The 60,948-nt window shown below is 46.4% G+C and overlaps 1 long non-coding RNA gene across 1 annotated transcript; it reads left to right on the forward strand.

The window, feature by feature from the left end:
- Positions 1–46,958: 46,958 nt before the first annotated feature.
- Positions 46,959–60,582, forward strand: LOC136624721 (uncharacterized). The gene is made up of 3 exons (XR_010792404.1): positions 46,959–47,036; positions 49,525–49,605; positions 60,389–60,582. It is a non-coding gene; the product is annotated as an uncharacterized lncRNA (long non-coding RNA).
- The last annotated feature ends 366 nt before the right edge of the window (positions 60,583–60,948 follow it).

The following is a 60,948-nucleotide window of genomic DNA, read 5'->3' on the forward strand; positions in this document are numbered from 1 at the left end:
TTTCATTGGCAGCAGTAAGACAGACCCCAGTATCATTTCATTTACAGCAGTATAGACAGAACCCAGTAACATTTCGGTACTAACAGTATAGTCAGACCCCAGTAACATTTCATTTGCAGCAGTATAGACAGACCACAGTAGCATTTCAGTAGTAACAGTATAGACAGACCCCTGTAACATTTCATTTACAGCAGTATAGACGGAACCCAGTAACATTTCGGTACTAACAGTATAGTCAGACCCAAGTAACATTTCATTTGCAGCAGTATAGACAGACCCCAGTAGCATTTCAGTAGTAACAGTATAGACCGACCCCTGTAACATTTCATTTGCAGCAGTATAGACAGAACCCAGTAACATTTCGGTACTAACAGCATAGTCAGACCCCAGTAACATTTCATTTGCAGTAGTATAGACAGACCCCAGTAGCATTTCAGTAGTAACAGTAGAGACCGACCCCAGTAACATTTCATTTACAGCAGTATAGACGGAACCCAGTAACATTTCGGTACTAACAGTATAGTCAGACCCCAGTAACATTTCATTTGCAGCAGTATAGACAGACCCCAGTAGCATTTCAGTAGTAACAGTATAGACCGACCCCTGTAACATTTCATTTGCAGCAGTATAGACAGAACCCAGTAACATTTCGGTACTAACAGCATAGTCAGACCCCAGTAACATTTCATTTGCAGCAGTATAGACAGACCCCAGTAGCATTTCAGTAGTAACAGTAGAGACCGACCCCAGTAACATTTCATTTGCAGCAGTATAGACAGACCTCAGCAACATTTCATTGGCAGCAGTATAGACAGACCCCAGTAATATTTCAGTAGTAACAGTATAGACAGACCCCAGTAACATTTCATTTACAGCAGTATAGACAGACCCCAGTAACATTTCATTGGCAGCAGTATAGACAGACCCCTGTAACATTTCATTGGCAGCAGTATAGACAGACCCCAGTAACATTTCAATGGCAGCAGTATAGACACACCCCAGTAAAATTTCAGTAATAACAGTATGGACAGACCCCTGTAACATTTCATTTAAAGCAGTATAGACAGAACCCAGTAACATTTCGGTACTAACAGTATAGTCAGATGCCAGTAACATTTCATTTGCAGCAGTATAGACAGACCCCAGTAATATTTCAGTAGTAACAGTATAGACAGACCCCTGTAACATTCCATTGGCAGCAGTATAAACAGACCCCAGTAACATTTCATTGGCAGCAGTATAGACACAACAAAGCAACATTTCAGTAGTAACAGTATAGACAGACCCCTGTAACATTTTAGTAGCAGCAGCGTAGGCAGAGCCCAGTAACATTTCGCTTGTAACAAAATAGACAGACCCCTGTAACATTTCATTTACAGCAGTATAGCCAGACCCCAGTAACATTTGAGTAGTAACAGCATAGGCAGACCCCAGTAACATTTCATTTGCAGCAGTATAGACAGACCCCAGTAGCATTTCAGTAGTAACAGTATAGACCGACCCCTGTAACATTTCATTTGCAGCAGTATAGACAGAACCCAGTAACATTTCGGTACTAACAGCATAGACAGACCCCAGTAACATTTCATTTGCAGCAGTATAGACAGACCCCAGTAGCATTTCAGTAGTAACAGTAGAGACCGACCCCAGTAACATTTCATTTGCAGCAGTATAGACAGACCTCAGCAACATTTCATTGGCAGCAGTATAGACAGACCCCAGTAATATTTCAGTAGTAACAGTATAGACAGACCCCTGTAACATTTCATTGGCAGCAGTATAAACAGACCCCAGTAACATTTCATTGGCAGCAGTATAGACACACCCCAGTAACATTTCATTGGCAGCAGTATAGACACAACAAAGCAACATTTCAGTAGTAACAGTATAGACAGACCCCTGTAACATTTTAGTAGCAGCAGCGTAGGCAGAGCCCAGTAACATTTCGGTTGTAACAAAATAGACAGACCCCTGTAACATTTCATTTACAGCAGTATAGCCAGACCCCAGTAACATTTGAGTAGTAACAGCATAGGTAGACCCCAGTAACATTTCATTTGCAGCAGTAAAAACAGACCCCAGTAACATTTCATTTGCAGCAGTATAGACAGACCCCAGTAGCATTTCAGTAGTAACAGTATAGACCGACCCCTGTAACATTTCATTTGCAGCAGTATAGACAGAACCCAGTAACATTTCGGTACTAAAAGCATAGACAGACCCCAGTAACATTTCATTTGCAGCAGTATAGACAGACCCCAGTAGCATTTCAGTAGTAACAGTAGAGACCGACCCCAGTAACATTTCATTTGCAGCAGTATAGACAGACCTCAGCAACATTTCATTGGCAGCAGTATAGACAGACCCCAGTAATATTTCAGTAGTAACAGTATAGACAGACCCCAGTAACATTTCATTTACAGCAGTATAGACAGACCCCAGTAACATTTCATTGGCAGCAGTATAGACAGACCCCTGTAACATTTCATTGGCAGCAGTATAGACAGACCCCAGTAACATTTCAATGGCAGCAGTATAGACACACCCCAGTAAAATTTCAGTAATAACAGTATGGACAGACCCCTGTAACATTTCATTTAAAGCAGTATAGACAGAACCCAGTATCATTTCATTTACAGCAGTATAGACAGAACCCAGTAACATTTCGGTACTAACAGTATAGTCAGACCCCAGTAACATTTCATTTGCAGCAGTATAGACAGACCACAGTAGCATTTCAGTAGTAACAGTATAGACAGACCCCTGTAACATTTCATTTACAGCAGTATAGACGGAACCCAGTAACATTTCGGTACTAACAGTATAGTCAGACCCCAGTAACATTTCATTTGCAGCAGTATAGACAGACCCCAGTAGCATTTCAGTAGTAACAGTATAGACCGACCCCTGTAACATTTCATTTGCAGCAGTATAGACAGAACCCAGTAACATTTCGGTACTAACAGCATAGTCAGACCCCAGTAACATTTCATTTGCAGCAGTATAGACAGACCCCAGTAGCATTTCAGTAGTAACAGTAGAGACCGACCCCAGTAACATTTCATTTGCAGCAGTATAGACAGACCTCAGCAACATTTCATTGGTAGCAGTATAGACAGACCCCAGTAATATTTCAGTAGTAACAGTATAGACAGACCCCAGTAACATTTCATTTACAGCAGTATAGACAGACCCCAGTAACATTTCATTGGCAGCAGTATAGACAGACCCCTGTAACATTTCATTGGCAGCAGTATAGACAGACCCCAGTAACATTTCAATGGCAGCAGTATAGACACACCCCAGTAAAATTTCAGTAATAACAGTATGGACAGACCCCTGTAACATTTCATTTAAAGCAGTATAGACAGAACCCAGTAACATTTCGGTACTAACAGTTTAGTCAGATGCCAGTAACATTTCATTTGCAGCAGTATAGACAGACCACAGTAATATTTCAGTAGTAACAGTATAGACAGACCCCTGTAACATTTCATTGGCAGCAGTATAAACAGACCCCAGTAACATTTCATTGGCAGCAGTATAGACACACCCCAGTAACATTTCATTGGCAGCAGTATAGACACAACAAAGCAACATTTCAGTAGTAACAGTATAGACAGACCCCTGTAACATTTTAGTAGCAGCAGCGTAGGCAGAGCCCAGTAACATTTCGGTTGTAACAAAATAGACAGACCCCTGTAACATTTCATTTACAGCAGTATAGCCAGACCCCAGTAACATTTGAGTAGTAACAGCATAGGCAGACCCCAGTAACATTTCATTTGCAGCAGTAAAAACAGACCCCTGTAACATTTCATTGGCAGCAGTATAGACAGACCCCAGTAGCATTTCAGTAGTAACAGTATAGACCGACCCCTGTAACATTTCATTTGCAGCAGTATAGACAGAACCCAGTAACATTTCGGTACTAACAGCATAGTCAGACCCCAGTAACATTTCATTTGCAGCAGTATAGACAGACCCCAGTAGCATTTCAGTAGTAACAGTAGAGACCGACCCCAGTAACATTTCATTTGCAGCAGTATAGACAGACCTCAGCAACATTTCATTGGCAGCAGTATAGACAGACCCCAGTAATATTTCAGTAGTAACAGTATAGACAGACCCCAGTAACATTTCATTTACAGCAGTATAGACAGACCCCAGTAACATTTCATTGGCAGCAGTATAGACAGACCCCTGTAACATTTCATTGGCAGCAGTATAGACAGACCCCAGTAACATTTCAATGGCAGCAGTATAGACACACCCCAGTAAAATTTCAGTAATAACAGTATGGACAGACCCCTGTAACATTTCATTTAAAGCAGTATAGCCAGACCCCAGTAACATTTGAGTAGTAACAGCATAGGCAGACCCCAGTAACATTTCATTTGCAGCAGTAAAAACAGACCCCAGTAACATTTCATTGGCAGCAGTATAGACAGACCCCAGTAACATTTCAGTAGTAACAGTATGGATAGACCCCTGTAACATTTCATTTAAAGCAGTATAGACAGAACCCAGTAACATTTCGGTACTAACAGTATAGTCAGACCCCAGTAACATTTCATTGGCAGCAGTATAGACAGACCCCAGTAATATTTCAGTAGTAACAGCATAGACAGACCCCTGTAACATTTCATTTGCAGCAGTATAAACAGACCCCAGTAACATTTCATTGGCAGCAGTATAGACAGACCCCAGTAACATTTCATTTACAGCAGTATAGTCAGACCCCAGTAACATTTCATTTGCAGCAGTATACACAGACCCCAGTAACATTTCATTGGCAGCCGTATAGACAGATCCCAGTAACATTTGAGTAGTATTAGTAAGAGTATAGACAGACGACTGTAACATTTCCGTAGCAGCAGTATTGGCATAGCCCAGCATTAGTAACATTTCATTTTGCAGCAGAATACACAGACTCCAGAAACATTTCAATAGCAGCAGTGTAGGCAGACCCATGTAACATTTCTGGAGCAGAAGTATAGGCAGACCGAAGTAACATTTCTGTCGCAGAAGTATAGGCAGACCCCTGTAGCATTACTGTGGCAAAAGTATAGGCAGGCAGACCCAGGTGACATTTCTGTAGCAAGAGTGTAGGCTAACCCCTGACACATTGGTGTACCATGAGTGTAGGCGAAGGCCAGAAAAATTACTTGGATTACAGTATAGACAAAGCCCCCAAAAATTGCTGTACCAACAGTACAAATGTACCCCTGAAAAATTGCTCAACCGAGAAGGCAGGTGAAGCCCATTAATATTTTAGCTTACTGTGTCTTAATTTGTAACAGAGCCTGGAGGCAGCCCTGTTTAAAAAAAATGGTTCATGTTGAAGTTTCAAAGCTTCAGTTAGAAAAGTCGAAATATTGTTAGACAAAAGTTATATGAGCCCTTTGGGCCGCAGAAAAATTGGCAGTTCAGCGTGCTGACAGGATGTTTCAGGAGGAGGAAGACTAATATCATAGCCAGATTGACAAAGGTAAATGTCCCTTTTTTTACGGTGATAGAGAAGAGTGCTTTTATCTGCAGTTGCAGCGAAAAGATTGTTTTGGTAACGCTGCTCTCCGCTGGTGGAGAAGAGAAGTCTGGGTAAATCCAGGCTTTGTTCATCTTTATGAGTGTAAGCATGTCAGCACTGTCAGTTGACAGGTGGGTACGCTTATCCGTGATGATTCCCCCAGCTGCACTAAACACCCTCTCTGACAAGACGCTAGCTGCGGGGGAAGCCAACACCTCCAGGGCATAGAGCGCGAGTTCAGGCCACGTGTCCAGCTTTGACACCCAGTCGTTGTACGGAGCAGAGGCGTCACGGAGGACGGTGGTACGATCGGCTACGTACTCCCTCACCATCTTTTTACAGTGCTCCCTCCGACTCAGCCTTGACTGGGGAGTGGTGACACAGTCTTGCTGAGGAGCCATAAAGAGCAGCTGAAACTACTTACCGAGGTCCGCCGCACTGCTCCCCGCTGTCCCGATGCTCCGGGCCCCGTAGCCGTCCTTCTGCACATGCGCGCCAGGCGGCATTACGTCAGCCGCATGCGCAGAAGGCCCGGCGGCGCGGGAAATTTAAAATCTCCTGGCTCACGGCTCCTGTAGGTAGCCGGGAGGCAGGAGATGTCAGCGGGGACCACGGTGAGCAGTCCCCGGTAACGCGATCGCCATTATCCAAAGGATAATGGCGATCGCGAAAAAGTTAAAAAAAAATAAATGTTTCAGCTGCCCTCATGGATCCGATCCATGAGGGCAGCTGAAAATACTCACCTCCATCCTCCACAATCTCTCCGGTGATCTGGAGCCGCCGCGGGCTTCTGCGCATGCGTGCCAAGGGGAAAATGGCAGCGCATGCGCAGAAGCGCCGAAGCGCCGCGAAATTTCAAAATCCCCTGTCTCCCGGCTACCTTCAGTAGCCGGGAGACAGGAGATGTCACCGGTTCCCGGGCACGTGATCGCCGATATCCAACTACCGGCGATCAAAAAAAAAAGTTTTAAAAAGTTGTAGTTTCATCTCCCCTCATGGATCCGATCCATGGGGGGAGATGAAAATGCTCCCCCAAGGTCCCCAAAAGCCCCCCCAAAACACAGGGCATTACCCTCTACTGTGCATGCACCGAACAAAATGGCGGCGCATGCGCAGTAGAGCCTAAGGCAAAAGTTGTCTTAGACATAGTAACTTGCAGGGACCAAAGTAATTGGTCCCTGCTGACATGGGTGGCTGTTATAAACCTATCACAGCCATCAATGTCATTTGTTTAATAAATATGGCACACAATGAGTCCTGGTATCTCTCCCCTGTCACTCAGAGCGATTTGTGACAGGAGAGAGATAGCTGAGAAAAATCGTGTGCCATATAGCGAGTTAAAAGAAGAAAAAAAAAACGTTATTACCCGCCTTCACCTTCCCTTATACCCCAATTACCCTATTTTATCCCTGTCCACTTTTTTGGGGGCTATTTTTTTTTTACCCCCATTAAAAAAATTTTTAATAAAATGGAGCGTAGGCGCTACACCGCCGAGCAAGCGTACGCGCTGCTCTTTGCGTCAAGCTCCGGTAGCGATGCTACCAGCGAGTCGGAGGAGGAAGAGGTTTTTTTTGAGAGTGACGACTCTGCCTCCAGCGCTATGGAGGTAGAGGAAGTCGTTGGGGCAGCGGGGCCAAGTTATGCGGCGCCGGCCACTGTGTGGATTGCCGCAAGTTTGTTTGCACCCCGCATCCCAGAATTTTTAGCGGCTCCAGGCGTTAATCTGGATGTCGCAAATTTCACCCCATTTAATTTTTTTCATTTATTCATTACCGACGATGTGCTGCAGTTAATTGTCCAGCAGACAAATATATACGCTGGACAATACGTGACCGCGCACCCCACGTCGGTTTATTCCGTGATGTGGACCGCCGTAGATGTCCCTGAGCTAAAAAAAATTTTGGGACTTATTTTTACTAATGGGACTCGTAAAAAAGTCATCAATACGGTCCTATTGATCCACGAGCGCCATTCACGCGACGCCCGTATTTGCGTCGATAATGCCCTGACGCAGATACGAAAACATTCTGCGTATTCTTCATTTTGCGAATAATACGCAAATCCCCGTGAGAAGTGACCCAGCGTACGATAGACTGGGCAAATTAAGGCCCCTTATATCGTTATTAAGGGACGCCTTTAAAAACATTTATACCCCCCAAAAAAATCTGGCGGTGGATGAATCGCTGATGAGTTTCAAAGGGCGTTTATCTTTCCGCCAGTTTATTCCCTCAAAGCGCGCAAGATACGGCATAAAGCTGTACAAAATCTGTGAGAGCGCCACAGGTTATACTTGCGACTTTTTTATTTATGAGGGCAGGGATCGCCAATTAACCACCCCCCCCCCCCCCCAACTGCCCTGAAGACATTGGCGTCAACGGGAAAATTGTGTGGGAGCTTGTGGGCCCTTTTTTAAATAAGGGGTACCACATATATTGACAACTATTATACGAGCGTCCCCCTTTTTAAAGCATTACACGCCGCAGGTACAGGGGCCTGCAAAACTATCCGTAAAAATAGGGTAGGATTCCCACAACCCCTTGTTTCCAGGTGTGTCGACAAAGGCGCGTCTTACGCACTGGCCTATGACCCCTTGCTGGCAGTTAAATGGCGTGACAGAAAGGACGTCTTTATGTTGTCCACTGTGCACGCAGACACCTCCGTTACAGTTAGTGAGGGGGGCTGCAGCGGAGAAAATTTAACCGGTCTGCGTCACAGAATATAATAAATTCATGGGGGGGCGTCAATCTGTCAGACCAGGCGCTACAGCCATATCTCGTAAAACGCAAAACGCGAGCTTGGTACAAGAAGGTAGCCATCTACCTTATACAGATGGCTACCCACAACGCTCACGTAATTTTTAAATCGTCTGGGGGCACACTGAGCTTCCTCCAGTTTCAGGAGGCGCTCGTAGAAAATCTTTTATTTGGGACCACCGCACCACAAGACGCATTGCAATCGGAGGAGGTGCGGAGGCTAACGGCGCGTCATTTTATGAATCCCATCCCCGAGACTGCGAGCAAAAAATACCCCCCAAAAAAGTGTCGCGTCTGCACTAAGCAAGGGAGGAGGAGGGATACGCATTTTTATTGCCCCACGTGCCCATCCCACCCTGGCCTTTGTAATTACCCCTGCTTTGAAATTTGCCATACAGTTTTACATTATTAATTTTATTTCACATATAAAAAATGCCAAAAGGGGGTGTGGGTGGGGGGGGGGGGTCTTTTTAGGGAATCAATTTTACTTTTATTAGTCCGTCTCCCCAGTTTTTCCTGCTTGAAACAAAAAAAACCTTTCCTAAAAGTGTCAAATTTAGTGAAGAAAATGAAATCACATTTATATTTCACTCACATTATAATTATTTTAAAAAATAAAAATGTAGCGTCAGAATGCCCAGTACACCCCTAGATAAATTAGCTAAGGGGTCTTGATGTCAAAATTGGGTCACTTGTGAGGGGCATTTTATTATTTTGGCAGTTTATTATCTCTACTAGTGTGCAATGGGGCCTGTAAATGATTCAGTTGCGCCCTAAAATCAAACGGGTGCTCCATACACTATAGGCCTAGCCATGCGCCCTCTAAGAAGATTGGGGCTACAATGGGTATGTTTCTGAGCAAAGGACAAAAAGGGGTATCCATTTTGGGGTGCAGGTCTTTATTCATATATGTGCTGTACAAAAAAATATCGCTTTTAAAATGACAGAATTACCAAAAAAATGAAAATCGTAATTTTTCTCCTGCTTGGCTTAGATTCATTCAAAAACTGTGAAGTCAAAAAAGACATCGTACCCCTAGATAAATTGGTTAAGGGGTCTAGTTTTCAAAATAGGGTCACTTGTGGGCGTTCTCCATCGTTTTGGTCACTCAAGGGCTCTACAAGTGTACAATAGGGCCTCAATCTCATTCAAGCAAAATTTCTGTTCCAAAAGTCACCGGTTGCTCTTTTCATTTTGGCCCCATTGTGCATTCAGACATAAGATTAGGGCCATAATGGGTATATTTCTGAAAACAGGACAAACAGGGGTATCTATTTTAGGGTGCAAGTCTTTATTCATATATGTGCTGTACAAAGAAAACGCTTTTAAAATGACAGAATTACCAAAAAAATGAAAATCGTAATTTTTTCCTTCTGCTTGGCTTAGATTCATTCAAAAACCATGAAGTCAAAAAAGACATTGTACCCCTAGATAAATTTGTTAAGGGGTCTAGTTTTCAAAATGTGGTCACTTGTGGGGGTTCTCCATCGTTTTGGTCACTCAAGGGCTCTACAAGGGTACAAAATAAAGTAAACGGATGGAAATATATATCTTAGCAAAAATTTCTATATTATGTTTGCACATATTTGAGATATTGCAGTTGGAAATGTGAAAAAATGACGATTTTTTCAAAGTTTTCCCAATTTTGGCGCTTTTAATAAATAAACACAAATTCTATCGGTCTATTTTTTCCGCCTAAATGAAGTGCAACATGTGGCGAAAAAACAATGTCAGAATCGCTTGGATATGCAAAACCTTTCTGGTGTTTTTCCATGTTAAAGTGACACATGTCAGATTTGCAAAATTTGGCCTGGTCATTAAGGTGCAAACAGGCTTGGTCACTAAGGGGTTAAGACAACTAGAGCAATGGAATGTACTAGATAAACCACATGACAGTGTGGTTTTAGCTAGGCACAGGGACACATATGTTGAGAAAAGATAAGAACTTTAAGAAAATTAACTGCGCCACTTGGAACTCTGTCAAGAAAGTTAGAATGTATCCAATGAATGCAATTTAATGTCTAAAGTAACGAATCAGATGTAGGATTGAAAACCATTCAGTAATGTTGTGACACCCCAATGTATGGGGGCTATAAATAAAGCTGCCTGATTTGGGTCAGGTAGGAATATTTTACTGAAGCCATACTTGTGTGGGCTCTGTTATTTTATTCCTCTGTCATATGACATAATTCGCTGGTTACACCTTACTTCCTTTCTAATGGCTTTTTGCTGCAACCAACTATAAAAAAGAAACAAAAAACAAACAATGGCAGAATTCACGTGTTTTCTCTCCCTGCTATCATAAAAAATTATAAACGTTTTACAATATAGTAAAGGTCTAGGTCCTAAATAGGAAAAGTAAAGGGGTCACAGCTTTATTATTCAATGCCAAATGCAAAAGTATTGCCACACCTATGTAATGTAACTTCCCGGTGTCGTTCAAACATAAAATTTGGCACAACCATTTTTAGGTCCTGAATAGGAAAAGTAAAGGTGTTGCAACTCGAAAATTCAATGCTAATTGCAAAAGTATTGGCACCCCTGTGTAATGTACCAAATCTAATTCTCTGACTTCCCGATGTCGTACAAACATGAAATTTGGCACGAGCATTTTTTAGGTCCTAAATAGAAAAAGTAAGGTCCTAAATCAAAAAAGTAAGAGGGTCCCAACTTGATTATTTAATGCTAATTGTAAAAGTAAGTGCACCCCTATGTAATGTAACTTCCCTGTGTCGTACAATCATGAAATTTGGTGCGAAGATTCTTTAGGTCCTAAATGAGGAGAGTGGGAGGGATGGCACATTCTGCAGAGGGACATGGGTATATGCAGCCTGAGGAGAATCTAATGCTCCTCTATATGTATATAGATTTTATTCCTCAGCTACTCTAAAGTAACTTTGATTTCATAAAATTTTCTGTGCGAATAACACATAAACACCGGAATCAAATTAACTCAGGGAAGCTGAGTATATCAGCCAGTAGAATATATTTACATATGGATCTATATGCCGCAGGATATAATACAGCACCTGTATACATCCATGCCCACCCGTATCACATGTTGCATCCAATCTAGTGGCGGCCCAACAGGGTATTAGAGCTGCCCTTCAAGTGTCCAGTTTTCTGCAATAAATGATCCTTTTGCTCTAATATTGTAATTGTTTACCTATATCAATGTTACAATCACACAAATCATATTTCATTCAATTCCAACAACTCATTCTGGGTGCTTGACTGTTTTTTGACATAGAGTATATTGAACTGGTTGAACAAAGTAAGAAATAACAATGTATTTGAAGTAGTCATATTTAGGGCCTGAATAGTTTAATTTTCCTTCTTGACATATCCAGTGCACATGTGTGCTCAGGAAATGGTCCTTGTGCAAGACCATAAGTTGTCATGTGTGACTGTAAATACCCACTGAGAGCTGATATCTAGTGATGCTGCTAAAAAGACACGCAGGTCAACAGATCAACATTGACAGCATACACAGAGTACTGGGTCTGAAACCCACAGACCCTAAGCGGCTGAGAGATGTCATATGTAGAATTCACTTTTTTAAAGACAAAGAGGCAATTCTATGACAGGCACATATTAGTAAAGACTTGATACATGACGGGGCCACAATTTTAGTTCTATCAGACCCTGCAAGGCGCACGTTTCAGCTACGCAAAGCTCTAAAACTGGTAGTGGATGCCCTACGAGAACAGGATGAGATTGTCTCTTTTTCCCTGAAACCCAATCCAGGGCGACCAAAGAACTGTGAAATCTTCTCTTGAGCCCATTTCTCAGGCTAGTACTTACTCAAAGCGGAATTTTTGTTCTACCTTCTCCAGCCATTGGGAAATCTGTGGGGGTTCCCTTTCCTTCCAGCACAGTTTCACAGCAGAGATTAGAATTGTCAGAAGGATTTTGTTTGATGGTTTAAGCTGGCTTGTAGGAAGCCAGTTCAGAATCTCCTTGGGTGTGAGAGAAAAGGAAGTGCCACAAATTGTGCTAATAAGGTTAGTGATAGAACGTCAAAAGGGTCTTATTCTGGAGCATTTCCACCAGATGTGTAGGAAGGTTCCCTTCTCTGATTCGCATCTCCAACACCTGTCCAAAATCCCTGCGTTCACTTTTGTCATGGCAACAGGCATGCTGTACGATCTGGTCAAGATTTCGTAGGAGTTCTCCTAAATGCAAACGTATGTAGAGAAGCCATGTGAGTTCCGCAGTACTGGAAGGTTTCAGCTTTATTGAGATTTATCTCCAGGTCCCTTTCCTACTCCCTGAGGAACCAAGGTTTGTCAGGTGAGGATTGTAAGAAAAGACATTTGTATAGATGTTTTACCATTTTCTTAGGGCGGGAGGGGAGAAAGAGGAAGGTCTCGAACCAGAGGGGATCTCTCAGTTTACTGAAACTGGAGTTCTGGAACCTTCTCCAGGAGTTGTAAAGGCTTATCCTACTCAGTGGGATGGTGTTGATCCGGTTATCTAATTGGGCCGGGTTTTTCAGCGTGGGGCCTTTTATGATATTGTAAATAGAGAGGTTATTGAGTTTGTCCCATATCCCTTCTACTCTAAGAGGCCTGTTTGCCAGAATGCCTGGGATCAGACAGGCAGGGGTCATTGGGGGTAGGGACTTATAGTCGGCTGATCCCGTATGTAATGCTCTGATCACCTTAATTGTGCCCTTTGTGATGGAGCTCAGTAACCTAAGTTTGCCCAAGGGAGGTCCGTCTGCCCAAAGTTATATTTGATTTTCTTTTTTCAACAGAGTCCTCTCCATCTCAAGAGTGCATGAGGTTAGATAAGTTATATAAGGCGTTATAGTACTTCTCAAACTCCTCGGCCACGTCCTCAGTGGATGTCACTGTTGTTCCAGTGGGGATCCTGATCTGTGAAATAAAAGTTTTTCCTTTTTGCTTCTTGATGAGCTTTGACATAGTTTTAGTGACCCTGTCCCCGTGCACGTAGATTTTATACTTAAATGCAAGCAGGGTTTTTGCAGATTTAATATTTAGGGCATTTTTAAGTTTGTCTCTCAGATATTTTAATTCCCTATATGTGTTGTTATTAGGCCTCCTTCACACGGGCGACAAAGTCACGTGATTTTGTAGCGTTGCTACATTGCTACAAATCGCATGTATGAGAAGCCCATGGTTACCTATGGGTTCCTTCACACATGCGATGTTTTGTAGCATGCAACAACCTGACACAAAAACTTTGCAGGTCCAGCGTTATGCCCGCGACTCGTGAGGTTTTGTAGCCCATCTTTCCCTATGGAGCCTTCCTCTCTGTTGCATTGCATCGCACAAAAACGCATTTTTCGTGCGGTGCGATGCAACTTTGACAGTAGCAAATGCTACTGTCAAAGCTATAATCTAAGCCCTAACTACAGAAAAAAAAAAAACACATACATCACCTTAGACGCGCTGTCAGCCCGGCCGCATCTTCTCCCCAGATCCTGGCACTGATCTTCTTCTTCTCTTCTGGCCGGGGATTCAAAAAATCCCAGCCTTCTGGAGGAGCTGGCTGTGATTCACTGATGCTTAGCCAATCACAGCCATTTATCGAGCATTGGCTGTGACTGGCTAAGCATCAGCCAATCACAGCCAGCGCTTCCAGGATACGGGGATTTTTCAAGCCCCAGCTAGAAGATAAAGAAGAGAAAAAGTGCCAGGACCCGGGGAGAAGCTGCGGCGGTGCCACGGACAGCGCGGGAGGAGGGGATGTATACTTTTTTTTTCTTTTCTTCAGCTATGGATTATTTTCAGGGTAGGGCTTGTATTTTAAGGCTCCCCCCCCCCCCCCCCTGAAACCCTTGCATGTGTCGCTACAAAGTCACGCGACTTTGTAGCGTCACATGCGACTTTGTAGCGCTACAAAATCATGGTATTGCCATGAGAAGACACAGCGATATCTCCTGGACCAGCAATGCGAAATTGCTGCGATTTTCTCTTGGTGATGTCGTGTCGCCCGTGTGAAGGAGGCCTTAAATTTAGGATCACAGCACTGAAGAGTACTAACAACTGAGTTACATTGGTATAAAAAGCATACCTACACACAATCCACACACCTCTTACTTTTATATGTAAAACAATTTTATCGCCTGGCCAATCATGAAGAACAACACCACTCTGTAATGTGTATGGGGGCAGCTGATCTTTACCCTATAGGTGATGTCAGGGAAAGAAGGATTGTTGACATTGCACTTCAATGCCTGATCCTTTTGTACACGGGGATATAAGCTGGAGCTAGAGGTGCCTGGCTGTGGCTTACTTTCCTAAACACAGGAACAACAATACATACTGTGTGATTCAGTAAGAACTGAGTACAGAATACCACAGAATCCTTCATTTCTTAGGATGGACATGATGGTTAATTTACCAGAAACTTTGGGGTTAGGATCATAAATCTACAATAATGGCTACAATGTAGACAAGATAACTTTGTTTGTTGTTCTCATCCACCTATGTGTATTGTCGGTCACATTTTTGAAAAACAATTCTTATGATTTAGAATTATCTACATATCTTATTACCTGGAATATATTTGTAAATATTCTTTTTATTGATTCTTCCCAGCTCAGTTCACATTTGCCATTAGTTTGTTAAAGGGACACTGTCATCATGGAACAACACCATGAACTAAGTTATAGTGGAGTCCATGGAGGTGAAGGGAATAAGGAGGTGATGGGGGATGTAATTTTTATACTCACCCGCTCCGCAGATCCTGCGATGTCCTCCAGTGAAGTCCACATGTGGTCTGAAAATTTGACTCTTTTTAGACTGCTGTTTGTGGTCTCCCATAGACCTCTACCTGGTGTGCAAAGGAGCAGCTCCTCCTGGCATAGGTAAAAGGGCAATACAGAACATGTAATACCCCACTGTACTGTAAAGATGCACTACTAGATAGCCAGTCAATACATGTACTTCATTAATACAGCATTTTTGCCAGTGAAATGTTCATGCTAGATTTTTCAGCAACATGCCACTGATCTGAATGCCTGCGATGTAAATTGAATCTGGCTTCAAGTTCCAATGCCTTAGGAAAGACTAGATGCATGTTGAAAATTTCCTTAGTCCATTGTGACTTGAGGGATAGGTCATCAACAGTTTTCAACCCCTTTAGTACATAATCACTATTATCTCCTATCCATTACATATCATAAAATAAATACCCGTGGAGCATATTTGTGAGCCAGATGTATCTGTTCAACCAAAAGGCAGCATGAACAGCAATCATTGAGTGAACTCATCTCTAGATTTGAAAAAAAGGGGATCTCATATCATTTGGGAATATGAACATGTAAGAAGAATGATTCAACCTCCCCACCGAGAATGGTTCTCAAAATAAAGTGGTGAATTGTAAGGGTATGCTAGAGTCACAACTCCTGTGACCCATCCCAACCTATTACTGTATACCTTCAATGATACACTAAGACCATATTAATTTTTGGAAAGTTTGGCCCCTGCAGCGATTTTATTTAAACAAATTAGCAAATACATTTTAACCGCTTTTTTTAAGGAGAGGAGGTCCTTGGGGCCACAAAAGTCTGGTGCTTAAATCCATAAAAAACAAACCTTGCCTCCAACCGTACACCTGGCTTGAAGACACCACTGCCCACCCCCCCAAATAGGAGGCTATAATATCAATATCATGATCCAGGCCACCTGGGATACTTTCCCTGGCCTTACGCAAAGCAGCAGACCCAACTACAATGAAATATAAGGGGGGAGTCTTAAAGGTGAGGCCGTATACACCAAACTCCCTCCACCAAAATATAAAAAACCCAACTCTTAGGACTTCCCACCCACCACAGCAAGCACAACTTACTACCTAAGTCTGCGCAGCACCCCACAGAAGAAGCACACTCTCTATGCCTTCTTGTAGAGCCAATTTCCACATATCAATCCCCACATCATTTAAATGGACTCAATCCTTCAACCAATAACCATCAACCCTCCTTCCAATGTAAAATTTCTAACGCTAACTCCCCCACTTCAAGCTACAAATGCTGATATGTGCCTATTTATTTTTACTCTGGCCTTATTAATTTTTTCCACGGATCTGGATATCCTCCACAGCTTTCTAGGGAGCATCTCAGACCATACTGTAACCATACCTGGAAACAACCTACTCAGCCTCAGAAAGTTGTGTTGGATGTGCAACTCCTTTGCTGGCTGACTACCCAGATCATTACTCCGAATATGTATAGCCAAGATGTCAGGGGCACTGTCCAAATCTGCTAAATGTATTACTTCCAGAAGAACCTCCCACACATCATGCCTCTGAATCCCAGCCAGCAGATAATCGCATCACTCCTGGAAATGCCCAGCTGACACCCTTCCGGTCATATGTTCGCTCGCTCAGCAGCCCAAAAGACAAACGAGTGTCTGAGAATCCAAACCAATTGTGGACCACGACCTGTTTAAAGACAAAATCATGAACAGCTGTCCCCACAAAATAATTTAACCTAAAAACTACCATTATCAAAATACCCCCTTTTCCTATTAAATTGCATAATTTAATTCAGTCCAAACCCTTGAACCACCCCTCTGGCCGCACATATAACCTAAATCAGTTTGATTCCTATTGTCCAATTTTTTGTACAACTGCAGAATTTAAATCCCACTCAGTGGCCTCCGTTGCCACCCCAATCCTGCAGAAATGGGAAAATTACCCTGAATTTTACGATCCCAAGACTCCCAAGACCTTATTAAGCATTGCTATAAATTGAAATGTAGAAAGAAAAGATCCATCTGAATGATGTAATAATGGGCCAGAATGATCTCAAGCCCTAGACCTATAGGCTCTAAAACACCACACTGGACACATCGCTGACTCGGGCACTTTAGCAAAATGATTAGTGTTCTTCTTCCGCACTGGTATGTTTTTGACTATTTCAACCAAATTTCCAATGATCCTAGTTTTGTACTAGGGTATCCCAACTCATTAATCCGGAAGGCGCGAAAAAATGCAAAGGAGAAGGCACATTTAAATAAAACCACTTCCAACCCGTTAATACAAACGGTCTCCAATGCACTACCCAAATGTTCCAACAATGCAAAAGAAATCGGTCAACATTTATCTTTCAACCATCTCCCCCTTCTAAAACCCTTCCTCATCCAAACTTACGCACCCTATATTTTTCACCCACTGCTGCCACTCATGCCACACAACCTCACAAGCCGTCCACGTGCGCGTCGCCAGTGACGCTTGAATCAGATGACCCACCGCATGTTGAGCAGACTCCAAAGTTGAAGAGGGCACTGTCCTCTTTCTATTTCCACCTCTGGCACCACCAATTGAAAATGATTTCATCGAAATCGATAAAGTGCATCAGCAATAGAATTCTCAACACCGGGAACATGTACGGCAATCACCCATGCATTTAGCAACAAACATGCCAACACCAGATGACACAATAAGTCTAGCACTGGAGTGGAGAGAGCGGACACGAAATTAATGACTTGTACGCATTGATTATCGCAGTGAAATTAAATCTTTTTGTTATGAAACCACTTCTCCCAAACCATCACCACCACCATGATCGGAAGCAGTTCCAGCAATACCAAAAATTTTTATTAAACCACTCTATCGGCCAGGGAGCCACACACCACTGACCTTTGGTAAATGGCACGAATCCTGTGCTACTAGTTGCATCAGCAAAATGTTCAGATATAAACATGGACCTCACATTATATTTTTCGAGAAACATAAGCAACACATCTTCAATCCCCTCATGAGCCTAATAAAATGATGCGCCGATTTTACGACAGAAAACATGACCCATGGACATGATTCGACATGCAAAGTTAAATTTACCTAACAATGACTTCAAATTCTGAAGGGACATTTTGTTGAAACCACGTACCTTTTTAGGGTCCTGCCTTAATGATTCAATATCAGTTTTCGCCAACAGCGCCCCTGTGCCATATGTATATACCTATTTTACCACAGTGTCAAAGGACATATAAATAAAAATATAAATAAATAAATACAATGGTCTATACCATTGTTCACTGGCACCCATTTCAGGTACGATAAATGGCACAACCTCCAAGACATGGTCACTCCAAAGAGGGGTAAAAAAAAGGACACCCGTATTGTATATCCCAACCTAACTTCCTTCTGTAATTTTTTCCGAACCACCCCTTCATGTTGAACAGCCGATTCAAATTCTTGATCTAAAAAGGGACCTGGTGCACTGGAGGAGGGGTTTAAAAACCTTCCTTAAAACCTGCAAACATCTGTGCTCTATCCAAATTTGGGTACATATTTAGATAGGGGACCATCCTTTGAAGATTCACCAGTGTCATCCTTTTTTCCACTGCCCCCACCGCCTTTGCCGTCTTCTCACTTGAAGCAATGGAAGAACCATGTGATATACCGTCGCATACCAAGCAGACGTGCTTGAATCGGCATGTAGATGCAAATTTGCACTTTCCCTTGTTAAACTGCCAACATAGCTGGTCCTGACTGTTGCCCATTACCAGTATTGCTAACTGAGCAGGCAGAGACAGCTTCTGCCTGAAACGAGCAGGAGCCATCACCCTCAACCATAAATCAATGTCATTATGGTCCCGCCTAATGTTAGGCCTAACTGCTTTCCATTGACGAAATTGCTTGTCATACTGGAGCCATGCCTGGTACGTAAGAGATGCTAAGGTATCCAAATAACAAAACAACCCTAAAAAATTCTGGCGTTTTTTCTCCAATAGTGCTGGCTAAAATTGCAAAACATACAATCAATTATTAAACTTCTGGGGAACCAAACTCCATATTTTCTTTTCTTCCACCTCTTTTTTAGAATTTGTTCTTTTTCTCTTATCCAAATTGAATTTTTTCAAAGGAAGAAGGGAAAAAATCTTGATGTATTTCTAGTGGCCCGGAGGGTCCTTCAGAATAGTCATACGCATTTGTCCTGTCACACCTGTCTTTCTTCTTCCAGGAGGTATAGAAGGTGCCATACGTTGGAGAAACCTTGCTTCCCCCTTCTTCCTAAGCTAGAAGCTTAGAGCTGGCAATAGCTGGTTGCCTATTGGCTATATGTCATGCCTCCTCGGATTGGTGGGAGAGCCTAGAGCGGGAAACACTCCAGAAAGCCAGTATGCAGAGGGGGAGGAGAGCAGAAAGTGCGGGAAAAGAGAGGAAGTGGAGGAGGAGTTAGCAGTGAATCGTGAGGAGAGTCTGCAGTGAGTCATCATCGGAGGAGGAGGAGGTCATGTGTCAGGAGTGCAGCAAAGCGTACAGTGATATTTCAAGTCTCCAAGGGAAGTGAGGTCCTTTCCGCTCCCAGGCTTTACCAGCAGTGAGGAAAAGAGAGTTTGAGGTCATCTGTCCATTAAAACAGTGAGTTAAACTAACGTGGTGAATTCAAAGCCAGGAATAGTTCAGAGGCCATTACAACTCCAATCCAACACCTGCATGCTAGAAATGGGGTTACCATTTGGAGCGCTGGTGTCCGGTTTATTCAGGGTGCTCGTCCTGGTGCTGTGGGGGCCCAGGCTGGGGGCTCTGTCCTGGGTTTCTGGTGGTTGGTCGCGGCGGCCAGCAGCGCGTCCCATGTCGTCCGCGGGCGTGCCTGCCCGTTGGTCGGCCACGTGGTGCTGGGGCCTGTGTGCGCCGCTGAGTGGAGGCGGCTTTATGATTCAACTTGGTCATCATGTGACTTCACCCCGCTCTTTGGGCGGGGTGTTCTGCATATATACCTTGATGAGCCTGACTCTGGTTTTGACGTGTTTGCCTACACCCACATTTATTGACCTGACCTTTGTGTGTTTTGTCTTTGGTTTTCCATTTGACTCTGCCTCTGTTTTGCCCTCCTGTACTTTGCACGTGTCTTTTCGGTTTGACCCTGCTTGTTATACGACTACTCTCTGGTTTGCTCTTGTGTCTCACCCAGTCAGCTACGCGGTACTCACCTGTTGGTCTCCCTGTCCCTCCTTCCTTGGAGTCCCTGTCACTAGTGCAGCGCAGGCACCGTTGCCCAGTTGTTGACCCTGGGGCCTAGCCCAGGGGGGCAAGTAGGTATGGACACGGGAGAGAGCTGGCGTAAGGATCCCCTGTCCATCTGCCCCCGCCAGTCCTAACAAAAACATTGGCCCATATTGCTGCTGGGACCCTGTTTCAACCTTCCTGCTTGAACCCTGATATGGAGGCAGTTGCTGCCCTTGCCAATGAGGTGCAAGCCTTAACAGGGTTGGTACAAGATCTGTCCATTTGGCTCCAGCAATAGGAGCAGACAGTTACTGGTACTTCAGTCACTACTGCTGCAACCCCAGGGTCGGGGGTCGAACCCAAGATTGCGTTACCTGACATTTTTTATGGTGACCGTAGGACGTTCTTTTCTTTCCGGGAAGCGTGCAGGTTATATTTTGAGTTATATCCCCACTCGTCGGGTCTTGAATACCAGAGGGTGGGCATTGTAATTTCACGTTTGAGGGGCGACCCTCAAAACTGGGCATTCTCGCTACCCCCCGACTCACGGCCCCACCAATCAGTAGATGCTAGAGATGAGCGAGCACCAAAATGCTCGGGTGCTCGTTACTCGAGTCGAACTTCCCGCGATGCTCAAGGGTTCGTTTCGAGTAACGAACCCGATTGAAGTCAATGGGCGACCCGAGCATTTTTGTATGGGACCTATGCTCCGCTAAGGTTTTCATTTGTGAAAATCTGAGAAATTCAAGAAAGTGATGGGAACGACACAGAAACGGATAGGGCAGGCGAGGGGCTACATGTTGGGCTGCATCTCAAGTTCCCAGGTCCCACTATTAAGCCACAATAGCGGCAAGAGTGCCCCCCCCCCAACAATTTTTACTTCTGAAAAACCCTCATTAGCAAGGCATACCTTAGCTAAGCACCACACTACCTCCAACAAAGCACAATCACTGCCTGCATGACACTCCGCTGCCACTTCTCCTGGGTAACATGCTGCCCAACCGCCCATTTCAGTAATAGCAGCAGTCAAGTTAGGCCCCGGTAACAATTCCGAAGGAGCAGTATAGGGGGAGCACAGTATTACTTCCATTTCAGTAGTAGTAGCAGTCTAGACAGGCCCCAGTAACATATCACTAGCAGCAGTATAGGGGGAGCACAGTATTAGTTCCATTTCAGTAGTAGTAGCAGTCTGGACAGCCCCCAGTAACATATCACTAGCAGCAGTATAGGGGGAGCACAGTATTAGTTCCATTTCAGCAGTAGTAGCAGTCAAGACAGGCCCCAGTAACAATTCCGAAGCAGCAGTATAGGGGGAGCACAGTATTAGTTCCATTTCAGTAGTAGTAGCAGTCAAGACAGGCCACAGTAACATTCCCGTTGCAGCAGTTTAGGGAGATAACAGTCTCTTTCACATTTCAGTAGTTGCAGTATAGACAAGGCCCCAGTTACATTTATGTAGCAAAAGTGGAGGCCAACCCCACACACCTTGCTGTACCATGAGTGCAGGCGAAGCCCATAAAAATTACTAGGATTACACTGTAGGCGAGGGCCCAAAAAAATTGGTGTGCCAACAGTACTAATGTACCTCAGAAAAATTGCCCATGCCCAACCAAGAGGGCAGGTGAAACCCATTAATCACTTTGGTTACTGTGGCTTAATTTGTAACTAGGCCTGGAGGCAGCCCAGTTAAAATAAAAAATGGTTCAGGTGCAAGTTTCAACGCTTTAATGAGAATTGAAACGTATAAACATTGTTTACAAAAGTAATATGACTGAGCCTTGTGGGTCTAAGAAAAATTGCCTGTTCGGCGTGATTACGTGAGGTTTCAGGAGGAGGAGCAGGAGGAGGAGGATGAATAGAATACACAGATTGATGAAGCTAAAAGGTCCCCGTTTTTTATGGTGATAGAGAATGATGCTTCCATCCGCGGGTGCAGCCTACGTATTCTTTAGGTACCGTTGCTGTCCGCTGGTGGAGAAGAGAAGTCTGGGGAAATCCAGGCTTTGTTCATCTTTATGAGTGTAAGCCTGTCGGCACTGTCAGTTGACAGGCGGGTACGCTTATCCGTAATGATTCCCCCAGCCGCACTAAACACCCTCTCTGACAAGACGCTAGCCGCAGGGCAAGCAAGCACCTCCAGGGCATACAGCGCGAGTTCAGGCCACGTGTCCAGCTTCGACACCCAGTAGTTGTACGGAGCAGAGGTGTCACGGAGGACGGTTGTGCGATCGGCTACATACTCCCTCACCATCCTTTTACAGTGCTCCCGCCAACTCAGCCTTGACTGGGGAGCGGTGACACAGTCTTGCTGGGGAGCCATAAAGCTGGCAAAGGCCTTGGAGAGTGTTCCCCTGCCTGCGCTGTACATGCTGCCTGATCTCCGCGCCTCCCCTGCTACCTGGCCCTCGGAACTGTGCCTTCTGCCACTAGCGCTGTCGGATGGGAATTTTACCATAGGTTTGTCCACCAGGGTCCTGTTGTATAGCATCACTCGCGAACCCCTTTCCTCTTCGGGTATGAGAGTGGAAAGGTTCTCCTTATACCGTGGGTCGAGCAGTGTGTACACCCAGTAATCCGTAGTGGCCAGAATGCGTCTAACGCGAGGGTCACAAGAAAGGCATCCTAACATGAAGTCAACCATGTGTGCCAGGGTACCTGTACGAAACACATGGCTGCCCTCACTAGGAAGATCACTTTCAGGATCCTCCTCCTCCTCCTCCTCAGGCCATACTCGCTGAAAGGATGACAGGCAAGCAGCATGGGTACCCTCAGCAGTGGGCCAAGCTGTCTCTTCCCCCTCCTCCTCATGCTCCTCCCCCTCCTCCTCCTCCAAAACGTGCTGAGATATAGACATGAGGGTGCTCTGATTATCCAGCGACATACTGTCTTCCCCCGCCTCCGCTTCTGAGCGCAAAGCGTCTGCCTTTATGCTTTGCAGGGAACTTCTCAAGAGGCATAGCAGAGGAATGGTGACGCTAATGATTGCAGCATCGCGGCTCACCATCTGGGTAGACTCCTCAAAGTTTCCAAGGACCTGGCAGATGTCTGCCAACCAGGCCCACTCTTCTGTAAAGAATTGAGGAGGCTGACTCCCACTACGCCGCCCATGTTGGAGTTGGTATTCCACTATAGCTCTACGCTGCTCATAGAGCCTGGCCAACATGTGGAGCATAGAGTTCCACCGTGTGGGCACGTCGCACAGCAGTTGGTGCACTGGCAGATTAAACCGATGTTGCAGGGTCCGCAGGGTGGCAGCATCCGTGTTGGACTTGCGGAAATGTGCGCTGACCCGGCGCCCCTTTCCGAGCAGGTCTGACAAGCGTGGGTAGCTTTTCAGAAACCGCTGAACCACCAAATTAAAGACGAGGGCCAGGCATGGCACGTGCGTGAGGCTGCCGATTTGCAGAGCCGCCACCAGGTTACGGCCGTTGTCACACACAACCATGCCCGGTTGGAGGCTCAGCGGCGAAAGCCAGCGGTCGGTCTGCTCTGTCAGACCCTGCAGCAGTTCGTGGGCCGTGTGCCTCTTCTCTCCTAAGCTGAGTAGTTTCAGCACGGCCTGCTGACGCTTGCCCACCGCTGTGCTGCCACGCCGCGCGACACCAACTGCTGGCAACGTGCTGCTGCTGACACATCTTGATTGCGAGACAGAGGTTGCGGAGGAGGAGGGTGGTTTAGTGGAGGAAGCATACACCGCCGCAGATACCACCACCGAGCTGGGGCCCGCAATTCTGGGGGTGGGTAGGACATGAGCGGTCCCAGGCTCTGACTCGGTCCCAGCCTCCACTAAATTCACCCAATGTGCCGTCAGGGAGATATAGTAGCCCTGCCCGCCTGTGCTTGTCCACATGTCCGTTTTTAAGTGGACCTTGCCAGTAACCACGTTGGTGAGGGCGCGTACAATGTTGCAGGAGATGTGGTCGTGCAGGGCTGGGACGGCACATCGGGAAAAGTAGTGGCGACTGGGAACCGAGTAGCGCGGGGCCGTCGCCGCCATCATGTTTTTGAAAGCCTCCGTTTCCACAAGCCTATACGGCAGCATCTCCAGGCTGATCAATTTGGCTATGTGCACGTTTAACGCTTGAGCGTGCGGGTGCGTGGCGGCATACTTGCGCTTGCGCTCAAACAGTTGCGCTAGCGATGGCTGGACGCTGCGCTGAGAGACATTGCTGGATGGGGCCGAGGACAGCGGAGGTGAGGGTGTGGGTGCAGGCCGGGAGACGGTTGTGCCTGTGTCCTGAGAGGGAGGTTGGATCTCAGTGGCAGGTTGGGGCACAGGGGGAGAGGCAGTGGTGCAAACCGGAGGCGGTGAACGGCCTTCGTCCCACCTTGTGGGGTGCTTGGCCATCATATGCCTGCACATGCTGGTGGTGGTGAGGCTGGTGGTGGTGGCTCCCCGGCTGATCTTGGCGCGACAAACCTTGCACACCACAGTTCGTCGGTCGTCTGCACTCTCAGTGAAAAACTGCCACACCTTTGAGCACCTTGGCCTCTGCAGGGTGGCATGGGGCGAGGGGGTGCTTTGGGAAACAGTTGGTGGATTATTCGGTCTGGCCCTGTCTCTACCCCTGGCAACTGCACTGCCTCTTCCAACCTGCCCTGCTGCTGCACTTGGCTCCCCCTCTGAAGACCTGTCCTCAGTAGGCTTAGCAAACCAAGTTGGGTCAGACACCTCATCGTCCAGCTGCTCTTCCTCCGAATCCTCTGTGCGCTCCTCCCTCGGACTTACTGCCCTTACTACTACCTAACTGATACACAACTGTGTCTCATCGTCATCGTCCTCCTCACCCACTGAAAGCTCAAGACAATTGCCGGAAGTCCCCAGCCTCATCCCCCGGACCCCGGGAACTTTCCAAAGGTTTGGCATCGGTCACGACAAACTCCTCCGGTGGGAGAGGAACTATTGCTACCCAATCTGGGCAGGGGCCCAAGAACAGTTCCTGGGAGTCAGCCTGCTCCTCAGAATGTGTCATTTTCATGGAGTGAGGAGGCTGGGAGGAAGGAGGAGCAGCAGCCAGAGGATTCAGAGTTGCAGCTGTGGACTGCGTAGAAGACTGGGTGGTTGATAGATTGCTGGATGCACTTTCTGCCATCCACGACAGGACCTGCTCACACTGCTCATTTTCTAATAAAGGTCTACCGCGTGGACCCATTAATTGTGAGATGAATCTGGGGACCCCAGAAACTTGCCTCTCTCCTAATCCCGCAGCAGTCGGCTGCGATACACCTGGACCAGGAGCTCAGCCTGTGCCCACACCCTGACTTGGGCCTCCGCGTCCTCGCCCACGTCCTCTAGGCCTACCCCTACCCCTCAGCATGGTGTATTACGAGTATTACGGGTGGGAAAAAGCCCACTGCCTATATAGCCTGTATATGGATTTCCCTGTTGGAGGATGACTGTGGTTATTGAAAGCACAGTGCAGCCAGAAAAAATTATGCGCAAGGCTGCAGTAACACCTAGCTGGGTATTAATGAGCGACTACTACCCCCAGCAGACACGCAGTAAACTGAGCACGGTCACAGGCAGCCCAAAGATTTTTTTTTCCAATTTTTTTGAAAAATCCCACTGCCTAGATAGTCAGTATATCTCTTTCCCTGTACCACTGTCCCTGCCTCACCAGTACTGCCCCTATACTCTGTACAATGACTGCAGACTGAGGACGCAATGGTCTGCACGCCCGATATACAAAAAAAAAAAATTGTGCAACACTGCTAAAAGCAGTCTCAACAGTACTGCACACGGTCAGATGTGGCCCTAAGAAGGACCGTTGGGGTTCTTGAAGACGAAGATAACAGCCTAACACTCTCCCTATAGCAGCTACAGCAAGACGGCACTTTCCCTAATGTCTCTCAGCGTGCATCTGTGGCGAGCCGCGGACGGTCCCAGTTTATATACTCAGGTGTCACCTGATCTCCCCAGCCACTCACTGCAGGGCGGTGGGATAGGGATGGAACTTCACAGGAGGAAGTTGTAATGCCTTCCCTGTGTTTCTATTGGCCAGAAAACGGCGCAAAATTTTCTGGGAAGAAAATGGAAGTGACTCGAACACCGCGTGGTGCTCATCTTGAGTAACGAGCATCTCGAGTACCCTAATACTCGAACGAGCATCAAGCTTGGACGAGTACGCTCGCTCATCTCTAGTAGATGCCTTTTTATGGACTTAGGGCAGATTTATGATGAGCCAGATAGGGTGGGGTATGCCGTGAGTAAGTTATTGAGTCTTTGGCAGGGAAGACGTCCTGCGGAAGAGTTCTGCTCCCAGTTTCAGCAGTTTTGTGTGGAGTTAAGATGGAATGACCGCGCTCTGAAAGATTTATTTCTGACTGGGTTGTCTGAGTCTGTAAAAGATCTATTGTTGTCGCACAGGGAACCGTTAGAACAGGCTATGACAATAGCGGTAAAAGCAGACCGTCGTCCTAGGGCACGATGCAAAACTCGGACCGAACTGCCTGTGACCCGGTCCAAGAATCCGCCCCTGACCTCTGCAACCAACGAAGGTGAGGCAATAGAGGTGGGCTCTATAACCCCAAAGGAGCGCAAGGAATTCTGTCTCAAGAATCGATTATGCCTGTATTGTGGAGGTCCAGGTCATCGGGTCGCCAACTGCCCAAAGAAACATCTCTCGGAAAACTTCTGCTTCTAGCTGATGTCTGGAGGGATCGCCTAGGATCTCAGGTACTTCTGGAATGTTCCAAACTGTTTGTGCCTTTCTCTATTTCGTATAATGCTCATCACCTCACATGTTGGGCCTTCAGTGATTTGAGGGCCACCGCGAACTTCGTTAATTTTGTCAAGTCTTTGTCTGCATGTCTTTTACCGGTGAATCCTCCCATCCGGGTCTTGGATATTGATTCCACTCCATTATCAGCAGGGTTAATCAATAATAGGACTCCTGAACCAATCCTTTCTGTAGGGGCACTACATTCAGAGGTGTGTTCTTTCCTGGTGATAGAAAGTTTTTCCGCTGATTTAGTCCATGGGTTACCCTGTCTCCGGCTTCACAATCCCCAGTTTGATTGGTCCACCTCTGAATTAGTGCAGTGGGGGCAAAGTTGCCGTGAGCATTTGGTCTCTATCCAGGTGCATTCCACTGAGTGTAAGGTAAAGGTGACTTTTCTGATGTGTTTTCGAAACAAATTTCTGAGATGTTGCCGCCGCACCGTGAATGGGATTGCAAGATCGATCTTATTCCTAGGAGCCAGATCCCCAAGGGGGATATATAACGTAACAGTCCCAGAACCCGAGGCAATGAAGGAGTATATTACAGAGTCTCACCAAGGAAAATATACGTCCTTCCGAATCACCCGCAGGGGCAGGGTTATTTTTCGTGGAAAAGAAGGATGGTGGCTTTAAGCCCTGTGTGGATTATAGAGCCTTGAACAAGATAACCATCAAGAATCAGTACTCTTTACCCCTAATTTCCGACCTCCTCAACCAGGTCGTAGGAGCCCGTTAGTTCTCCAAGCTCGATCTTCGGGAAGCCTATAATCTCATCTGTATCAGGGAGGGGGACGAATTGAAGACAGCATCTAATACTCCTTTGGGGCATTTTGAATGTTTAGTCATGCCTTTCAGGTTATGTAACGCGCCAGCTATACTTCAAGATTTTATGAACACCATTTTCCCATGACATCCTGGGCGCGTACATGGTTGTATATTTGAATGACATTCTGATATTTTCTCCTGATTGGGAGAGCCATGTCAAGCTTGTACTTTCCCGCCTTTGAGACCATCACTTGGATGCTAAGTTTGAGAAATGCCTGTTCGGGGTACAGGAAGTTGCTTTCCTTGGATATGTCATTTCTCCGTCAGCCATCCGGATGGACTTGGACAAGGTCAGGGCCATCACTGAATGGGTGCAACCCACTAACCTAAAGGCATTGCAACGTTTTTTGGGGGTTTGCAAACTTTTATCGGAAATTTATTAAGAACTTTTCGGTGGTGGCCAAGCCATCGACTGACCTGACCAAGAAGGAGGCTAGGGTTGATTCCTGGTCGGAGAAGGCTGTGAAGGCCTTTACACTTCTGGTTCAGTACTTCAGAATGTACATGGTTGTCAGAGTCTCTGGGTCAATTATTTAGCATTTGCTGAATTTGCTATCAATAACCATATACATTCGGCATCTGGCGGGTCTCCCTTTTTCTGTAATTTTGGTTTTAATTCCAGTTTCGCGGTGTCTTTCTCCTCTTCCTCTAACAATCCTTCAGCAGACACTTGGGTTCAGGAGCTGCGGGAGGTGTGGGAGAAGGTGCAGGGAAACTTGGAACAGTCCAGGGGTGCTATGCTAAGAAGAAGTAGAGGTACACGTACTATTTCTGAACCATTTTCTGTGGCACAGTTGGTATACTTGTCTTTCAAGAATATGAAGTTAAAAGTGCCTTCTTTGAAGCCGGCTCCCCGATTTGTGGGCCCTTTTCCAGTCACCAGAGTTATTAATCCTATGGCGTATGAGCTAGCTCTGCCGGACATGTGAAGAATTCATAGAGTTTTCCACAAGTCGCTCCTTAAGAGGTACGTCCCTCCAGTTCCTCGCTGCCTCTACCGATGATTCATCTTACTGCAACTGTAACAGGTGCTCAGATGTCATCCCTCTGTGACTCCTGAACTGTCCAGGGGAATATTGCAGTCCATTCCTCTCCAACACCTCCTCTTTTTCCGGACTTGGCCCCCTCTGCATACTGGTGTGCTTAGCCGAGCTCACAGTTGCTCTAAACCGACGTACCTGGTAGCAGGTCAGCACCCTGACAGGAGCATCACCAGGAGAGTTGACCGTGGCCCTGCTACAATCCTTTGACATGTATGGACCTGCTACCTGGTAGGCACCTCACCAAGGGAGTGGGACGTGATGTCATACATGTCACCGCTGACAGGTGCCGCAGGTCCCGTCTCCCTAGGAGAGTGAGGCCTACACTCCACCATGCAATCCGGCCACCTAACAGGATTCTTCCTGGACAGTCTCTCCCCACAACCCCTAGTGCTGGGGATGGAGCAACTGGCCAGATAGTCCTTTAAAGGGCTCCTCACTCTGCGACTGGTCCTGGACACCTCCTCCACTATCAAGCAAGTGGGAGGCCGGGCCATGTGCGAGCTGCGCGCTCTCTCCTCCAACCCGGCTGCAATCAGAGCTTTCAACAGCACTCAAGCAACCTGCTGCTGAAGCCACCTGAGGAGGAAAATCTCTGCAGCTGCACGAAGCTGCAGCAGAATTTCCTCCACTGATGCCATAATGTAACTTATTAATTCTTTCAACCTACAACCTGATCCGCTGTCCCTTCTGCAGAACCTGTTCCTCTGTCTTTGCTGACTTTCCTAATCACTCTTGACATTTTCTCCTTCCCTCTTCTCACTTTGTCTTTCCTAAAATGGTGCTCCTGCTCAAATCCCCTATTTTTATAACCTTACTCCCTTAATTAACCTATTTTCCTCTCCACCAATCCCGTCTACCCCTATGTTTATCCCTTCCTTTACACATAACTGCTGCATTAACCCTTCTATCTACTCCTGATTGTAGCCACCCTGTCATGTAGGGCCTCCCCTTAGGGCACCCTGGGCCCCCGATCTGGCCCTGTACTTTTCATGCTATAACAAGCAGGGGAAGACTATGCAAGATATAATCCTTAAAACACAGGCCCATTTTAAGGATTGACAAATAATGGCACCTCTCTGGGGTCCTAATTTTAGAGAAGTGCTTGTAAGCAATACCACTGACGTACAGTCAGGGGTCGCAGGGGTTGCAATTGCGACCGGGCCCCTACGCTGAGGAAGTCCAGAGGTCCCGTCATATTCAAAATGTACATTGTGTGCATTATTGGCTGGTTGCACTGTTGGCCGCTTGATTGATGCGGTTGTGGGAGGAGGAGGGAGGGAGAGAAGAGGAGGGAGGCTGGGAGGCAGCACCACAGGTTGGCACTCAAAGAGGGGAGAGTTGTTACCCTGGGATCCGGCAGCCAAGTACAGGCTGCAAACTCACACTGCATGCGGTCCTCCCACTGACAGACGTCAGACATGTACAGTACATTTAGTTTTTTCTAAATCCCTGATTTTCCCATGCAGTTGCTAGGCGATGACACAGGTGCCCACAACCTTTCCGCAATGTCATTGCAGAAGGGCCGCGGGTCGGACAGCTTACATTGACTTCAATGGAGGCCATCCGTGCGGAATTCACATTAAAATAGAGTATGCTGTGATTCTTCCTCCATGAAAGCATGGTGTGGACTGTATTTGCTGCAGATTCTGCAATTTGAATCTGGCTTTGTGCAGCTGGCCTTAGGCTAATCTCACACGGGTGAGTCTGATATGGCCCGATATCAGTTGTTATCAGTTGATATGTTTGCCAACGTGCGATGTCCCCACGGATGAGAGGGGTTTTTGTGTTAAAACCAGCTTATATCACATCGGGGAAGAAGTGATGCTTTTACCCGTGGCAGAGGATCGCAGAGTGTTTCCTATTGTACTAGCCCCATTAAGAACAATAGACGATGCAAGACATTCCATGGGAACACCCAAAGATAGGACATGCCACAATATTTTCGTGCAATGCGGGACAAAAAAATAGCTCGGGTGTATGACCCCATTGAAAAGAATGGGGTTCATATTCGTGCGTGAATTGTGCGACCGTGTTAAAGCGGCCTAAGGAGCTATAAACAGATTTTCACATAGTCCAGGAAGCGAGTCATGTTCAGAAAGCTTACACCAAGGGGCTAGATCATGTATGTAAATTAGCATGGTTTAGGTATGGGTACGGGTACAGATCAGGGGGGAAGACATGGGCGAGTCTGATATCAGGCCATTTTATGGTCTGATATCATGTTTGCCAACGTGCGATGTCCCCACGGATGAGAGGGTTTTTTTTGTTAAAACTAGCTCACATCGCATGGGGGATATAGCAATGCTTTTAGCCGTGGTGGAGGATCGCAGAGTGTTTCCCATTGTTTTCAATGGGTAATTCTTGCATCGCATCACACTCGCATGCACCGCATACTTCGTGCGATGCTGTACTGGCCCCATTAAAAACCAATGGGCGATGCAAGGCATTCCAAGGGAACACTCAAAGTTAGGACATGCAGCGATATTGTTACCATGCAGGGCGGCGCTGGGTCCCGCGGCTGGCGCGCGCCGCTCCGATGTCGGCTCCGGCGTCCCGGAGCTCTGCTGTCGGGGCTCTCCCGGCGGCGTGGAGCAGCCGGCGTGCAGCGGCGTGGGCGTGTCCGCCCGTAGGGTGCCGCCCGCTCTCCTCCACCTTCCATATGCAACAGTGGGAGAGTCGGCTCCTCCCACTCTCCGCCCCTGGGCGGAGGCTTTAAGTTAAAAGGCTGGCAGTGACCTGAGCTCACTGCCAGTTATTGGTTCTGTTAGCCTCTAGTCAGGTCTGTCTCAGTCTGCTCTAGTTGCTCGTCAGTGTCCTTTCAGTTTGCCTGTGAGCTCCATCTCCAGCCTCACTCTGCTTTGTAAGTTCTGTTGGTCTGTTCCACCTGCCTCTTCTGTCGGCATTCTGTCCCCCATTAGTAGTTCCATCTGGGTAGTCGCCAGGTCCCTAGCCAGCGCAGGGACCGCCGTCCAGTTGTCCGCCTGGGGTTAGCCAGGGCCGAGGCAAGTAGGCAGGGACAGTGGGGTGCGGGAAGATCAGGGCACCCCACCTGGCGATCGGGGGGCAGAGTGCCGTAACAGATATTTACATGCAAAGTGGGAAAAAAATAAAAATAAAAAACCGCTCAGGTGTATTCATGCGTGACTTGTGCAGCCGTGTGAAAGCAGCTTAAGGAGCTACAAATAGATTTACACATGGTCCAGGAAGCGAGTCATGTTTAGAACCTTTACACCAAGAGGCTAGATCATGTATGTAAATTAACATGGTTTAGGTATGTTACGGGTACAGATCGAGGGGGAAGCCCCAGTTGAACTTTTGCACCTGGGCCCCTAAGCCTTTAGTTATGCTCCTAAGCTAAACCACTGTCCCTACTTCTACAAAGCAATACATTTTTAGCTTAAAAGGACCAACTTGGGGTAATGTCTCTTGTGGGAAATCTGGTGCATATCGGACAATGTAAAGGCCAGATAATTTTGTGAATTAGGATACATATAAGGAGTATAAAAAGTGCCCTTTAACACCACTTCTGTTATCTATTATGCATAGTGTACTTGTAAGAAAAATTATATTGTGTGACATTGACTAAAAAGAGTTCCAGAGGAGCATGGATGCCTTTATCGAGTGTAACAATATTACATGTTATAGTCACTTATTAATTTAGGATTGTTGATCCAGGGATTATTCTGTTCTGACTTGGAGTCAGGAAGGATTTCTTCCCATAAAATAAGGAAAATTGATTTCTGCCTCATTGAGTTTTTTTGCCTTCCTTGTGAATCAACCTAAGGGGTGTGGGTAGTTATAGCCTGACCTGAATGGACACTAGTCTTTTTTTAGCCTAAAACAATTTATATTTGTATTAATTTTTATGTGCTTTTTATGTACTTTGGGGTTTTTAATATATCATTTCAATTGTGGAGGAAATGATGGTCACTTTTGCTATTTATGCTATTATTTTTTTCTAAGCTGATGATATTGTCCACTTTCAGGAGTTTATTTCATACCGGTATATAATTCACTCATTATTACATCTCGAGTGCCTGTGATGCCTGTGCACCCAGTGAGATGTCTCCCTAGTGTTGGCTTTGTACTAGCAGAGTCATGGTTCAATACGTACGCACTGCTTTTTCATCCATTTGTATTACAAGTGGCTGACCTGAGTGATGTCATCAGGTAAGCATTTCCTTCGGTGGTTCCCCACACTTGAACAGTACAGTCCATGTTTAAGTGGATTGTGTGTACCAGGCAGTCATTTATGTGGGGTCTGTTGCCTTGGTGTCTTGTGCAGACCCCGTAACTTGGTTTCATTATAGTTCAGTGGTTGTTTCTATAGTTTATATATTACACTGTTTGCGCAATGAAAGGAGTCAGGATATATGTTAAATATATGTTATTTAAGGCATAAATAGTTTTATTTCCATTTATGACATTTTCATTGGCCTGGTACTGTGCTTCCCCAAAAATAAGACACTGTCTTAAATTTATATCTCCCCCAAAAGAGGCACAGCATCTAATTTCCAGGGGGTGTCTAAATACTCACCTCACTGTGCCATCCCCGTTCATCTCGCTGCTCTCCAGGCTTGTCGGCAGTCTTCAGTGTCATCCTCAGCGCTGAAAGAGCATTCTCTTCCTGGTAACGTGGATTTAATTCCCTACCTCCAGCAAGAGACTGCTATGATTGGCTCAGGACCGCAGCCTGAGCCAATCACAGTTGGCGCTTGATGAACCAATCACAGCCATTCAGGGAATGACATAATTGAAAAATTAAGATAGAAAAAAAATCTTTTAAGCTCACTTTTTCATCTTTGTTTCAAAAAAATTAAAAATAAAAAGTTAGAAACAAACATGCTTGCATCCATGATGACCTGTACAAAAAAATGTAACGCACTTTTTATCCTGCACAGCAAATGCTACTCAAAAAAAGGAAAGAAGAAGTAACAGAAATGTTTTTCTTGTTCGTTTTGCCTCCAAATAAAAGGCAAAAAGGTAATCAAAGAACCCATAATACTCCAAAAAAAATACTAATAAAAACTACATCTCATCAAAGAAAACAGAAACCCTCACAAAGCTCTCTCAAAGGAAAAATTTTAAAAAGTTAGGCCGCCTGCAGACGAGCCGGTCGGATCGCGGGACCCGACCCGAGCGCCTGCAGGAACGAGCGCGTACTCGCCCGCGCCCGGCGGCCCCGGCTCTTTCATGTGCCGGCTGCCGAGCAGCCGGCGCATGCGCAGACCGGAGCCGGCGGCCGCGTGAGGGGCGTTTCTGTGCGAGGCTCTGCGAGCCTCGCACAAAAATAGGACATGCCGCGGTTTGTTTGCCGCGCGAGATTTCGCGCGGCCAAACCGCGGCTGTCTGCATAGGAGTGCGTATTGTAATGCACTCCTATGCAGACTTTCAGTGGCGGAAATCCCGCCTCCGCCCGTCTGCAGGCGGCCTTATGGGACTTTGAATGTAGCGATGCAAAAAAAAAAAAAAAGGTTCCAAAATAAAGGGTTTTTATTGTGCAAAAGTGGAAAAACTTTAAAATAAATATTATTTTGGTTTTGTTGTAATCATACCAGCCACAGAATAAGACATAATTGAGGTGTTTTTCTCCCTGCCTCCCAAAAATGCATATAAAAGTTAACCCCTTAGTGACGGCCCCATCGGGATTCTTCGTCCTCACTAAGTGGGCTTTAATCCTAGAGGACGTAGAAATATGCATCCTCTTAGGATTAATGCCTACTTGGCTGAGGACTAGAGATGAGCGAACGCGTTCGTCCGAGCTTGATATTCGTGCGAATATTAGGGTGTTCGGGATGTTCGTTATTCGTGACGAACACCATGCGGTGTTCTGGTTACTTTCACTTCCTTCCCTGAGACGTTAGCGCGCTTTTCTGGCCAATTGAAAGACAGGGAAGGCATTACAACTTCCCCCTGCAACGTTTAAGCCCTATACCACCCCCCTGCTGTGAGTGGCTGGCGAGATCAGGTGTTCGCCTAATATAAAAGTCGGCCCCTCCCGCGGCTCGCCTCAGATGCGGTGTGAGTTAGATGAGGGACAGTGCTGTTTATACCGGAGCTGCTGTAGGGAAAGAATTGGTAGTTAGTGTAGGCTTCAAGACCCCCCAAAGGTCCTTATTAGGGCCACTGATAGCTGTGTGTTGGCTGCTGTTAGCAGTGGGATTTTTTTTTTTTTCTCAAAATCGCCTCTGCAGACCGTTGCACCTGGCATTAGGGACAGAAGTGCTGCATAGGCAGGGAGAGTGTTAGGAGTGAGTGTAGCCTTCAAGAACCTCAACGGTCCTTTCTAGGGCCATATTTATCCGTGTGCAGTACTGTCCAGGCTGCTGTTGGCTGTGCTGCATTTTTTTTGGGCTTCTCAAAATCGCCTCTGCAGAGCATTGCACCCTCCATTGATACTGCAGGGAAAGAATTGTATAGGCAGGGCCACAACACAGTTATTATTCATAGAATATACGCAGTGCTGCCTGTTGGTGGGAAAAAACTGAAAACAAATCTATTTGTCCAGCCTGTGTCCGTCCTTACGCCTGTGTAGACGTGTGAGCTGCGTGAAAAACATTGCTAAATCATACGCAGCCAGCTACGCTTTACTGCTGGGTTCGCCATTTGCTTTCCTTAATTGGGAAAAAAAAATACCTGCTCTCCAAGAGTTATAATAACTCTGCTACCCTCACGTTCTGTGACACATAAGCAGGGACACAGCGCAGTTATTAAACTTCGCAGGTTCATTGAATATACGCAGTGCTGCCTGTTGGTGGGAAAAAACTGAAAACAAATCTATTTGTCCAGCCTGTGTCCGTCCTTACGCCTGTGTAGACGTGTGAGCTGCGTGAAAAACATTGCTAAATCATACGCAGCCAGCTACGCTTTACTGCTGGGTTCGCCATTTGCTTTCCTTAATTGGGAAAAAAAAATACCTGCTCTCCAAGAGTTATAATAACTCTGCTACCCTCACGTTCTGTGACACATAAGCAGGGACACAGCGCAGTTATTAAACTTCGCAGGTTCATTGAATATACGCAGTGCTGCCTGTTGGTGGGAAAAAACTGAAAACAAATCTATTTGTCCAGCCTGTGTCCGTCCTTACGCCTGTGTAGACGTGTGAGCTGCGTGAAAAACATTGCTAAATCATACGCACCCAGCTACGCTTTACTGCTGGGTTCGCCATTTGCTTTCCTTAATTGGGAAAAAAAATACCTGCTCTCCAAGAGTTATAATAACTCTGCTACCCTCACGTTCTGTGACACATAAGCAGGGACACAGCGCAGTTATTAAACTTCGCAGGTTCATTGAATATACGCAGTGCTGCCTGTTGGTGGGAAAAAACTGAAAACAAATCTATTTGTCCAGCCTGTGTCCGTCCTTACGCCTGTGTAGACGTGTGAGCTGCGTGAAAAACATTGCTAAATCATACGCACCCAGCTACGCTTTACTGCTGGGTTCGCCATTTGCTTTCCTTAATTGGGAAAAAAAATACCTGCTCTCCAAGAGTTATAATAACTCTGCTACCCTCACGTTCTGTGACACATAAGCAGGGACACAGCGCAGTTATTAAACTTCGCAGGTTCATTGAATATACGCAGTGCTGCCTGTTGGTGGGAAAAAACTGAAAACAAATCTATTTGTCCAGCCTGTGTCCGTCCTTACGCCTGTGTAGACGTGTGAGCTGCGTGAAAAACATTGCTAAATCATACGCAGCCAGCTACGCTTTACTGCTGGGTTCGCCATTTGCTTTCCTTAATTGGGAAAAAAAAATACCTGCTCTCCAAGAGTTATAATAACTCTGCTACCCTCACGTTCTGTGACACATAAGCAGGGACACAGCGCAGTTATTAAACTTCGCAGGTTCATTGAATATACGCAGTGCTGCCTGTTGGTGGGAAAAAACTGAAAACAAATCTATTTGTCCAGCCTGTGTCCGTCCTTACGCCTGTGTAGACGTGTGAGCTGCGTGAAAAACATTGCTAAATCATACGCACCCAGCTACGCTTTACTGCTGGGTTCGCCATTTGCTTTCCTTAATTGGGAAAAAAAATACCTGCTCTCCAAGAGTTATAATAACTCTGCTACCCTCACGTTCTGTGACACATAAGCAGGGACACAGCGCAGTTATTAAACTTCGCAGGTTCATTGAATATACGCAGTGCTGCCTGTTGGTGGGAAAAAACTGAAAACAAATCTATTTGTCCAGCCTGTGTCCGTCCTTACGCCTGTGTAGACGTGTGAGCTGCGTGAAAAACATTGCTAAATCATACGCACCCAGCTACGCTTTACTGCTGGGTTCGCCATTTGCTTTCCTTAATTGGGAAAAAAAATACCTGCTCTCCAAGAGTTATAATAACTCTGCTACCCTCACGTTCTGTGACACATAAGCAGGGACACAGCACAGTTATTAAACTTAGATAATTCATTCACTAGAGGCAGTGGGGCCTTTCGTTTTCCAAAAAGGGCAAAAATTATATTTGGCCTGCAGTCTTGCGCCAATTTATTTCCTGCCTGGGAAATCTAATCACTGGTAATACAGCATGCTGAGGGGTAGGGGTAAGCCTAGAGGACGTGGACGTGGACGTGGCCGAGGACGCGGAGGGCCAAGTGAGGGTGTGGGCACAGGCCAAGCTCCTGATCCAGGTGTGTCGCAGCTGTCTGCTGCGCGATTAGGAGAGAGGCACGTTTCTGGCGTCCCCACATTCATCGCCCAATTAATGGGTCCACGCGGGAGACGGTTATTAGAAAATGAGCAGTGTGAGCAGGTCCTGTCCTGGATGGCAGAAAGTGCTTCGAGCAACCTATCGTCTACCCGCAGTTCTGCGCCGTCCACTGCTGCCAATCCGAATCCTCTGTCTGCTGCTCCTCCTTCCTCCCAGCCTCCTCAGTCCACTACAATGACACCTGCTCAGGAGCGGGAACACTCCCAGGAACTGTTCTCGGGCCCCTGCTTAGATTGGGCAGCAGCGGTTCCTCTCCCACCAGAGGAGTTTATCGTCACTGATGCCCAACCATTCGAAAGTTCCCGGGGTCCGGGGGAAGAGGCTGGGGACTTCCGCCAACTGTCTCAACAACTTTCTGTGGGTGAGGAGGACGATGACGATCAGACACAGTTGTCTTGCAGTGAGGTAGTAGTAAGGGCAGTAAGTCCCAGGGAGCAGCGCACAGAGGATTCGGAGGAAGAGCAGCAGGACGATGAGGTGACTGACCCCACCTGGTGTGCAACGCTTACTCAGGAGGACAGGTCTTCAGAGGGGGAGTCAAGGGCATCAGCAGGGCAGGTTGCAAGAGGCAGTGCGGTGGCCAGGGGTAGAGGCAGGGCCAGACCGAATAATCCACCAAGTGTTTCCCAAAGCGCCCCCTCGCGCCATGCCACCCTGCGTAGGCCGAGGTGCTCTAAGGTCTGGCAGTTTTTCACAGAGACGCCTGACGACCGACGAACAGTGGTGTGCAACCTTTGTCGCGCAAAGCTCAGCCGGGGAGCCAACACCAACAGCCTCACCACCACCACCATGCGCAGACATATGATGGCCAAGCACCCCGCAAGGTGGGACAAAGGCCGTTCACCGTCTCCGGTTTGCACCCCTGCCTCTCCCCCTGTGCCCCAACCTGCCACTGAGATGCAACCCCCCTCTCAGGACACAGGCACTACCGCCTCATGGCCTGCACCCACACCCTCATCTCCGCTGTCCTCGGCCCCATCCAGCAGTGTAGTTCAGCGCACCGTTCAGCCGTCGCTTGCGCAAGTGTTCGAGCGCAAGCGCAAGTACGCCGCCACGCACCCGCACGCTCAAACGTTAACCGTCCGCATCGCAAAATTCATCAGCCTTGAGATGCTGCCGTATAGGGTTGTGGAAACGGAGTCCTTCAAAAGTATCATGGAGGCGGCGGCCCCGCGCTACTCAGTTCCCAGTCGCCACTACTTTTCCCGATGTGCCGTCCCAGCCCTGCACGACCACGTCTCCCGCAACATTGTGCGCGCCCTCACCAACGCGGTTACTGCCACGGTCCACTTAACTACGGACACGTGGACAAGCACAGGCGGGCAGGGCCACTACATCTCCCTGACGGCACATTGGGTGAATTTAGTGGAGGCTGGGACAGAGTCAGAGCCTGGGACCGCTCACGTCCTACCCACCCCCAGAATTGCGGGCCCCAGCTCGGTGCTGGTATCTGCGGAGGTGTATGCTTCCTCCACTAAAGCACCCTCCTCCTCCTCCTCCTCCTCTGTCTCACAATCAAGATGTGTTAGCAGCAGCATGTCGCCAGCAGTCGGTGTCGCGCGGTGTGGCATCACAGCGGTGGGCAAGCGTCAGCAGGCCGTGCTGAAACTACTCAGCTTAGGCGATAAGAGGCACACGGCCCACGAACTGCTGCAGGGTCTGACACAGCAGACCGACCGCTGGCTTGCGCCGCTGAGCCTCCAACCGGGCATGGTCGTGTGTGACAACGGCCGTAACCTGGTGGCGGCTCTGCAGCTTGGCAGCCTCACGCACGTGCCATGCCTGGCCCACGTCTTTAATTTGGTGGTTCAGCGGTTTCTGAAAAGCTACCCACGCTTGTCAGACCTGCTCGTAAAGGCGCGCCGGCTCTGCGCACATTTCCGCAAGTCCCACACGGACGCTGCCACCCTGCGCACCCTGCAACATCACTTTAAGCTGCCAGTGCACCGACTGCTGTGCGACGTGCCCACACGGTGGAACTCTACGCTCCACATGTTGGCCAGGCTCTATGAACAACGGAGAGCTATAGTCGAATACCAACTCCAACATGGGCGGCGCAGTGGGAGTCAGCCTCCTCAATTCCTTTCAGAAGAGTGGGCCTGGTTGGCAGACATCTGCCATGTCCTTGGTAATTTTGAGGAGTCTACCCAGGTGGTGAGCGGCGATGCTACAATCATTAGCGTCACCATTCCTCTGCTATGCATCTTGAGAAATTCCCTGCAAACCATAAAGGCAGCTGCTTTGCGCTCGGAAACGGGGGCGGGGGAAGACAGTATGCCGCTGGATAGTCAGGGCACCCTCCTGTCTATTTCTCAGCGCGTACAGGAGGAGGAGGAGGAGCATGAGGAGGATGAGGAGGAGGGGGAAGAGACAGCTTGGCCCGCTGCTGACGGTACACCGGCTGATTGCCTGTCATCCTTTCAGCGTGTATGGCCTGAGGAGGAGGAGGAGGAGGAGGAGGATCCTGAAAGTGATCTTCCTAGTGAAGACAGCCATGTGTTGCGTACAGGTACCCTGGCACACATGGCTGACTTCATGTTAGGATGCCTTTCTCGTGACCCTCGCGTTGCACGCATTCTGGCCACGACGGATTACTGGGTGTACACACTGCTCGATCCACGGTATAAGGAGAACCTGCCCACTCTGATTCCCGAAGAGGAAAGGGGTTCGAGAGTGTTGCTATACCACAGGACCCTTGCGGACAAGCTGATGGTAAAATTCCCAGCCGACAGCGCTAGTGGCAGAAGGCGCAGTTCCGAGGGCCATGTTGCAGGGGATGTGCGTAGATCGAGCAGCATGTACATCCCAGGCAGTGCAACAGTCTTTAAGGGCCTGGCCAGCTTTATGGCTCCCCACCAAGACTGTGTCACCGCTCCCCAGTCACGGCTGAGTCGGCGGGAGCACTGCAAAAGGATGGTGAGGGAGTACGTAGCGGATCGCACGACCATCCTTGGTGACGCCTCTGCCCCCTACAACTACTGGGTGTCGAAGCTGGACACGTGGCCTGAACTAGCCCTGTATGCCCTTGAGGTGCTTGCTTGTCCTGCGGCTAGCGTGTTGTCGGAGAGGGTGTTTAGTGCGGCTGGGGGAATCATCACAGATAAGCGTAGCCGCTTGTCAACCGACAGTGCCGACAGGCTAACACTCATCAAGATGAACAAAGGCTGGATTTCCCCAGACTTCTGTTCTCCACCAGCGGACAGCAGCGATACGTAAGCAATACGTAGGCTGCACCCGCGGATGGAAGCTACGTTCTCTCTCACCATCCAAAACGGGGACATTTCTGCTTCATCAATCTGTGTCTAATATTCCTCCTCCTCCTCCTCCTGCTCCACCTCCTGAAACCTCACGTAATCACGCTGAACGGGCAATTTTTCTTAGGGCCACAAGGCTCACTCAAATAATTTTTCAGAACAATTTTTATAAGTTTCAATGCGCTTAAAAGCATTGGAACTTTAACTTGAACCAATTTTTCGTTACACTGGGCTGCCTCCAGGCCTAGTTACCACTTAAGCCACATTAACCAAAGCGATTAATGGGTTTCACCTGCCCTCTTGGCTGGCCATGGCCAATTTTTGGGATGTACATTAGTACTGTTGATACAGCAATTTGTGTGGGCCCTCGCCTACAGTGTAATCAAATTAATTTTTAGCCCACCTGCATTACAGCTGACGTTACCTCAGCTGTGTTGGGCAATGCAATGGGATATTTTTGTGTACCGCCGGTGGGTTCCAGGGAGCCACCCATGCTGTAGGTGCACACTGAGTTTTTAATACTTCTGTACACTTCTAAAGAACCCGTCTGACTGGGGCATGCAGTGTGGGCCGAAGCCCACCTGTATTACGCACGACATTACTACCTCAGCTGTGTTGGGCAATGCAATGGGATATTTCTATGTACCGCCGGTGGCTTCCTGGCACCCACCCAGGCAGTGGGTCCACAGGGAGTTAAACCTACATGTGTCCACTTGTAAAGAACCCCAGTCTGACTGGGGCATGCAGTGTGGGCCGAAGCCCACCTGCATTACGCACGACATTACTACCTCAGCTGTGTTGGGCAATGCAATGGGATATTTTTGTGTACCGCCGGTGGGTTCCAGGGAGCCACCCATGCTGTAGGTGCACACTGAGTTTTTAATACTTCTGTACACTTCTAAAGAACCCGTCTGACTGGGGCATGCAGTGTGGGCCGAAGCCCACCTGTATTACGCACGACATTACTACCTCAGCTGTGTTGGGCAATGCAATGGGATATTTCTATGTACCGCCGGTGGCTTCCTGGCACCCACCCAGGCAGTGGGTCCACAGGGAGTTAAACCTACATGTGTCCACTTGTAAAGAACCCCAGTCTGACTGGGGCATGCAGTGTGGGCCGAAGCCCACCTGCATTAACCCTTTCCAGTCCACTGTGTGACCTGTGAAGACATTAGGGTTTAAGGCTGTACAGCTCCGTTGTTGGTAGACGTCCGTCGGGGTTCTCTTACTGTATATTGCCAGCCTCTCTGCTGTCGGAGCCTATCCTACGTGTCAGCTCATGCAGTACTGGCTTTAGCCAGCATATAGCGCCGTTGTATAACAGCAGAAAAAGAGTAAGCCCCCTAGGAAAACCATATACAAATTGGATTGGAAAGGGTTAAGCACAACATTACTACCTCAGCTGTGTTGGGCAATGCAATGGGATATTTCTATGTACCGCCGGTGGCTTCCTGGCACCCACCCATGCTGTAGGTGCACACGGAGTTTTTACTACATCTGTACACTTATAAAGAACCCCAGTCAGACTGGGGCATGCAGTGTGGGCCAAAGCCCACCTGCATTAAGCACGACATTACTACCTCAGCTGTGTTGGGCAATGCAATGGGATATTTCTGTGTACCGCCAGTGGGTTCCAGGGAGCCACCCATGCTGTGGGTCGACAGGGACTTCACAATAGGGAGTTGTACCTGCCTGTGTCTATGAATTAAAAAGCCCGGTCTGACTGGGGCATGCAGACACCTTGACAGAATGAATAGTGTGTGGCACATAGGTTCCCCATTGCTATGCCCACGTGTGCAGCTCCTGATGGCGGTGGCACAGGATTCTATTTCTCATTGCTTCTGTACAGCATTGTGGGCTATCGCTCCGCCACTTTTAAAGAGGGTCGCTGCCTAGCCGTGCCAACCTCTGCAGTGTGTGCCTGCGGTCCCTCGTCATGGCAGACGCAATTCTAAATAGACATGAGCGTGGTGTGGCATGAGGGCAGCTGAAGGCTGCGCAGGGACACTTTGGTGTGCGCTGTGGGGGGGAGGGGGGGCGGTTGGGCAGCATGTAACCCAGGAGAAGTGTCAGTGGAGTGTCATGCAGGCAGTGATTGTGCTTTGTTGGAGGTAGTGTGGTGCTTAGCAAAGGTATGCCATGCTAATGAGGGCTTTTCAGAAGTAAAAGTTGTTGGGAGGGGGGGGGCCCACTCTTGCCGGTATTGTGGCTTAATAGTGGGACCTGGGAACTTGAGATGCAGCCCAACATGTAGCCCCTCGCCTGCCCTATCCGTCACTGTGTCATTCCCATCACTTTCCTGAATTGCCCAGATTTTCACACATGAAAACCTTAGCGAGCATCGGCGAAATACAAAAATGTTCTGGTCGCCCATTGACTTCAATGGGGTTCGTTGTTCGAAACGAACCCTCGAGCATCACGGGAAGTTCGTTACGAATAACGAACACCCGAACATTTTGGTGTTCGCTCATCTCTACTGAGGACGTGACAGCTCCATGCTGTCGGTGCCCGCAGATCGGATCCATCAGAGCAGCTGAAATTACTCACCCGCCTTCTCCACATTGTCCCCCGCAGATCTGGTCCTCCCGCACCCGCGCGCTGCTCTTCTGTGCATGCGCGCCAGACGATGACGTCACGCACATGCGCAGAAGCCCGGGGGCCCCCGGCAAATTTAATATCTCCTGGTTCCCGGCTCCTGAAGGTAGCCGGGAACCAGGAGATGTCAGCGGGGACCGCGATCGCCGCTATCCAGTGGATAGCGGCGATCACGAAAAAGTTTTTAAAAAAAGTTTAAAAAGGGGTCTGTTTCACCTCCCCTCATGGATCGGATCCATGAGGCGAGGTGAAAATACTCACCTCGGGTCCTCCGCGATGTCCTGGTCTCCTGGGACCGGTGTCCCCTTCTGCGCATGTGCGCCCGATGTCAATCATCGGGCACGTACAGAGAGGGGCTCGAGCTCTGAGAGATTCAAAATCCCTCCGCTCCTGGCTGCCATGTGTAGCCAGGAGCAGAGGGATGTCACCGGGGACATGATCACTGTTATCCAATGGATAACAGTGATCATTTAAAGTTAAAAAAAAAAAAAGTTGTAAAAAAAGCTTACGTTTCATCTCCCCTATGGATCATATCCATGAGGGAGGATGAAATGATGTACCTAAGGCCGCCTGCAGATGGGCGGAAATTCCGCCCCAGGAAGGTGCAATAGGATTGCGTTAACAAATGCAATCCTATGCAGATGGCCATGATTTGGCCACGCGAAACCTCGTGCGGCAAACAAATCGCGGCATGCTACATTTCTGTGCGGGGCTCACAGCCGGGACATGAAAGAGTCGGGGCCGCGGGACCAGGTGAGTGTCACGCTGCTCTCTGCAGACGCTCAAGTCCCGCTACGAGAATTCTCGCAGCCGTATCCGACCCGGCCGTCTGCAGGCGGCCTTAGGCCCCCAGATTTATCCGCGGATTTCACCCCAGCTTCTGCGCATGCGCCCGTCGCAAAAATGGCAGACGCATGCGCAAAAGCCGTGGATTGCCAGAGTAATTTAAAAATCTCCCTGCTCCTGGCTACAAAACTTAGCCCAGAGCCTGGAGATTTCACGGAGAGCTGCAGTGAGCGGTTCCTAATCATGTGTTTGCCGTTATCCAATGGATAATGGCGATCACGTAACAGTTTTTAAAAAAGGTGAAGCTTCATCTCCCCTCAACGATGCGATCGGTGAGAGGAGTTGTAACTTTTTACCGGAGGCCTCCGTATTTGAACCCCGACGCGATCTTCCTCCTTGAAATTTCCCGGATTCTGCACATGCGGCCATCGGCAAAACACTGGACCCATGCGCAGGAGTCGGGGAGCCCAGGAAACTTAAAATCTCCTTACTCCCAGTGAACAATGGTCGCCGAGAGCCTGGAGCAGTGACCTTGTTGAGCGGTCGCCGGTCACGTGATAAAAAGGTAGCGATCTACCTTTGGCCGGTCTCACATGACCGGATAGGAATTATGGATTCCGCATGCGTCTGATCCGCAGTAATACGCAGATCAATCGCATTGGATTACACAATTCCGCTCAGATTAGTGGGTCGAGAATTGCGAGAATTTTTTTAATGTGTCAATTTTTATTCCGTACAACTGCGCGATGAGGCCTGGAATCTAATGGGTGTTCCCTCCATTACAGGCCTTGCCATGTTTCCTGTAAGTAGATTAGGGCCACAATGGGAATGGTTTTGAACATGGGACAAACAGGGGGATCCATTTTGGGGTGCAAGTCTTCATTCATGTGTGTGCTGTACAAAAAAAGCTGTTTTTAAAATGACAGAATTGCCAAAAAAAACAAAATCACAATTTTTTCCTTTTGCTTTGCTTGAATTCATTCAAAAACTGTGGTTCAAAATGGGCAGCACACCCCTAGATAAATTCGTTAAGGGGTCTAGTTTTCAAAATGGGGTCATTTGTGGGGGTTCTAATTGGTTTTGGCTGCTCAAGAGCTCTACAAAAGTGCTATGGGGCCTAAAACACCTTCAAACAAAATTTATGTTCTGAAAGACACTCACTACTCCTTTCGTTTTGGGCCCCATTGTGCATCCCACACATAAGAATAGGGCCACAATGGGTATATTTCTGAACACGGGAGAAACAGGGGTATCCATTTTGATGTGTCAATCCTCATTTTCATGTGCACTATAAAATGACATATTTGCAAAAATATGAAATTTTATTTTTCTTCTCTAAATTGAATTAATTCCTGAAAAAAAACTTTGGAGTCAAAATACTCATGACACCCCTCAGTGAATACATTAAGGGGTGTACTTTTTAAAATGGGGTCAATTGGGGGGGTATCTATTATTCTGACACTCATGAGCCTTTGCAAACTTGGCTTGGTGCAGGAAAACAAAGTGTTCCTCAAAATACTGAAAAGTAATATTAAATTTGTACGTCATCTAAATGGTTAAAAAAAAAACACAAAAGTTTTTCAAATGTGCATTCCGAATAAAGTAAACAGATGAAAATATATATCCTCTCAAAAATTTGTACAGTATGTTTGGACATATTTGAGATATTACAGTTGAAAATGTGAAAAAATGACAATTTTTTCAAAATTATTCCAATTTTGGCACTTTTAATAAATATACACATTATATTGGTCTATTTTTACCACCTAAATAAAGTACAACATGTGGCGAAAAAACAATGTCAGAATTACTTGGATATGCAAAACCTTTACGGAGTTATGCTATGTTGAACGACGCATGTCAGATTTCCAAAATTTGGCTCTGTCACTAAGGCGCAAACAGGCTTCGTTACTAAGGGGTTAAACTATAAATTATACATACCCTAAAAACCCACTTGCTATGGCGGTGGGGGGGGGGGATTTTTGAAGGTCTGCACAGCTGCCATGAGTAATAGCCTATAAGAACACTGGTCCGAATACAGTATAGTGCAATACTACGGTATTACAGTATACTATATTGGTGATCAAACAATCGCAAGTTCAAGTCCCCTAGGGGACTATAAAAAGCATAAATATTAGTAAAATAAAGACCTCTAAAGTATTACAAAAAATATGAAATTAATAATTTTGTGCCCCCTCACCACCTTTTCCCAGTTGTCATGTCAAAAAGATGAAAAAAAAAGCTTTTGAAAAATGTAAAAATTGGTGTTGCTGCAACCATAAAACTTCAGTTTATTATATCACATTATGCCATTATTGTATAACACAATGCCAGAGTACTGCTCTTATGGTCTCCCTGAAAAAAATGCATCATGAATGCTGTAAACACCAACCCACCAAAAAATGATGCAATTGCATTTTTTTCCATTTTACCCCACTTAGAAATGTTTACGTTTTCCACTACATAATATGGTACATTAAATGGTATCACTGATAAATGCAACTTTCGTGCAGACATGTTGCCTGAAAAGTAAAGAACTTATGATTTTTGAAAGTGAAGATGTTAAAATGAAAGAAGAAAACAAAACCTGTGGGAAGGGGTTAATAAACTCATAACAAATGTCATTTGAGCCGGCAAACAATATTTTCAAATATATACAACATCTTAAAATATATCTTTTAATTCTAAATCATGAGAAAAGTTCTTCAAAAATGTGACCCACAATACAAAGTAGTGGATGGGAAGAACAAACAGAGTTCTCTTCCCTGCAGTGTAGTTATTATTGTAGATTTATGATCCCACCCCCAAGTTGCTGCTATATTATCCAGCATGTCCATCCCAAGAAATCAACGATCCTGCGGTATTCTGCACTCAGTACTTACTGAATCGCACGGTATGTATTGTGGCTTTATATGCTAAATACTTTTTTGTTTTATTTTATGTATCTCATTGTTAAAGGTGTGGGTCCATATACAGATCTGCTCTGTCAACACTAACTGGACAGTTATAGGCTGTTAGTTACATGAGTCCTGACCCCAACTGCTAAAAGGAAGACCGCAACTGCTCTTCCAGGAAAAAAACTAGTTAATCTCTGAGGACCGTCGCTTAGGATCCCTGGTGATCAGCTGATTGCCTGGCCTGCTGTCAGTGGAGCGGGCTGTACATGTGTCATAGGGGACAGGAGAGGAAGTGTCTTAGGCCTTCCTCACACAGGGCGTTTGCAGAAACGTAGTGTTTTGCAACGCTGCGTTTACTGCAGATTCCGCCCCGTTTCAGCAGCGCTGGCATACTTTATGCCAGCGTTTTGGCTGCGTTTTCAGCTCGGCTGAAAACGCAGCCAAGAATGCTGAAAAGAAAAAAAAAAAAGTAATACTCACCTAGTCGCTGCAGTCCGGGTCGCGGCCGCTGCTCTCTGCCGCTGATCCGGGCTCCCTCTGCACTCAGAAGTCTATTGCCGGCAATAGAGTGCTGCGATTGGTTGTCGGCGCTTGCTCGATGCCCAATCACAGCCCTTCATTGACTGTCTCAGCCAATCAGAGCTTGCCGGCGCTGATTGGCTGAGACAGTCAATGAAGAGCTGTGATTGGGCGCTGACAACCAATCACAGCACTCTATTGCCGGAGCCGGGCTTCTCAAACCTGGCCTCTGTCAATAGACTTCTGAGTGCAGAGGAAGCCCGAATCAGCGGCAGAGAGCAGCGGCCGCGACCCGGACTGTAGCGGCTACGTGAGTATTAACTTTCTTTTTTTCTCTCTACCTAGCTTAGGGCAGATTTTCGGTGTAGGGCTTCTATTGCAAGCCCTCACCCCAAAAATCGGCGAGCGGTTAACGCTGCCAAAAACGTGGCACCAAGTGTTGCCGCGTTTTTAGCAGTGCTAAAACCGCTGCCCATTCATTTCAATGGGCGACGCAGGGCTGAAAACGGCCCAAAATAGAACATGCATCGCTGTCAAAGCGCAGCGTTGGGAGGCGCTGTGTTTTCAGCCCTGTGTGAGCGGCCCCATTAAAATGAATGGGTGTTGTACAGCGTTTAGCGCTGGGCTGAAAAGGCAGCGCTAAACGCTGTATAAAACGCCGTGTGTGAGGGAGGCCTGAGTCTTCAGTCTCATTGAAATCAATAGAAGTTGCAGGGCTATTATACTTCCAGCATTTCTGCCTCCGACATCGGGACGGACACGGAGGTGTCATAGTTGCTTCAGCTCCTATTGATTTCAATGGAAGTGAAGTCAGCTAGGGCACTTTCTCTCCTGTCCCCTAGGATGCATGTCTTGCCCGCTGTACTGACAGCGGGCTGGGTGATCAAATGATCATCGGGGATCCTGAGCAGTGGTTGCCTAGTGATTAACCGTTGACATACCATGAGGATAGGTCATCAAAAATGTTTGCACATAAAACCTTTTTCGCCCCCAGTTGTCAATATATTCACAAATCTCTAGCAGAACACAAGAAGAACAGAACAATGCAGAGTTCTCAGAAGAAATGTTCCAGATTTGCGATATTCTCCTCACATATGTCTCAGATAGGACTATCGTGTAATTGCGTACATCTGTGTATATTTCAAGTGATTTTTGTTCATACGAAAACATACACAATTTATGCATATTATGCATCAAATAGATCATAGAAGTGAATGGGCCAGCGCAAATACAGAGATAATATGCAATAAGCCTGCGTGTTCATTGCGTATTTGCACATCATAACAACGTGCTTTTCTGTATTTTGTTTTGCGCACATAAATATACTGCAAATTTATTTGCATAAAAACACCACAGAAGGGCAGAAATACGCAGGGAACAGGCATATTTACAGACTGAAAAACGTTTACGTGTCAATGAGCCCTAAGGCTAGTTTCACACAGGCAATCGTGATATTGCCGCGAGAAAAATCGCTGCAAAATCGACACTTTTTTCCTGCGATTTTTGAGCATCAACACTGTTTTTTCTCACAAAAACATCTCTGCCACTTGCAATTTTCTTGTGCTTTTTTTTCAGGCAATTTTGCTGAGATTTTTTACTGTGAAAGTCAATAGGACTTTCTAATGTTAAAACGAAAATACAAGTTTGTGCTTTGCGATGCGATAAAAAGGGAATCATAGAAGATAAAAAAAAATGCAAAACGTAGAAGGATAGGACATGCCGCGATTTTTTTTCTTGCAACATTGCATGAGTGAAACCATGCAAATGTAAAGGAAACTATTGAAAATCATTGGTTTCATAATTCTGCATTTTTACTCACTCTCGCATCGCACGATTTTATCGCCTGTGTGAAACCACCCTAACAATGACAGCAATACAATGAATAAAGTAAGCGCAGCATGAAATGTTTTACATGTTTGTTTTTTTTACAATTTTTGATCTTTCAGTATAAATGTCTTTTTACAGATAAAACATGGCTTTCTTGAAGAAGTCTCTTCTCCTTGTTCTCTTCCTTGGATTAGTCTCACTTTCCATCTGTAAGGAAGAGTAAGTACTCATATAATATACAGCATATTAGTGGGTTATTCCCATCTCATACTATGATGGTATATCACTAGGATATTCTATCACATACTGCTTCACGGGGTCCAACTGCCAAGACAGCCACAGATCCTGGGAATGAAGGGGCAGCTACACTGGTAATAATAATAATAATCTTTATTTGTATAGCGCCAACTTATTCTGCAGCGCTTTCAGGCATGGATAAATGCAAAACAATTACAATGTGAGGTACATTGGGTTTGACACAAATGGGTTGGGTGTGGTACAGGAGGTGCAAGGGGTGGGGGGAGGAGCAAGGCATGGGGAACACAGGCAATAGGGAATTTTATGTGCAAATCAATTATTAGAAGGCAAACGGGGTGGGGCGCCATAAGGAGGGGCAGGTGACTGGGTCAGGAGACCAGACTGGAGGGCGTCGAGGAGTGAGTTGTCAGAGAGGAAGCATGTAAGGCGGGAGTAGACCAGGTGTTCCAGTAATTTGGAGATGAAGGGGAGGTTTGAGACAGATCGGTAATTGGCAGCATCAGTTGGGTCCAGGGTTGGTTTTTTGAGCAGAGGGGATATGATGGAGTGTTTAAATGAGGAAGGGAAAGTGCCAGAGGTTAGGAAGAGGTTGCAGATTGTGGTGAGGTGAGTAATGAGAGCTGGGGAAAGGCACCGGAGGAGGTGAGAGGGTCGCTAGCACAGGTGGTGGGGCGGGCTGCGGAAAAGAGCCTGGAGACTTCTTCCTGTGTCGTTGGTTCTAACGAAGATAATGAGTAGGTGCTGGATGCAGTGTTGATGAAACTGGGATCGGGGCTAACCATTCAGTTTTCAGAGATTTCTTTTCGAATGTTGACGATTTTTATCTTTGAAATAGGCAGCTAAGTTCTCCAGCAGTCAGGTCTGCCGCAGGGGCCTGTTTTTTGGGGCTGAGGAGGGAGTGGAAGGTCTCAAACAGTTGTTTGGGGTTGTGGGATAGTGAGGAGACAAGGGAGGTGAAATAAACTTGTTTGGCATGGTGAAGGGCTAGGTTATAAGTTTTAGGCCGCCTGCACATGGGCAGAAATCCCGCAGCGGAATTTCCCGCGGGATTTCCGCCACTGAAAGCCTGCATAGGAGTGCATTACAATACGCACTCCTATGCAGATGGACGCGGTATGAGGAGTTGGGGTCGTTAGTAGGGATGTTGAAATCACCAAGGATGAGGGTTGGGATTTCACAGGATAGGAAGTGGGGGAGCCAGGCAGCGAAGTGGTCTAGGAACAGGCGGGTGGGACCTGGGGGGCGGTAAATAACTGCGACACGCAGGGACAGTGGACTTTGAAGGAGTGGAAGGTAAGCGAGGGAGCTGAGGGAATGACCTGGAATGTACAGTTTGGCAAGAGGATGATGCCTACTCCTCCGCTGCATCTGTCATCCGATCTGGGGGTGTGGGAGAACTGCAGGCCATCATAGGACAATGCAGCGGGGGAGGTAGAATCGGACTGCTGTATCCAGGTTTCCGTGAGGGTGAGCAAGTTCAAGTGTTTACTGATGAAGAGGTCATGGATAGTTGGGAGTTTGTTACATGTAGATTGAGCGTTCCATAGGGCGCATTTGAATGGGGCGGGGGGGCATTTTGGTAGGGAGCAGTACGGGGTGGGCCTGGGTTGGGGGATAGGTACCCTGCAGCTAGGAGGAGCAGGGTAGCGAGGGTAAGTGCATGGTTAGGGGATTCGTGTGGGTGGCTGAGGTGTTTCTTGGCAGTATGGGGGGGAGGGGGGTTGGAGGCGTCTTAGGAAGTTGAAAAGTGCAAGGGAACCATATAGAGATGAGTGAGTATACTCGCTAAAGGCAATTGCTCGAGCGAGCATTGCCTTTAGCGAGTATCTCCCCCGCTCGAGACTGCAGGTTCGGGTGCCGGCGTGGGGGAGCGGTGAGTAGCGGGAGCGGGGGGGGGGGGGGAGAGGGAGAGATCTCCCCTCCATTCCGCCCCGCTCTCCCCCGCAGCTCCGTGCTCGTTGCCGGCACCCGAACCTGCAGTCTCAAGCGGGGGAGATACTCGCTAAAGGCAATGCTCGCTCGAGCAATTGCCTTTAGCGAGTACACTCGCTCATCTATAGAACCATACATAGGTGAGAAGAGGAGGGAGGGGCTGATGTGGATGGAGTGTGTTGGGCCTGGGCGTTGGAAGAAAGTGTTAAGGCTTGAAAAGAGGATAGTGATGGAGATCAGTGCAAAGAGGAGAGTATTTTCCTCCAGACTTTGGATAGTTGTGTATGTTACCCGTCTCCTGCTCTGTCGAACTGCGCTGTATAACTGCATCATTCGACAGCATAAGACACTTGTTTCTGGACACTTAGTGCTGGACACATCAGGCGAGGCATGGAGGATATAACTGGCTTTAAAGTTCTGGCTACAGGACTTCTGCTGGGAGTGGTTTGTTACATTTCCCTAGTCAACCAGCTGAACTACCTTTGGATGACTAATGGCTAATGAACAAGATGGGGGGGGGGGGGAGAGGTTTATTACCCTCTTACATAAACAAACTGTGCAACACTAAGATGAGACAAGGAGAAAGCTATTTGGGGAGATGATGAGAAAAATGCATATGGTAACAAACAGTCAAATCAGTTTATATAAAGCAATGGGACATCCCATTGTGCACAGATTATGACATAAATGAAAGATTTCACAGCAGAATGAGGAGAGGCAAGGCAGAGCAATCAAATTCAGATGGAGTGAAGCAATGGATAAGTGGAACATACCTGTTGATGAAAGAGAGAAGGTAGATGATTATTAGTAACTGCGCTGTATAACTGCATCATTCGACAGCATAAGACACTTGTTTCTGGACACTTAGTGCAGGACACATCAGGCGAGGTGTAATTTTGCAGCCCCCTCTCTGTTTGTTCCTGTACAGATGTGCTTCCGAAAGCTCCTAGGTTGGGAATAGCAGTATAGCTCTATTTAAGTAAAGGGGCTGCGCTGCAGTTCCTGCTCAGTGTAATAGGGGGCAGCACTGTGCAGGAAGAACTTGGAAGTATCTGCAGCAATAAACCAGAGTCATTCTCGGGGTCCCAGAGGTCAGACTCCCACTGACCAATTTACTTTTGGTTCTGATATGGGTTTGTACTTATTCTGTGGTCTAGTCTGCAGACTGTACTTACTCTGACATCTGTGTTGAGGTATGTTTATTCTAATGGTCTTTTTTATTTAGGGGAATTTGTTCTGTATTCTAGGGTCTGGTTTCTGCATTTTCTTTAGGTTCTGGTCTGGGGTCTATATCTGTTTTAGGGTCTTTAATTGTTTTGGGGATTTCTACTTATTCTGAGGTTAGAGTGTAAATAAATATAAAAATATCTCACCTCCTTTGTTGCATGCTGATGTGTCTGTTTACAAACGCTGAGAAAATCTACTCACGTCCACGATACCACTTGGTCTAATGGTCTTCAGAAACAATTGATAGTAGATACATGGGAATGTGGACGCATTGAGTGCTTTTCTGGTTAAGGTGGTTAAGGTGAACAAGGCTATAAGCTGAAACGCGTTCTTCCTTTTATGTACCTGATTGTACAAGCATGAATATCTAATAAAGCATAGAAAAGTACTCAATGCGTCCACATTCCCATGTATCTACTAGAGTGTAAATACACTTTGGGGTGTGACTGTGGGATGTGTAATCATTAGGGTTTGATAAGCCTCATATACACTATTTGTGGAGGTGTTAGGTTACTGCTGACATGTCCTATGTAAATATAGTGAATTCTGTATTCCCTGATGTAGCTACCATAAAGTAGGAATGTATGATCACTAATTCTGTGTGAAGTGATGCCCCCAAATCATGCTTCTTTTCTGCTCTCGTTACCCTGGCCGGTATTTGCTGGTGAAATGAGTGGCCACCTTACTTGTGAGCATATTGGAGGAACATGAATATTCTGACAAGCCTAAAGGGAGTCTGTCAGTTTAAACACATCGTCCAAACTGCAGGCAGCATATTATAGAGCAGGCGGAGCCGAGCAGACTGATATATAGTTCTATGGGGAAAGATTCAGTAGAACTTGTATTTTATACATGTATATTTCTGCTCATTCTGAGCTGAACAGTCCAGTGGGCGGTGCTATCAGTGATTAACCCCTTAGTGACGGCCCCATCGGGATTCCACGTCCTCACTAAGTGGGCTTTAATCCTAAAGAACATAGAAACATGCGTCCTCTTAGGATTAATGCCCACTTGGCTGAGGACGTGACATTTCCAATGGATAGCACAGATCGCAATAAAGTAAATAAAACAGTGAAAAAAGTTAAAGATTCAGCTGCCCTGATGGATCGGATACATCAGGGCAGCTAAAATTACTTACCCGGCTTGTCCGAGATGTCCCGTGGGTAATGGGTCCCGGCGGCGCTCTTCTGCGCATGCACGGCAAATTCAAAGTCTCCTGGCTCCCGGCTCCTGAAGGTAGCCGGGAACCAGGATATGTTACCCGGGAGCATGGTGAGCGGTTCCTGTGCCCGCCATAGCGGCGATCGCGAAAAAATTCAAAAAAGTTTTTTAAAAGTACAAGTTTCACCTCCCCTCATGGATCTGATCCATGAGGAGAGGTGAAAATACTCACCTCAGGTCCGCTGATGTCCCCGGTGTTCCGGGACCCGATGTCAATCTTCGGGCGCCTGCACAGAGGGGCTCGAGCCCAAGGGAATTTAAAATCCCTCTGCTCCTGGCTGCCATGTGTAGCCAGGAGCAGAGAGATTTCACCGGGGACATGATCGCTGTTATCCTATGGATAACAGTGATCATTTTAAGAAAAAAAAAGTGTAAAAAGTAAAAAAAAAAAAAATGTTACGTTTCATCTCCCCCTACGGATCATATCCATGAGGGAGGATGAAATGACGAACCTAAGGCGTGTGGATTTATCTGCGGACCTTACCCCAGCTTCTGCTCACGCGCCCGTCGCCAAAATGGCAGGCGCATGCGCAAAAGCAGTGGATTGCCAGGGTAATTTAAAATCTCCCTGCTCCTGGCTACAAAACTTAGCCGAGAGCCTGGAGATTTCACGGAGAGCCGCAGTGAGCGGTTCCTTATCATGTGTTCGCCGTTATCCAATGGATAATGGTGATCACGTAAAAGAAAAAAAAAGGTGAAGGTTCATCTCCCCTCACCGATGCGATTGGTGAGAAGAGATGAAACTTTTTACCGGAGGCCTCCGTATTTGCACCCCAACGCGATCTTCCTCCGTGAACTTTCCCGGATTCTGCACATGCGGCAAAACACCAGACACATGCACAGGAGTCGGGGAGCCCAGGAAATGTAAAATCCCCTTGCTCCCAGTGACCAATGGTTGCCGAAAGCCTGGAGCAGTGACCTTGTTGAGCGGTCGCCGGTCACGGGATAAAAAGGTAGCGATCTACCTTTGGCCGGTCTCACATGACTGGATAGGAATTACGGATTCCGCATGCGTCTGATCCGCGCTAATACGCAGATCAATCGCATTGGATTACACAATTCCGCTCAGATTAGTGGGTCGGAATTGTGTAATCCACTCGCAGAAAAGAAAACGCAGCAGGTTCTATTTTACTGCGGATATCCGCAACATAGAGCCTATTGTGCTCCATGGTCGTTGATATACGTGCAGCCCATACGCAACTACGTTGTATACGGGCTGCGGGTACCCACGTCATCGCTAAGCGACTGTGCAGGAAATACAAACAAAAAAAAATGTACTGCACATGACCGCCTGTGTGAGTAGGCAGTTATGTGCAGTACATTACGTGGCCGTAGGCAGGGTCACAGCCGGGCTCACAGATGGGATCCGCTGCGGGCCTCCGCAAGCGGATTCCACCTACGGCTGCGTGAGCCTGGCATTATTCAGACCGCTACCTGTAATACGCAATTTACAAGAAGCCCCGGGAACGCTCGCCTTCCTGCAGTTCCAGGAGCAGCTTGTTGAGCGTCTTCTGTGTGAGACCGCCGCACCTCATCAAGCTTACGGAGACTCACAGAGCGCCACTTTTTACACCCCATACCTGCTACTGAGGTTATGAAATACCCCCCCAAAAAGCATGAGAGGAGGAGGTATACACGGTTTTATTGCCCCATGTACCCACCCCAACCAGCCTCCGTAATTACCCCTGTCTTCAGAAATACTACACAGTTCACATTATTACATTTATCTAAGATTTGGGGAACGCCGAAAAGGGCGCGGAGGGGGAGGATTTTTTTAAAGGTGTCAATTTTTATTTCGTACAAGTGGGCAATGGGGCCTGGAATGTAATCAGTTGTGCCCTGCAATCCAACGGGTGTTCCCTCCTTTATAGGCCTTGCCATGTGTCCTTTAAGTAGATTAGGGCCACAAGGGGTATGTTTTTGAACACGGGACAAATAGGGGGATCCATTTTGGGGTGCAAGTCTTCATGCAGTTGTACACTGTACAAAAAAAAACAGTTTTTAAATTGACAAAATTGCCAAAAAAAATGAAAATTGTAATTTTTTACTTCTGCTTTGCTTAGATTCATTCAAATACTGTGGGGTCAAAATACGCAGTACACTCCTAGATGAATTTGTTAAGGGGTCTAGTTTTCAAAATGGCGTCATTTGTGGGGGTTCTTTAGTGTTTTGGATGCTTAATGGCTCTACAAGTGGGAAATGGGGCCAGGAATTTATTCCGTTGTACCCTGAAATCCAACGGGTGCTCCTTCCATTATAGGCCTAGCCATGTGTCCTTTAAGTAGATTAGGGCCACAAGGGGTATGGTTCTGAACACGGAACAAACAGGGGTATCCATTTTGGGGTGAAAGTCTTCATTCATTTGTGTGTTGTACAAAAAAAACAGTTTTTAAATTGATACAACTGCCAAAAAAATGAAAATTGTAATTTTTTCCTACTGCTTTGCTTAGTCTAGTTTTCAAAATGTGGTCATTTGTGGGGGTTCTCCGTCGTTTTGGCTGCTCAAGGGCTCTACAAGTGGGCAATGGGGCATAAATCACCTTCATGCTAAATTTCTGTTCTGAAAGCCACCGACTACTCCTTTCATTTTGGGCCCCGTTGTGCATCCAGACAAAAGATTAGGGCCACAATAGGTATGTCTCTGAACATGGGACAGACAGGGGTATCCATTGTGGGGTGCAAGTCTTCATTCATGTGTGTGCTGTACAAAAAAAGCTGTTTTTAAAATGACAGAATTGCCCAAAAAAAACAAAATCACAATTTTTTCCTTTTGCTTTGCTTGAATTCATTCAAAAACTGTGGGGTCAAAATGGACAGTACAAACCTAGATACATTCATTAAGGGGTCTAGTTTTCAAAATGGACTCATTTGTGGGGGTTCTCTTTGATTTTGGCCACACAAGAGCTCTACAAGAGTGCTATGGGGCATAAAAGGCCTTCAAGCAAAATTTATGTTCTGAAAACCACTGACTACTCCTTTCATTTTGGGCCCCGTTATGCATCCAGACATAAGATTAGGGCTACAATGGTTATATTTCTAAACACAGGAGAAACAGGGGTATCCATTTTGGGGTGTCAATCCTCATTTTCATGGGCACCATAGGAAAAAAAAATATCTTTAAAATGACATATTTGCAAAAATATGAAATGTTATTTTTTCTCCTCCAAATTGAATTAATTCCTGAAAAAAAACTGTGGGGTCAAGATACTCATGACACCCCTCAGTGGATACATTAAGGGGTGTAGTTTTTAAAATGTGGTCATTTGGGGGGGTATCTATTATTCTGACACTCATGGGCCTTTGCAAACTTGGCTTGGTGCAGGAAAACAAAGTGTTCCTCAAAATGCTGAAAAGTAATGTTAAATTTGTATGTTATCTAAATGGTTAAAAAAAACACAAAAGTTTTTCAAATGTGCATTCAGAATAAAGTAAACAGATGGAAAAATATATCCTATCAAAAATTTGTACAGTATGTTTGGACATATTTGAGATATTACAGTTGAAAATGTGAGAAGATGACAATTTTTTCAAACTTTTTCCGATTTTGGTACTTTTAATAAATATACACAAATTATATTGGTTTTATCACCTAAATGAAGTACAACATGTGGCAAAAAAAACAATGTCAGAATCACTTGAATATGCAAAACCTTTACAGAGTTATGCTATGTTGAACGACGCATGTCAGATTTCCAAAATTTGGCTCCGTCACTAAGGCGCAATCAGGCTTCATCACTAAGGGGTTAATAGCTACCCCTGTATGTACACTCATATACAGATAATTGTCAATCACTAACAGAACTGCCCACTGGACTGTTCAGCTCAGAATGAGCAGAGATATAAATATATAAAATACAAGTTCTGCTGAATCTTTCCCCATAGAACTATATATCAGTCTGCTCAGCTCCTCCTGCTCTATAACTTGCTGCCTGCAGTTTGGACAGCGTGTTCAAGCTGACAGACTCCCTTTAATGCTTGAGGTGTAGTGAGGGGCTTCAGCACTAGACTAAATCCATCCAGTGTTTTGTTTTCTCATTTAGGCATGGTAAGGTGGCTGGGCACAGCCCAGAGCTGGCACCAAAAGTAATAAGAACTGTCTATAATCCAGCACGGTTCTAAAAGAAACTTTCACATCTTTTACAATTTCACTACTTATCTGTTTATTTTCCAATAATTGGTGTGGCCTTAAGGCCCTTTTACACACAACAATTATCGCTCAAAATTAGCTCAAAAGCCATCATTTGGGCGATAATCGTCAGGGGTAAATGTACCCATCTTTCATTTTTCTTTCGAACAATGATTTTCTGTTCGGCATGAAATTCATCATTCGGCAGAAGAGCTGATAAGACGGACCGCACGGACCGACAACATTGTCTTAGGTGTCAGCCCCGTGGCAGAACAAAGGGAATTTATTCAGAGAATAGCGGGTGGTCTGTTCTCTAAATACAGCTCCCAGAGGCTCAAACGCTATTAATTGGTACTAATAGGCATTAGTACCAAGTAGTAGTTTATGCAAAATGATCGCTCAAAAGCAATTTTTTGAGCGATCATCTTTGTGTCTAAAAGGGCCTTTACTCATACATTTGTAGTATTTGTAGCAATAGGAATTATTTGTACAAACTAGTGCAAAGGGTGGGGTGTAGCTGGAAAGGCAAGTGGGGCATGTGCTCTGGGCGTAGCAGGGGGGAGGAGTGCTTGTCTGAGGCAGAGATGAAGGCACTACTAATCCCTCTGCTCTGAATAATGAGCACTCAACAGGGGGAGTTGTGCCCTGTTGGGCAGTCTTCTTGCTGCTCACTCTGACCAGAGAGCTGGAGCATCTGTCTATATAGCAGGAAAATGTGGCCTACAATACATTCTGGGACCTAAGTCCTATTAACATTGCAGAATAAATCAAAGTGATTCCCTCGGTGACAGTGCATGATGGAACTCCTAGTATTGTGACTGTCAAGCAGACATGGTATGACATCATGATTTAAAGGGATTGTGTCAAGTTATCGGACCTGTTATCAGACTAAGCAGTCCTATACAAGGGCAGCATATTGTGGGGACAGGTCTGCTCTCCTATTAAGCAAAATGGCACAAAGACTGTCAGTGACTGACAGCTGGTTGCTGTGTATCTGCATGAGCATCGACAGTTCAGTCACTGTGTGGATAGTCCCCGTAAGCAGCTAATATAGAAAGGAAGCCATTATTATACTATCATCTAACTGTATTGCCATATTACCATCAATTATATAGGAACACATTGCGGGTGTTACATCTAATTGCGCCGCTATATTTCTGGTACTGTAGCATCGCTCTGTGCTGCTGTATTACTGCTATGTATTATAGCACCAGTAACGGCGGCATCACAGTGACTTCCCAACAGTAATATAGCAGCACAGTTAGGGGTAATGCCCACGGACGGTTTTCCACCGTGGTTCCCACAGTGTAAATCCGCGGGGGAATAACGCAGCTATTAGATTCTATTGAACCTAATATCTCAGTCCTCACATCTGTCACGGATTTACACTGTGGGAAAAAATCGCGGCATGTTCTATTTTAACGCGTGTTTCCGTGGCGGGAGGTCTCCATTAATACAGTTAATGAAGACTGTAGAAAAACACGCGTTTTTCCACGATCGTGAGTGGGGACTTTTTTGTTTATCCCCGTGCGATTCCCGCGGCGGAAAACCGCGGGCGTATCCCGCTCAGTCTATGGGCATGAGCCCTAAGATTATATTATTAGTGATATAGCAGCACAACATGTGGGATCACTTTCATCTTAAATATGATGTGAGACCAACCGGAACACCAAGTCTTATTTATTAAACCATTATATATGTGTGAGTATAACCAGTTAAATAATAATTTGGCACCAAATTTTTGAACCTAGAAGCCAAATACACCTACTTTAATGGAATTGTATATATTTTTTAGCGTTGTTTGCCAAAAAAACGTTATTATGGGGGGAAGTGGGGGGTGCTGAACTAAATCTTTGTACCCTGGTCAGGAAAGGCCTACCCACACCTCTGGCAGCAGAAAGGTTGGCATTGTATCTTAAAACTAGAACTCGAACCAAAGGGATTTTTCAGTATTTAATATGCTTTTTTTTCTGAAACATCACTTCTGTCCACAAAATAAGACCCTTTCTTTGTAATACTGAACAACTCTAATGCTTCCTTTACATGACTTTACTAAATCTCCCCTGACTGTCACTTGCTACTTATCTCTATTGTCACCAGGTCAGGGCCTACGGAGATCGCTGCACTTAACAGCAGCAGCAGAAGAATAGAAATCAAATAAATACTAATATATTATTGGTTGACAATGTAGGAACAATTAGCATAATGTTTTATTAATTGTACACTGTCTCCTAACAGGAAAGGCGAGGAAGAAGAGAACGAGGAAAAAAATGAAGAGAAAAGGGAGGAAGGTGAAGAAAAGAGAGGAGCAGAAAAACGGTTTTCGCCTTTGATTGAATAAACGCTTTAATATAATACAATGCTTTATAACTGTAAAGAGCATAATTATTATTAGTTGTGCCAATAATACATTAAAGCATGCTTAACTGAAATGCTGGTCTGTCTTTTTCTGCTCAGTACGCCATGTCTAATCCTCATTGTAATATGTATTATTTAAGCATTCATTTCAATCATGGTCATTATGGAGGGGTTTTACAGATGAGTATAAAACTCAGTAATAAAGCAGTCATGTCTTCCTGTGTAGACGTCATGAAGGTCCATATCTGGTCAGAGAAGGGTAATTATGGGCGACTTTGAACTGGGCTGCCAAAATAGTTTCTGGATAAACTAGGGATTAGAGATGAGCGAGCACCAAAATGCTCGGGTGCTCGTTACTCGAGTCGAACTTTTCGCGATGCTCGAGGGTTCGTTTCGAGTAACGAACCCCATTGAAGTCAATGGGCGACTCGAGCATTTTT

Source organism: Eleutherodactylus coqui, chromosome 4 (genome assembly GCF_035609145.1).
Source record: "Eleutherodactylus coqui strain aEleCoq1 chromosome 4, aEleCoq1.hap1, whole genome shotgun sequence".
Taxonomy (NCBI): domain Eukaryota; kingdom Metazoa; phylum Chordata; class Amphibia; order Anura; family Eleutherodactylidae; genus Eleutherodactylus; species Eleutherodactylus coqui.